Source organism: Oryza sativa, chromosome 3 (assembly GCF_034140825.1).
Source record: "Oryza sativa Japonica Group chromosome 3, ASM3414082v1".
Taxonomy (NCBI): Eukaryota; Viridiplantae; Streptophyta; class Magnoliopsida; order Poales; family Poaceae; genus Oryza; species Oryza sativa.
The window spans coordinates 33275919-33345322 of NC_089037.1; the positions used below are offsets into that span (position 1 = coordinate 33275919).

The 69404-nt window shown below is 45.6% G+C and overlaps 8 protein-coding genes and 3 long non-coding RNA genes across 13 annotated transcripts in view; 5 read left to right on the forward strand and 6 right to left on the reverse strand.

The window, feature by feature from the left end:
- Positions 1-2641: 2641 nt before the first annotated feature.
- On the forward strand, positions 2642-3573 carry LOC4334301 (uncharacterized). Its single transcript, XM_015774555.3, has one exon. The coding sequence runs from the start codon at positions 2695-2697 to the stop codon at positions 3313-3315; it is 621 nt and encodes a 206-aa protein (XP_015630041.1). The 5' UTR covers positions 2642-2694; the 3' UTR covers positions 3316-3573.
- Positions 3574-17443: 13870 nt separating this feature from the next.
- Positions 17444-19521, reverse strand: LOC136355834 (uncharacterized). Its single transcript, XM_066308988.1, has 2 exons — positions 19428-19521; positions 17444-18806 (listed from the first exon to the last, which is right to left on the reverse strand). Exon 2 carries the CDS (start codon positions 18780-18782, stop codon positions 17691-17693), a length of 1092 nt encoding a protein of 363 aa, XP_066165085.1. The 5' UTR covers positions 18783-18806; positions 19428-19521; the 3' UTR covers positions 17444-17690.
- Positions 19522-20999: 1478 nt separating this feature from the next.
- Positions 21000-22021, reverse strand: LOC107275308 (uncharacterized). The gene has a single exon (XM_015776655.3). It carries the CDS (start codon positions 21443-21445, stop codon positions 21134-21136), a length of 312 nt encoding a protein of 103 aa, XP_015632141.1. The 5' UTR covers positions 21446-22021; the 3' UTR covers positions 21000-21133.
- Positions 22022-23960: 1939 nt separating this feature from the next.
- LOC9270738 (uncharacterized) lies at positions 23961-24545 on the forward strand. Its single transcript, XR_001544731.3, has 2 exons — positions 23961-24131; positions 24209-24545. It is a non-coding gene; the product is annotated as an uncharacterized lncRNA (long non-coding RNA).
- A 57-nt stretch (positions 24546-24602) lies between these two features.
- Positions 24603-31145, reverse strand: LOC107280465 (uncharacterized). 3 transcript variants are annotated; one of them, XR_010740288.1, is made up of 5 exons: positions 30599-31145; positions 29098-29268; positions 28720-28839; positions 28046-28103; positions 24603-26377 (listed from the first exon to the last, which is right to left on the reverse strand). It is a non-coding gene; the product is annotated as an uncharacterized lncRNA (long non-coding RNA). The 3 variants fall into 3 exon arrangements; XR_001544729.3 differs by lacking the exon at positions 24603-26377 and adding an exon at positions 29667-29766 and having other exon boundaries at positions 27617-28103; XR_001544728.3 differs by lacking the exon at positions 24603-26377 and having other exon boundaries at positions 27617-28103.
- Positions 31146-32527: 1382 nt separating this feature from the next.
- LOC112938368 (uncharacterized) lies at positions 32528-33124 on the forward strand. The gene is made up of 2 exons (XR_003241569.2): positions 32528-32583; positions 32665-33124. It is a non-coding gene; the product is annotated as an uncharacterized lncRNA (long non-coding RNA).
- A 4488-nt stretch (positions 33125-37612) lies between these two features.
- LOC136355694 (uncharacterized) lies at positions 37613-38653 on the reverse strand. The gene has a single exon (XM_066308517.1). The coding sequence runs from the start codon at positions 38639-38641 to the stop codon at positions 37613-37615; it is 1029 nt and encodes a 342-aa protein (XP_066164614.1). The 5' UTR covers positions 38642-38653.
- An 11026-nt stretch (positions 38654-49679) lies between these two features.
- LOC4334306 (uncharacterized) lies at positions 49680-50296 on the reverse strand. Its single transcript, XM_015773803.3, has one exon. The coding sequence runs from the start codon at positions 50139-50141 to the stop codon at positions 49926-49928; it is 216 nt and encodes a 71-aa protein (XP_015629289.1). The 5' UTR covers positions 50142-50296; the 3' UTR covers positions 49680-49925.
- Positions 50297-56161: 5865 nt separating this feature from the next.
- Positions 56162-59421, reverse strand: LOC4334307 (actin-depolymerizing factor 2-like). Its single transcript, NM_001402276.1, has 3 exons — positions 59187-59421; positions 57128-57393; positions 56162-56753 (listed from the first exon to the last, which is right to left on the reverse strand). The coding sequence occupies exons 1-3, from the start codon at positions 59205-59207 to the stop codon at positions 56603-56605; spliced, it is 438 nt and encodes a 145-aa protein (NP_001389205.1). The 5' UTR covers positions 59208-59421; the 3' UTR covers positions 56162-56602.
- Positions 59422-61335: 1914 nt separating this feature from the next.
- Positions 61336-66729, forward strand: LOC4334308 (inosine-5'-monophosphate dehydrogenase). The gene is made up of 4 exons (XM_015775460.3): positions 61336-62417; positions 63936-64115; positions 65218-65475; positions 66304-66729. The coding sequence occupies exons 1-4, from the start codon at positions 61422-61424 to the stop codon at positions 66373-66375; spliced, it is 1506 nt and encodes a 501-aa protein (XP_015630946.1). The 5' UTR covers positions 61336-61421; the 3' UTR covers positions 66376-66729.
- Positions 66730-67339: 610 nt separating this feature from the next.
- LOC4334309 (tubulin beta-7 chain-like) overlaps positions 67340-69404 on the forward strand; it is a 3049-nt gene continuing 984 nt past the window's right edge. The window contains exons 1-3 of the mRNA NM_001402277.1: positions 67340-67849; positions 68954-69223; positions 69322-69404. The exon at positions 69322-69404 is cut by the window's right edge and continues 984 nt beyond it. Coding sequence (NP_001389206.1) covers positions 67456-67849; positions 68954-69223; positions 69322-69404 — 747 coding nt within the window. The 5' untranslated portion in view covers positions 67340-67455. The remainder of the gene's footprint in view (positions 67850-68953; positions 69224-69321) is intronic.

Sequence of the window (69404 nt, forward strand, 5' to 3'; positions counted from 1 at the left end):
GTACAATTATAGCTCGAATTACTTCGGATCTTTCTAGAGGCATTTAGGACACTGCGTCTTTGATTACAGCAATAATAACATCACCAATACGAGCATATCGCTGATTACTAGCAGCTCCTATGACTCGAATACACATCAATTTTCGAGCTCCACTGTTATCTGCTACATTTAAAAGGGTCTGAGGTTGAATCATATTATTTTGATTTTAATTTGTTATTTCAATGCTCGGGAAAAAAAAGAAATAAGTATCTAATTAGAGCTCGCTCCTTTAGTATTTAATAGGGAAATTCCCACCGAAAAAGCTATGAAATCACGTTGAAAATAAGGCAAGCAATTAGAGTATTACGTAAGGAAAAATACCTCGCAGAGGGTCTTATGGCCGCTTATTCCTATTCCTTTTGCGAGCACAATACTAATTGAATCCACTCCCCATGTGTGTGCTTCTGCACCTATCCGGGAAAGAAGAGTGGTGAGATTCTTTAGCCCGAGAGGGGACCTGGGCCGGATTCACACCAATCCATGGCCCACCAACACGTGCCGCCGACGAGACAAACCAAACCCTCGTTAATTCGCGATGCCAAGTAGGGTAAATACTATTATGGTATTTGAATCTTCTAAAGATAAAGATGAATATAAAGATTAAGTGTTTCATAAAAATAAGGTTGTAGTACTGTGTAATTAATTAAGTTTTAATTATTATAAATTTGAGAAATGGATTAATCTGATATTTATAAACAATCTAAGCATAAGCACACAGATCAGTGATGATTTAAACACATAGCCTAATTAAGGTCAAAAAGGAGGAGGGGACACCTATCCTCATGGCCGATCGAACTGAGCCACTGCACTTTGACCCACTCAAGGCCCATGACTATCAAGCCTATTCTTGGTAGCTGTAGGAGAATTGTCTAACATTGTCGAACGTGTTTTCCTGACGTCTCCCATTTCTAAGTCCAAAACTATTTTTCAAGAGGGAGGGGAGTGAGAAACCAAAGCCATATCAACCTTGTCACCAGATTGTACCCCCCCTTTTTTTTTTTGACAATGTCCGAAGAGTAGTGTGAATGGACTCCAGGCCAGGGAAGTGAGTACGCGGATATATATGCTGGCATGCGTACACATGGGCAATGTAAATGAGGTTATGAGATGGTGGTTGACAAAATTCAAAAGCACATCATCATCAGAGGGGGGTTTCCTCCCCACGCTTGAGATCAGAGGCCCCGACAATCAAGACCACAAATTTGATAAATTCCTATAAGATTTTATATGGCGTACATTTGATTTATGTATTTTTTTTCTTATTTCTACGATTTTCATTGACGCGTTTCATAGGAGCCCTAAATTAACCTCCGAGGGTTGATCGCAATTCGCAACGGGTGGTAATTGCTAAACCCAGGGATGTAATTCCCAAGTGCATAGCACGCTAGAAGTACGCATTGGCCTTGATCGGCCGCGATTGCTACCATACGGCTTCAGTAGTTGAAAGCCGCTGCAAGTGCAAGCAGACATTTTGATGAGAATCGGAGAAGCTAGATAACTATGGAGATGGTCCGTTGAGCCTTACTACTGTTGCCCAAAGAGGCAAATATCTATGCATGAGCCATGACAACGCTGGCGAGCTGTACTAGCGGCCTACACTGTCGAAGGTGTTTTTCCTGACGCCCCCATTTCCTATGCCAAAACTTGGATACTTGAGAGAGAGTGTGTGTGCACGAACTTCAAGTATGTATGGTTAATTGTACGTACAGATGTTGCTTGACATTGAGTTGTTCTCAGTCTTAGTGAGATGATGTGATGTCCAAAGAGGAGGAGATATATATGCATTAAGGACTACTCCAGTACATAGATAGAAGTGAGTAGGTGGATACTTACAGTGGTGGAGCCAGAAATTTAAATCTGTGAGGTCAATTACTAGTGGTTTGTATTTAAGTGGGGTCATTTCTCTAAATTCTTTTGGATTTATACATGAAAATTAAGATTTATAAGATGTTTTTCAAAAAGCTGTGGGGTCAGCCGACCCCACAGAAATGGCCTAAATCCGCCATTGGATACTTATACATACTGATATGAGAACACATGAGCAAACAAATGAGATTATGAGTTGGTGGTTGACAATATTCATCAAAAGCATAGACGGGGAATTTGTCATGATAATTGGGAAAATATATACTGCAAACCATATATGTAGTGAAAATTACTGTTGAATCGAAAAATGAACGTCTAAGATTCGTCCACATCACCACTCACTAAAATTTTTACTCGTGAGTAAATCTACTAGTAAAATTCCTCGTGATGACATGGACTGATATTTTCCCTGATAATCAGAGCGACGCTCGTAGGCGCTCCATAGGCCTCGTCATCTTCACAGTCACACACCGAACGCGACAAGCAGACCGAAAGCCCAAAATCGCCTCTCGCGACGCGGCCCAATAACTCGTAGCCCATTTAGCCGGGCGCGTGCACCCGATTCGACCACCGCCAAGCCCGAATGATTCCACCACACGCCACCGATTCGATTCCGACCGTTGCGTCCGCCTCAGGTGCGCGCCCGCTTTTCCACCCCGACCGTTGCCAGCCAGCCACCCTCGATTCCGCCCAAAATTCCCCCTTCAAATCCACCCCCCACAAACACGCCAAAACCGCAACCAAATCCCCTCACCCCCACGACGCACGCGAAACCACCTCGACGAATCCATGGCGGCCGACGCGCTCGTCGTGGCGGGGCAGGCGAAGGCGAGGCACCCGCTGAGCCAGATCGCGGAGAGCGGGACGCACCGGCTGCTGCTGAAGCAGTGGCTCAAGGAGGAGGACCTGCTCGCCCGCCGCGTCGCCCTGCGGGAGGCCCGCCTCGACGGCGCCCGCAAGGAGATCGCCTTCCTCTACTGCGCCTTCTTCGCCTTCCACGCCGCCTCCATCCTCCTCCTCTTCCTCTCCGCCTCCGCCTCCACCTCCGCGGCGTGCCGGCGCTCGTGGATCCCCTGCCTCGTGTCGCTGCTCTCGTCGCTGGCCATGCTGTGGGCGCTGCGGTACAAGGCGGACACGGAGGCGGTGCTGGAGCGGCTGCTGGCGCGGGAGCGGGAGGACGCGCTGCTGCTCGGCAAGTGCGTCGCCGAGCTCAAGCGGAAGGGGCTCGAGTTCGACCTCCTCAAGGAGGTGGACGCGCTGCGCCGCGCCAAGAGCCTGCGCGTCGAGGCCAAGGGCGGCGCCGGCGGCGAGAGGCCCAAGCGCTGGGCGGCCAGGGACCTCGCCGTCTTCCTCCTCTTCGGCGCCGCCTGCGGCGTCCTCGTGCTCACCAGGTACTTGCTCTGCAATTAGCCCACCCAACCGCAAGAGGAGGAAGGAGGAGATCGGATCGCAGTTGCGCCTTCTTGGCGTTGATCTAATCCCACGCTGCTCGTTCGTGCAGAACTGTCTGTTCTGCGAATTTTGATGTTGGTTACTCACTTCGTTCAGTTTGTAATAAGGACAAGGATTCGATACATTTTATTTTGCTTTTTGTGATTGTGATTATTTCAGAGAGCAAATTTACTCTCCAAATGTGCACTAATTTAAGTAGCCTCTCATCTGAATTTCTCCAATCCCCAATCACTCCATTATTCAGAGGTAGTGATGTTCAGAATTATTTACCTTGGGACAAGGATTTTTTGCTTGAACAAAAGGTTGGGATGGCTAGAAGGAGCTAGCCATCCAATGGAATTAAGATAGGAGGAGTCACATATTTCCAACCCTTCATTTAATCCAGGCGGAAGGTGAGGAGTTCAGGAATCGAACCCTGGCTTGAACAAACTTTGGACAAAATTTAAACCGTTAAAATTGATATTTTTTTGAACGGAATTAAAATTGATATATAACTGGTAAAATATGTATTCACTCTTCAGATTGTAATGCACTACTACCAATCAGTTTCAGGACCTGGGCTGTCGACGAGTGCAAATTTCTTGTAGCTGTCACCGTCTGAATTCTGAAATTAGATGTGCTGAATTCTGAAGTTGGATATGCTGAATTCTGAACTCTGAAGTAGATGACCAAAAAAAAAAAGAGGAAAATTGCTGCTTTGCTTGTCCAGTAGACACACCTAATGTCCTAATGCTCAAACCATTCAGGGGGAACAGGAACAAACACATAGCAGCATGACTATAATTTTAAGGCCTATGCATGTTTACAAATTAGTACAGGTTCAAGTGGATATGTTAATTTTGTTACTTCAACATGGAAGTTGGATCTCGACAGATAATTCCATCGACACTTGGAAGTTGACACTGCTAGGTACAGTGGAGTACTTTGTTTCCACATAATCAAGCATTTGGTTATTCTAACAGAACTTACAAACTAAACAATGCTGAATCAGTAGACTTGATATAAGTGGCGCCCAGGTTCACTCATGCTTTGAGTAAGGTCATCAAGTTCATGTGTCTTGTCTTCCCTCTGCCTACAAAAATCTGCCTCGGCAACATGAGAAATAATAACGAACCGTTTCTTTCCAACAAATTTTCTTGTGGTGCTCCATTTAATGTGGCATTATTCTGCTAGGTTCATTATTTTGTTTGCGCTGAATCCACTACTTGGTTCGTCGACAGACAATTTATGAATATGAACCAAATAATGCTAAACCATTAAACCTGAGATGAGTGGCACCAAGGTTCACTACTCACTTTTTAATACAACAGAATAGGATCATCAATTGTACATAACCCTTTCTTTCCAATGAAATATCTTGTTATGCTTTCAGTAGACAATACGATGCAAAAAGGAGAAATGTTAATTTCATAGATAGTGCACTCATTAAGCGCTGCAAAAACAAATACTACCTCCATTTTTTAATAGATGACGCTGTTGACTTTTTCTCACATGATTGACCATTCGTCTTATTCAAAAATTTTATGTAAATGCATAAGATATAAATCACACTTAAAGTACTATGAGTGATAAAACAACTCATAACAAAATAAATTATAATTACGTAATTTTTTTGAATAAGACAAATGGTCAAACATGTGAGAAAAAGTCAACGGCGTCATCTATTAAAAAACGGAGGGAGTAATAAACTAGAGTTAAACTAGAAAAAAAGATTTTATAGTATTTCAACTAGGGTTGTGTCACGCCCCGAACTAGCCCCGAGCGGAACTAGCCCGTGACGCTCCAAATTAACCTGTTAATCGATACCAGTCCCAGGAAACAGTGCTGGTATCACAGGATGACAGTATATCACAGCAACAGAGGTCTCTTTATTATAGAGTAGGAGTACAGTCATGTTGGGCTGCGGACAGATCCCGAGCTCACAATTGCATTACAAAAGGGAAAGTGGAAGCCAAGACTTGGACCAAACATGACAGACGCGACTTGGGAACTAGGCCGAAACCCTAAAACTCATCGTAGCCGACTTGCTCCTGGAAGAACTCCTCGTCAGCAGGGGCCACATCATCTTCTTTAGCAACTGGGGGGGGGGAATTATTTATATAGAGCAAGGGTGAGTACAGGGGTACTCAGCAAGCCATGGGAAATAAGTGTTTAATGTAGGCTTCAAGGGGAAGGCTGTTGTTTTTACAATTGATTTTATTTAAACTCCTTTTTGAAACAACTAAGTGAGTACTTCTCAAACGACACGGATGGGACAGTGCGTCTCGTCCGATCGGAGTATGTGCGATGTATCAGTCTTTTGAATTGATCAAGGTTGGCACCCGGCCAACAGCTTTCAAACGGCCACCCGGGCCTGGCTGATCCCATCAGCCGTAGATTTTCCAAACATCGAACCCATTCCACAACAGCAATTTCACAAAGCAGTAGTCAAACAAAACTACGCTAGGAATCACCTCACATCCGCCCATGACCGTGGGCACGGCTGTTCGAACAGTTTGTTAACCTCTACAGAGGGAGTACACTTTACCCACACGACATTACTAACCCGGATCATCCAGCCCATGCAGAACGGCCACGTCTGGTGACCTAAGGGCTTTCATGACAAGGCATTTCGAGAGCAGACACAGGTTCACCATATGCCAACGAGAGGGGTCCCAGACCAACACCAGATTAGGTCCCAGACCATACTGTGCCAGGAAACCTGGGGGTTCTCCCCGACACCACCCCATTGAATCCACATGTCTCTTGGCATCATGGCTCCCCCGATTAGCTAGTTACTCAGCCAGGGGTGTCCCATTCCACCCATGTGGTCGCACTTGTCTTATGTTCGGATGAAATTCCAAGGAAACGGTCCTTAAGTGCAAGAGCAGGAAACTGTACTCCCGGTACGTTCCCTGGTCCGCGATTTTGGAAAAATTCATTTAGTTCGCAAGCACCGACCCAGGTGTCGGGTTTTCCAAGTCTTTTGTAAAACCCAAGTTTTACCCATCGTTGGATATTTTAAATTTGAGGGAAGGTGTTCCGATGCGCGTGCCCGAAGGCCCATACATCGAAGCACAACAGTTGACAAAGGAGGGTTAAGTGTTCAATAATTCACGGAGGGTAATTGCAGCAATTTAGGTTTGGGGGCCGGCGGGCTATCTCGCAAGCCGCGGCCGAATTACTTGTGTTAATCCTATTCATGCAATATTTGCAAAAAGAAATACTTAGATTTAATTTATAGGTGCAAGCTGATCAAAGGTGACTTGCCTTGCTCGAGATCTTGAGCTTGATCCTCGAAATCCTCGCACTGCGGGTCTTCAGGCTCCGAAACTACACGCCGAACGGGATAACTCAACAAACAGCGAAAATAAAGCCCTATTATTGACCTCTAAGCGTGCCATTAGATAGATCTCAAGATTTGAGGAATTTTGGAAGTTGAACGGAGTCAAACGGACATACGGTTGAGGAGATATTGAATTTCTAAGATTATTAGATTTTTGATCTAAAGAAAGAGGATTTATTTAAATCCTTTTTGAGAAAAGAAAAGAAAAGAAAGAGGGAAGGGAATTAGACTTCCCTCGGGCGGCTAGGGCGCGGCCCGAGAGAAAGGGGCGGCTCGACCGAGCTTAATGGGCCGGCCGGCCCGAGAAGGCGGCCCAAGGCGCGCGCGCGGGCGGGGAGGAGAGAGAGAGAGAGAGCCGGTGGGTCGGGTCCATCCCGCGTGGTCCCGAGTGGGACCCGCTTGTCGGCAACTTGGCTCACCGTGAGCGAGGTGCACGTGGGGCGTGCTAGGGTTTGGGGAGGGAGGCGCGGTGCATGCGCGCGGTTCGTGGTGGACGCGGATGCGGCAGGCCCACGCGCAGCCTCATGGCTCGCGGTGGACCGCGCGCGCGAGCGGGGCCGGAGGAAGCGGCTGACCGGGGTCAGCCGATCCGGTCGTGCCGAGGTGGCACCGACGTGGCGCCTACGTGGCTGCCACGCGGGCCGGCTGGAGGAAGACGAAGGCGCCGGCTGCGAATGGACGGCGGGCAGCGGCGGTTTCTCCGGGACACCGTGCGACGACGAGGGGCGACGGGGTGTACACCGGAATGATGAGGGAGAACGAGAGGGAGCGAGCCAACGGCTTGGATTCACCGGATGGAGTTCGACGGCGGCGGATTGCGGCGGCGGCATCCGGCGGCGAGAGAAGATGGAAACGGCGACGGTGCGACGGGAGATCAGTTCGGGCGAGCTAGAGCATCTACGTGACTCCGGGAATCCATCCCTTGCGCCGGATTAGGAGGAAACACGCCGTGGGAGGCCGGCGATGAGAGGTGGCTACCGGACTCGGGCGGCGACGGCGGCGAGCCCACTGCGAGCGACGGCAGCAGTCGGGGCGGCGCCAGCTAGCTACGGGGAGGCTACACAAGCTTCTACCGAAAGCTAAGAGGAAGAGGGGGGGCAAGGAGGGAGAACGGGAAGATGCACTACCGTGCGGGCGGGCGCAGTGACGACGGCCGACGGCGCGGGGCGTGATCGCTCCGGCCTCGGGCCGGGGAAGAGGAAGGAGAGGGTGCACCCGGAGTCCCCTTCACGCGTCCTTCGCACGCACCGGCTCTCCCGGCGCTTGGCAATGAACGGCAGAGGCGAGACAGAGGGGCGGCAATGGCGCGGTGGTGGCGAGCGAAACGGGGGGGAGGAATCGATGGGAGGTCGCCTTGGTTAAATAGGAGGCGATGTTGGTTTGGGAACTGACCTAGGGCGGTCAAGGGAGCGAGTAGCGCTCGGTCCAAGGGAGGGTGACGCCAGCGATGGGAGGAAAAAGAAGAAAGGAAGAGGGAAATGGGGCTTGCCTCCTTGCTTCTTTGGGAAAAGAAGGAGGGAGAGAGAACGACGCGGCAGAGGGAGGAGGGGCTCTACCTCCGTCCCTTGGAAGCTAGCGCGCGGTGGTGGCGGGGCCGGGTCGATGACGACGGCGATGACGGCGGACCGGTTTGGAGCGGAGCGGCGACACGGGCGGCAAACGCGGGGCAGGCGCGGCAGGTGCTGACGGCGGCGGCGACTGGCCGGTCGGCCACCACGGCGTGCGCGCGCGGGAAGCAACGGGCGGCGCGGCGATTTGGGCGGCGTCGGCGGGAAGCGGCAGTGAGGGCTCTCCGCGCTCGGCTCGGCGCGGCTCACGCGCACGCGCGCGCGGCGCACGGGCAGAGCGAGGGAGAGAGGGAGAGAGAGAGAGAGGGGGGAGAGAGAGATGGGGAGAGAGATGGGCCGAGAGGAATTCGGCCCATCGAACCTGAGGGAGGCAAAATAGACTTTTGCAGAGGAATTGATTTGGGAAGGAAGATTGAGATTAGGGTTTGGATTTGACGATGGATCGGGGATTCGAGATCCGGAATGGCGCGGAGACTGACTGCAAGCGAAGAAACAATTTTCGCAATTAGGGTTTTTAGAATTTAAATTTTCCCGCTAGGCGCCACGACGGAACGGACGCTACAGGTTGAAAACAGTGGCAGAAATTCCAATTGACCAAGTATCATTTTCATAGAAATGATTCGTTTCCTTGTTTCTAGCTATATATAACATTTGATTTTTCTAATTTCTATTAGCGTTGTTTCCATAGAGATGATATTGTTTCCTACAGTTCTGAACAGTTTTCATCTCTACTTTTTTTCAACGGGCAAAATCCACATCCCTCCTTGTGAATCTGGAGCTTCGATGAGATCATACTCTTCAGTTTCTCCATCCTCCACCTTACACACCTCAAAATACTTATCGCGCGCAAAAATAGAGTAGACACAATCCTTCTCCAGCCCACACTCATCAGCTGAACGTGAAGCACCAAAATAGCATGAAGCTACCAAGAACGCACGACCACCAATGTCCTCGGCTATGCACCATTGTTGCTTCAAGAAATCCATCCTATAAACAGTAACATCGTAGATGGTCTTCATGTCAGAGTCATACATTTGGCAAACCATGTATAGTTCATCCAAGGACTCGACCATGTACAGGCTTGCCATGCCCATCACCCCTAATCCTCCAATGATGGGGTCGATGATTGCGATGGAGCTGAATGTTGGCGAGGGGGAGAACTCCAGCACGCCGATGCTTTCGAAGCCGCCATTGAAGTAGAACTTGCCCTGGCAAGCGGCGATCCAGCATATCGGCACCTTCTCGTGGTCCTTGCCATCCAAGGGAGGGTCCAAGACCTGCGTGCCAATGTCGTAGTCATGTTCCACCCACTTCTCGTCGTCTCCAATGTGACAGTACCAGATGATAGTGCCGACTGGCTCAACGAGGAGAACGACGCAGCCAGGCATCGTGGGCTTGCAGGAGAGCAGACATGTGGAACTGATGTGCACGTCCTGGGGTAGATGGGGTAGCTGAATCTTATCGTCGAAATCGCGAGGATTCTGCAAAAATGTGGTTGCGGAGGCGGTGTCGCGGACTAGGATCCACCCCTGCGACGTCACCCAGGAGTTGGTGTTGGTCAGCCCGGGGATGTCGCCGCCATTGATGGCCTTCTTCTCCGAGATGCTGAACAGCGCCGGCTTGTCTGTGTCGGCGCCATGCTTTAGGTACAGGGCGAGGCAAGGCACGGGGACACGGCTCGTCTTGTCCATGGTGATCAAGGCTGATCTATCTCCTATCCTCTTCGTTGGATCTGCAACCGAACCGAAGCCTCTCTTATGTAGGGGATTGCTAGCTGGTTGCAGACGAGTCACAAGGTCAGATGTTGCGGAGTACAAACGGTGGATTACGAGTCGGTCACAGCAATCCCTGCCTGAAGCTCCACGAATTGCAGCCTGACACGACATGAAAAATCAGAGACCAGATGCTTACGTTTTGCCAATTTGGGCTTTGGGCTTGCATAAACAGACGTTTTCCCAATTTGGGCCTAATCAGGCCTATCTGAATTCTGAAGGAAGTACATGTGCTGGATCTGCAGGGTTTGCTCCTCTTCAGAAGCTGATCGACAAAGTAATTTGTGCTTTGTTCATCACGTAGGAACACCCAACTATTCAGGGAACCAAAAACTAATAATTTGCATGAAAATATAATTCCATCTACAGGTGGCCGGCTTTGGCAACATGCACTGCTAGGTAGTCATTTGTTTCCACATAATCAAGTGTTGGCTCTTTTGACAGAACTTACAAAGTAAACGATGCTAGCTAAACCAGTATACAAAGTTAAGTTATCAAATTCCTGCATTTTCTGTGTGTCACACATTAGAAATACTGACCCTCCCTTTCTTTCCAACAAAAATTCTTGTCATGCTGATTGATACACGAACGATAGTATTGTTTCATATATATATAGCTCATTAAGTTGGAAACACGAATTTAACTACGGTTACACTGATTAAGAACATGTTTCTTTACAGGTGAAATATATGATAAAACAAAGTCCAATTCCCAATTGTGAAACTAGACTACCCAGTAATGGGCAAAATCCACATCCCTCTTTCTGAATTTGGAGCTTCGATGAGATCATACTCGTCAGTTTCTCCATCCTCTACCTTGGATACCTCAAAATATTTATCACGCGCAAAAATAGCATATACACAATCCTTCTCTAGCCCACACTCATCAGCCGAACGTGAAGCACCAAAATAACAAGGAGCTATCAAGAACGTACGGCCACCAATGTCCTCGGCTATGCACCATTGATGCTTGGAGAAATCCATCTTATAAACAGTGACGTCGTAGACAGTCTTGAAGTCGTACTCAAGCAGCTGACATACCATGTAAAGTTCGCTCTCCGACTCCACCAAGAATATGCATGCTGCGCCCACAAAATCCATGGGGTCGGTGATTGCGATGGAGCTGAACGTCGGCTCTGGGGTGAACTCCAGCACACTGATGTTGTGGAATCTGGCGTTGAAGTAGAACTTGCCTTGGCAAGCTGCGATCGAGCATATCAGTACTTTCTCATAGTCCTTGCCATTCATGGGTGGATCCAAGTGCTGCGTGCCAATATCGTACTCGTGCCTAACCCACTCCTCATCTTCTCCGACGTGACAGTACCAGATGATGGTGTCTTCGGGCTCGACGAGGAGCACGATGCAGCCGGGGATCGTCGGCTTGTCGGAGAGCGAGCACGCAAGCACATCTGCTGTGCAGGACTTCCGGTAGGTGCGGCAGATGAATCTTTTCGTCAGGATCCTGTGGGTTCTGCAGAAACATGGTGGCGTCGTCGCGGATCAGGATCCATCCCTGCTGCGTCGGCCAGGCGTTGCTGTTCGTCATCCCGGGTATGTAGGCATCGATGGCCTTTTTCTCCGAGATGCTGAATAGCGCCGGCTTGTCTGAATCGGCGCCGTGCTTCAGGGCGTTGCAAGGCACAGGGACATGTCTCGTCTTGTCCATCATGGTGATCGATGTGAGTATGCGGCGTTGGATCTCTGCAGGTAGCAACGCTTTTGGCTCTCTTACATACATACTCTAGGCGAAGACTCCGATTCAGTGCCGTGTTGCAGACGACGAGACGAGTCGGCTTCAGAGTCGGTTCACAACTCACAACTAGTCACAAGAAGATCGATCGCCTTCCTATAGCAGCGGTCATGTGGTTCAGTTTTTGGTAACAAGGAAACGGATTTGATGTCTTCTGTTCCTTTTCTGATTTTGATTGTGATCGCAAGAGAGGAAAGTCTCTAAAAGTATGGTTAATATAGTTTTACAGATAATCACAGTAATAGCGACGGGTGTGAGTTTCTCCTAAATCTCCAATCCCTCCAAAGAACTGCCCCTTTTCAGAGGTTTTTTTTTTTTGACTGATAACTTTACAGAGTTTCAGTATTTAAAATATTTGGTGCATTAGACATCTTTGAGACAAATAAGTAATTTATGTTTTGTGATAAGTAATTTATAAACCATTAAAATTCAGATAACTGGTGTTCACTCTTCAGAAGTTCTGGTTGCAATGCGCTGCTACTATCAGGTTCTTGCGTTCTCTTCTTTTCCAAGTCCAATTCTGAATTCTGAATTCTGAAGCGACTTGTTCTGATGTCCTCACCTCTCGGTGCTGATCATCAACAAGTAGGTTGCAGCTCTCCCATCAAGTAGGACAGCTAATGCTCTAATCTTTCGGCTTCAGGGTGGAAACAAGAACAAATTAACATACATAACTGTTTACCTGTAATTTCACAGCCTATCCCTCTTCTACAAGTTCAAATATATTTACCAAGTGTGTTACTTTCATTTGGAACTAGGGAGAGAATTTCATCCTCACATGTAACTGGGCACATGCAGTGTGACATTATCCAAGAAAAGTGTTTTAATCCCTTAATGGGACATCAACTTATTTCTTGCATGTGCACTAAAATATTAAAAACCAATTAACAAGATAGTTTAATATAAGATATTTTACAGCACAAATATACAAGTTAAAGTAACAAATATGACTGAATGTATATATTTAATTTGTTATTTTTATCACAACCTGTAAATGTCGAATTTGACCTTATATGCTTGTGGACAATGTGCCTCATATTAATCTATTTTGTTAATTTTTTTAAAAAAAATTATGGTTATTTGGGTGACATAAAAAAACGAGTATTCAGCTACGTGCAGTATTTTCTTTCCCCTGAATCCACTACTTGGATGTTTTCGATAGACATGCATCTTAGGAATATGAACTAAATAATGCTAAGTCATTACTACAATTGAGATGAGTGGCGCCAAGGTTCACTACTCAGTTTTTAATAAACCAAAATAAAGGTCATCAATTTTCCGTGTGTTCTCTCTGTACATAGTCCCCTCTTTTAACGAAATATCTTCTCATGCTTTCAATAGATAGTACGATGGAAAAAAATATAAAAATGTTAATTTCATGAGATTTGTTACGGTCCAGCAGATGGTACATCAGGTACCAAATGAAATCCAACCGTTCAATTACCGTGGGCATGATTGGAAACATTGTCAGGTCGACTTAACATTCAGGCCGCCGTCGCCCTCGACGCCGGCCCCGCCGGCCGCCGCGCACCACAGAGGCCGGCGGCCAGATCCCTGCCAGCCCGTCGACGCCAGCTAGGTTCCCCCATCCGCCATCGACGCCGGCCTCGCGCACACCCTCGAACGGATCCTGCAGCCCGCTGCCGCTTCGCATCCTGCAGCCCATCGCCGCCGCCGTCGGCTTCGTGCACTCCGTTGACCCGGATCCCGCAGCCTACCACCGACCCAAATCCTGTAGCTCGTCGTCGGCCCAAATCCTGTGGGCTGACGCCGTTGATGCCGCTGCAAAAAAGCTCAGAACCTGGGATGGAGAACGGGCAGGCGGCTGGCTGAGCCGATCTGATCTGAACTGAGGCTACGCGAAATTACGAAAATGCCCTTCAGGCGGTGGTACTGCATGGAATCGATCGGTGGTACTGCCCGGTACTGAATCTGTCTCAGCCATCCGATCAAGTTAAATGAATGGTGTAGATTTGGTACCTACCCAGGCTGTTGGACCGTAAAAATACTCTAATTTCATAGATAATGCACTCATCAAGCAGAAACAAATAATAAACTAAAGTTGCATTAGGAGAAAAAAATCCTTTACATTCTTTCAACTAGGCTTGAAAATGATGACAGAAACTTTGGACCAACCAAATAAATTTTCTAGAAGTGACAGCCATTTCCAATTCTAGTCTTATATAATTTTTTCTGCTTTCTGTGTCAACCCGTTTCCACAGAGATGATATCATTTCAGGCAGTTTCCGAATATTTTCATTTCTACTTATTTTCAACAGGCAAAATCCACATCCCTCTTCTTGAGTCTGGAGCATCGATGAGCTCATGCACCTCAGTTGCATCATCCTCCACCTTGGATACCTCAAAACATTTATCTAGTGCATACGAGACATACACAGAATCTTTCTCAAGCCCATACTCATCAGCCGAGCATGAAGCGCCGAAGTATAACGGAGCTAGAAAAAACGCACGGCCTCATAGGCTCTGCGCCATTGCAAGCTCAAGAAATCCATCCTATGAACGGTCATATCGTATATGGCGAAGTCGTGGTCAAGCCGCAGACAGATCATGTACAATTCGTCCTCGGATTCTACCAAGAACACGACCGCCGCGCCTATCACCCCTAATCCTCCGGGGATAGGATCGACGATCTCAATGGTGCTGAACACCGGCGTGGGGGTAAACTCCAGTACTCCGATGCTCTCGAAGAAGCAGTTGAAGTAGAACTTGCCCCGGCAAGCGGCGATCTCGCATATCGGCACCTTCTCGTGGTCCTTGCCATCCATGGGTGGATCCAATGGCTGGGTTCCAATGTCGTCGTCGTGTCTCGTCCACTCTTCATCGTCGCCGATGCGACAGTACCATATGTTGGTGGCGACGGGCTCAACGAGGAGGACGATGCAGCCAGGGAGAGATGGCTTGCCGGAGAGCTGGCAGGAGCATCTGGTTGACAGACCTTCTGGGAGATGGATCTTGTCTTGGGGATCCTGAGGGTTCTGCAGGAAGGTGGCGGTGCTCTGGCGTAGTAGGATCCACCCCTGCGGGGTGAACCAGGCGTTGGTGTTGGTCAGCCCAGGGATGTCACCGTCGATGGCCTTCTTGTCTGAGATGCTGAACAGCGCCGGCTTATCTGCAGCAGACTCGTCGTGTTGCTCCATGGAGAGGCAAGGCACGGAGACGCGGCCGCTCGGCTTGTCCATGGCCGGCGTGGTGTTGTCAACCTTGTATTCCTCTCTTCTTAGTTGGATCTGCAAATCGTGCTCTGTGCTCCTCTTATATGGGCGAAGCTGCTACCTAAGCAGGGTTGATTCCGACTCAGAGTCAGTCACGGCCGGCGATCCCTCATCAGAGATCAGACATCTGAAGTAATCGGAATTGGAGGCAAAAGGCCAATTTTCGTGGTGAGGTAAAAGAGACAAGAAACAGGGATGCTGTTGTTGTTCGTCAGGGCATCGATGTCGCAGGCGATGTCCTGTCCCTCGAAGATGTTGAACAGTGTCGTCTTTACTGATTCCAGGCCGTGCTGCTGCTGCTGCTGCAAGGCGAGACAGGGCACAGGGAGAGGATCCATCCCAAATATCGTGTTCTTATACTTCATCTGGGCAGGGAACTTGCAGCCGAATCGGAATCAAGCAGCCGTCCGGAGTATAACCGGATTCCGAACGGCTCCTGGACAGGAGTAAAACGTGCTCATGCTAGATTTCGCTCATCAGGTAGGAACATCTAAAATGCTCCAAGCCTCCAACTATTCATGGGGGAAATGGGAACCAACAACTAACAATTTGAATGAAAATTTCCAGCCTGCACATGTAGTTGCAGCTTTCTCATCATGTACGCACAATGCTCTAATCTTTCGGTTTCAGGTTGAAAACAGGAACAAAAAACACATGACTGTTAACCTGGAATTTTACAGCTACACTGAAAAAAAAATTCAGCTAGGTACAGTATTTTGTTTCCAGTGAATCCACTACTTGGTTGTTTTCGACAGACAACTTACGAATATGAGCTAAATAATGCTAATAAACCATTAAAACCGAGATGAGTGGTGCCAAGGTGGTTATCAATTTAATAATCGAAAAATAAAGGTCATCATTTTCTTGTGTGTTCTCTCTGTACATAACCCTTTCTTTCCAACGGAATATTTATGCTCTCAGTAGAAAGTACCCCAAAAAGAAAAGAAATATTATTTTCATATATAGTGCAGGCATCAAGCACTGCAAAAACAAATAATAAATCAGTTACATTCGGAAAATGATTCTTCTTTACAACCTTTCAACTAGGGTTCAAAACGGTGGCGGAAATTTCCAACCAAGTATGTTTTGTACAAGTGATGCCGCTTCCAATTCTAGCCATATATAAATTTTGAATTTTTCAATTTCTATCAACATCGATTTCATAGAGATTATATAGTTTTCCGACTGTATCCAAACATTAACATCTCTATTTTTTTTTCAACGGGCAAAATCCACATCCCTCTTCTCGAGTCTGGAGCATCGATGAGCTCATGCACATCGGTTGCGTCATCTTCTACCTTGGATACCTCAAAACACTTATCCAGTGCATACGAGGCATACACAGAATCCTTCTCGAGCCCGTACTCATCAGCCGAACATGAAGCGCCAAAATAGAACGGAGCTAGAAAGAATGCACGACCCCCAATCTCATACACTCTGCGCCATTGATGGCTGAAGAAATCCATCCTGTGGACGGTCATATCGTAGATGGTGAAGTCATGGTCAAGCCGCAGGCAGACCATGTATAGTTCATCCTCAGACTCAACAAGGTACACATACGCCCCGCCAATCACCCCTAATCCTCCGGCAATAGAGTCCGCGATCTCAATGGAGCTGAACGTCGGCGTGGGGGTTAACTCCAACACTTCGATTTTCTCAAAGTTGCTGTTGAAGTAGAACTTGCCCCGGCAAGCGGCGATCTGGCATATCGGCACCTTCTCATGGTCCTTGCCTTCGAAGGGCGGATCCAATGGCTGGATTCCAATGTCGTATTCGTATCTCATCCACTCATCGTCGCCAATGCGACAATACCAAATCACAGTGGCGATGGGCTCGATGAGGAGGACGCACAACCGGGGAGAGATGGCTTGCTGGAGAGACGGCATGAGCATATGGTCGACAAGCCTCCTTCTAGCAGATGAGGTAGACGGATCTTATCTTGGGGATCCTGTGGGTTCTGCAAGAACATGGTGGTGCTCTGGCGAAGTAGGATCCATCCCTGTGGCGTGAACCATGCGTTGGTGTTGGTCAGCCCTGGGATGCCGCCGTCGATGGCCTTCTTGTCCGAGATGCTGAACAACGCCGGCTTATCCGCGGAGTCGTCGCGTTGCTCCAAGGAGAGGCAAGGCACGGAGACGCGGCTCGTGTTGTCCATGATTGGGTGATGTTCTTCTTCCTCTTCTTCTTCTTTCGTTTGTTGTGATGTTGTCAACCTCTATTCCTCTCTTCTTCGTTGGATTTGCAAACTGTACCCAGCATGCACTAATATAGGCGAAAACTGCAGGCTGAGCAAGGTTAGTTCGTGTCGGTGATGGCGATCCTTGGTAGCCTTCAGCACGAGTCAGAAGCAATCGGAATCGGAGACAGAAATCAATTATGCGATTCCCGCACCAGCCGTCTTGGCAAAGATCTGCACGGCGCGCGGCAACTGGCAAATCGGAACCAAAAATCTTCCAGACCTTTGGGCTTGCATATATTAGTTTTATCGGCAGAGAAACAAGGGCTAAGATATACATAGTCCTTACGACAAAAAAAATAAAACACTAGTACAACAGTAACATGGATATATAGATGGCACATTAAAGCAAAATCACTGCGTGCAGCATTTGTCCTCCTACTGGCTATTATGAACCTACTTCTCCCAGTAGGTTAAACATGGATAAATATTGAGGACCAATCGATGACCTCAGAGCACGAACATGATGTAAGTCATGATACATTTGGACTTGTGCTTGATCATAAGGAGCCCCTGTTCACTGCTTGTTGGCAACACCTCCACGCCGGTGAAGACAGTCACTGGGTTAAAGTCACACTCGTACCGCTCGTTTTCAATGGTGTAGCCATTGACAATGCAAAACCTCAGTGATCCAAGGTTCACCAGGTCACGGTACACCTGAGACCAGTTCTCCGGCAGCTCAAACTCCATCCCGACATGCCGCACCACCGGCGGAGGAGAGCCTGCGGCGGTGGAGAGGTTGTCCAAGATGCACAGGTCAAAGGGGCCGCCATCCGACATGCCGAGGCAGTGGCCCAGCTCAGGGACATACTCGGCATTGAAGGGCAGCACCCAATCACCCACCTTATTCCAATCTCTCGTCACCATGTCAAAGGAGTAGGTCGCCGTGGTGGTAGACACGCATATCTTGGTGCTATCGACCACCATGAAGCGAGGCTTAAGGGGGACCTTATACTCTCGGTCCTGAAAGAATGGCGGCTGCGGGAGTGGCCCCCAGCACCAACACTCCTCCACAGGATCATAGGCAAGCACCTCAGAACTACACCAGTAGGTAGGATCGATATCCATGATGTACAGGCTGTGGTCTGTGTCGATGTCAAAGTTGGACATGGCATGGGCAGAAGCACCTGGGATGGAGACAGCCACACAACTATTGTATCTCTTGGGCGAATTCAGATCAGGCATTCTCATGAATGAGCGCAACTCGGGGTTGTAGATGCTGGTGTGGCCTGCCATGTCCGTGCAGAGGATCTTGTTCTTGCTCCTCTCACCAAAGAGAGCAAGTGCACACAGTGAACTGTAGGGATTAGACGCAGACCACGTATATGGCTGGTAGTGTATGCTCGGTGTTGGCAAACGGCCGATGCTCCCAATTTTGTTGGTGCCATTCTTCTTCTTCTTAGCTTTAGCCTCTGCTTCCAGTGCTTCTGCCGTTGATGGGTAGAAGAGCTTTGATACGTCCATGTGCCTTAGCGAGAACAAGCCGCGACCCTCGTTCAACACCAAATGCAGAGACTGACGGCTCAACTTCTCGCAGCTCATCTTCAACACTCACGCTTCCTTGACCTGAAGGTCCAATCAAGGGATAGAGAAATCATTCCACAAGTCAACAAACCGGATGAGCGACTTAAATTAATTTTCTCTTCGTTGGTAGCCTGACTGACACTCAAAAAGGAGAAGTAGAGATTCAATGGAGAAGGGTGAGAAATCTGGATTATTTTTGAGCAATCAATAACAGCAAGGAGCGAGCGAGCAATGACTAGAGAGGGTATAACGAAGAATTTATAGTCTTGTTTGCCCGTTGCCTGTACAGAGTTTTTTCGTTTGGGAAATGAAATTCATCCCCGGCCCACCGGTGAAAATTCAAAAAGAAAAATCAAGAATAATTTATAGAAGCACGCAAATTTCATCAGAAAACAAACTTATCCATCCCTCGATTTAACATATACTAATATTGTTCTTTATTTCAGCACAGATCTGAAACAAGCTAGCCAGGCACACGATTCTAGCACAAATCAAAGAGCATGTCAGTTATGGCAAGCGACACACAGTTTGTGATCACAGCGGCAGGCAAAGAGAAAAGCTTCCAAGATCTAGAAGAGAAGCTAGGGCTAACGCAAATTCGAGAAAGGAACGTAATAAGTAGAGAGAGATGAGAAAGAAGGGATGGATGATCATGAGACTCACCAGCCAACCAGCGAGAGAGACGCCGCGGACGCCGGCGGCGATGGATGGAGATCGACGCAGGCGAGGCGTCCGGGAGTCGAGGGCTCGAGGCCTCACCGACCAAACCAAGTATGGGCTTTCACTTCTCACATGGTTCACTTCGCCGGCCCAAGAGTGAGTGAACCGGTGTTTTGGAATAGGAATAAGTTTACTTTAGGTCCCTCCTCTTGACATCGAGTTTGAAATCGTATCCTTGGACCACGATACCAGAAATTTTGACCCCCAAACTTGCAAAACTGGGATAGATTAGGCCCTCCCGCAGCATAGATGGTTGTTTTCTACTGACGTGGCAAGTTGATCCGATCCACTTGTGCTGACTACGCGCTTACATGGCAAAAACAAACCGGGCCTCACATATCATCCTCACTCTCCTCCCATGCTCCTGTTCTCGGTCTCTCCTCCCAAATCAAGTGAGGCATCCACGTTGAGATAGCTGAGCGGCACGGCAACGGGGATGGCGAGGTGATGTTAGCTATTTTTTTTTAATCTGAACACATGCAAACCACTAATTACAATTTGGGTTTAGTAATACTTATTATTTTGAACAAAAATATTGTTAAACTTTTACAACTTTGACTAAAATAACATCTCAGAATGTTAGATTAGTCCTAAAAGTACTTCAATAAATTATATATTTATTGATGTTGTTATATATATTGTAATAAAAAATAGTTGTTGAAATCGTTTTTTAACCGCGTGTCGTTGTTTAAAATAATAAGTTTTACTAAGCCGGAGGGAGTACGAAATTAGCCAGTCAAATCAAATTGATATTACAAACTAATGACGGCCGTATTAGCCAAGCAAACTACCAAAGCAAATAGTGAGACGAAACACCATCGGTCCATCGATCTAATATCTTGTGCTGGTTTTTCTCTCCTAATAACATCTAGTGCTCCAAGACTCCAACTACTCATGGGGAAATGGAAACCAACAACTAACAATTTGGATGAAAAATTTCCAGCCTGCACATGTAGCTTTCTCATCAGGTAGGCACAATGCTCCATCTTTCAGCTTCAGGTTGGAAACAGGAACAGAAAAACACATGACCTGGAACTTTACGGCCTATCCTCTGCCTTTGCAAGTTCAAATAGATTTACCAAGTGTGTCACTTCCATTTGAAACTAGGGAGAGATTTTTATCCTCACAGGTAACTTGGCACATGCATGCAGTGTGACATTATTCAGCTGGCTGGCCGACAAACAACTCATGAATATGAACTAAATAATGATAAACCAATAAAATTGAGAAGAGTGGCGCCAAGGTTCGGTACTCGGTTTTTAATACACCAGAATAGTCATCAATTTCCTGTGTGCTATCTCTGTGCATAACCCTTTCTTTCCAAGGAAATATCTTGTTATGCTTTCAGTGGACAGTACGACAGAAAAAAAAACTTAATTTCATATATAGCACACTCATCAAGCGCTACAAAAACATATAATAAACAATGGCTACACTAGAGAAAATATTTCTGTACAGTCTTTCAACGAACCCTCCCTTTCTTTCCAACAAAAATTCTTGTAACACTGATTGATGTGTGACCAATAATACTGTTTCATATATATAGCTTACTAAAGTTGGAAATACAAATAATTAACTACGGTTACACTGGATAAAAAAAACATGTTTCTTTCCATGCAAAAAAGATGATAAAATTCCCAATTGTGAAACTAGACGGTGGGCAAAATCCACATCCCTATATCTGAATTTGGAGCTTCGATGAGATCATACTCTTCGGTTTCTCCATCCTCTACCTTGGATACCTCAAAATATTTATAACGCACAAAAATAGCGTAGACACAATCCTTCTCCAGCCCACACTCATTGGCCGAACGTGAAGCACCGAAATAACATGGAGCTATCAAGAACGTACGACCACCGATGTCCTCGGCTGTGCACCATTGATGCTTGGAGAAATCCATCTTATGAACAGTGACATCGCAGATGTACTCGAGGTTGTAGTCAAACAGCTGGCTTACCATGTATAGTTCGCCCTCTGACTCCACCAAGAATACGCTAGCTGCGCCCCAGAAATCCAAGGGTTCCGTGATTGCGATGAAGCTGAACGTCGGCTCTGGGGTGAACTCCAGCACGCGGATGCTGTTGAATCTGCCATTGAAGTAGAACTTGCCTTGGCAAGCAGCGATCGAGGTTATCGGCGCCTTCTCGTGGCCCTTGCCATCCACGAGTGGAAGCAAGGGCTGTGTTCCAATATCATACTCATGTCTAGCCCACTCCTCATCTTCTCCTCCGACGTGACAGTACCAGATGATGGTGTCTTCGGGCTCGACGAGAAGCACGATGCAGCCTGGGATCGTCGGTTTGCCGGAGAGCACGCATGCGCATCTGTTGTGCACGACTTCCGGCAGGTGCGGCAGCTGAATCTTTCCGTCGGAATCCTGTGGGTTCTGCAGAAACGTGGTGGTGTCGTCGCGGATCAGGATCCATCCCCGCGGCGTCGGCCAGGCGTTGCTGTTGGTCACGCCGGCTTGTCTGAGTCGGCGCCATGCTTCAGGGCGATGCAAGGCAGAGGGACACGGCCTCCCATAGTCGGCGTGGTGTTGTCAAACCTCTATTCCTCTCTTCTTCGTGGGCGTGGTGTTGTCAAGCCTCTATTCCTCTCTTCTTCGTGGGATCTGCCACCGTAGTGGCTCCCTTATATAGGCGAGGAGGGGGAAATTGGGAAGGGTTGGGACGAGTCCAAATCAGATGCCAATCGGAGTGCCACAGCGTATTTCGAGTCGGTCATGGCAACGGACAAACCCCTGGATGAAATTCCACGAACTGCGATCGAATCAGATAGAACATCATAGACCGAATCAAGCGGAGAACTGAAACCGAATCAGATAGAACTGCGACGAATCCGCTTACCTTAACTGCGATGAGGGGATCAGTACCTTGTTAGAGGGGGGCTGTGCGTCGCGATCGGCGTAGGGGGCCGCGGACTGGACGGCGGAGATGGCGATCGGCGTACGGGGCGGCGGATCGGCGGGGACGGGAAGGTCCCGCGGGGGGAGAGAGGGAGGAGAAGGCCGCGGCGTCCCCGTAGTCCGCCGCGATCCCCGTCCGCCCGCGCGGCGGTGGCCGCTTGGACGGAGGCAGTGGAGGCGCGGAGGGGCCGTCGACGGCTGTCGTGGGTGACGGGCAAGGCCGGCGGATTGCGGGTGGCGGATCTGATGTTCTGGGCGTTTTTCTTTTTTATTTGAGCAAATTTCGCAAAATAAAAAAAAAGCATGCGTAACATAAAAACCCCACATATTTTACAGCGTGTTTCAAGGAACCTGGGGTTTAGGGCAAAACGTTTAATAAAACCTACATTCATATGCCTAAATTATTCATTGGCTATTATACTTACGCGTAATACATGTATAAGAAATAATATGTTGCATTTTCTGAGTAGATGTAGCCACTTTCTCAAGAGAACACCGGTCATGAATTATGAGTTTTTTTTTTTTTGCTTATATGTAATTTGTACATGAGATGCTATTTGCATCAACAATTTTCCCATTATGAATTGTGAGGTAGGAAGGAAATAGAGCGTATAGTATAGAAACGTTCAGCCCTTAATGCGAGTATATGTGTACTACAACGAAGTATAAGTATTTTGAATGAATATGTGGTTTTGTGAAACATTTTACCTTAAAATATGTGGTTCCTTGAAACAAATGGTAAAAGGTGGGGTTTTGTGTTATTATGTTTTAAAACATGTGACTTATGAAATGTATGCCTTTTAAAGATTTTAAAGGATTGACCATTGGGGAGTATGTACGAATAATTCTAAGAGAGGAGCGTACAGAAGATCTAGCATTTGACTTTGTAGGTTCAATAAAGAGAAAGATGGGGTAATATAGGAAGGTGCGAAAAATTAGTGGACGATTCACCACGACCATTACGTTTTTATAAATAGTAAGTGTAGATAATAGGTTTCATTTAGTTATCTACGTAATATTTAAATAATCAATTATTTGATTATATATATAATCAGATAATATGGAAAAAGTCTAAATCTCCCATAAACTATGGCCATGTTTGTTTCAACTTAAGATTATTATAATCTAGATTATTAAATCAGATTACTCTAAGCTGGATTATAATAAGCTGACATAAAATAAACTGTAATTTATTTGTTTCTCTAGATTATTGGAGGCATCTAAAAATAGTGAGTCTTTAGCCACTCAATAATCTGAAAAAAGCTCAAAAAAAAAGGAGATTATTAGATTATAATAATATGGCTTATAGATTGTAATAATCTATCATAATAATTAACTTGTTTGTTTCAACTTTACTTCTAATAATCCAGGTTATAATAATTCTAAGCTGAATAAAACAGGTTCTATGTTCAAGAGTTCATATAGTCCCCAAACTATAAAATCGGGTATTTAGCCCCTCAAACCTTATAATCCAGTCATTTCAACCCCTAAGCTGTTTCACAAGGCAGTTTTGCATACGTGGCGGGCTGATTGGACCGTATTTACCACTTCGTAACAGGAGGGAAAGGGAGAGTTCCTCTCGCTCTAGGGTTCATATTCCCCATCTCGAGTTCTTCCCGCACGTCAGTAGCAGCGTCAAATTCCGGACCTGGGGCGAGGCGACTCTAGCGCGGGAAATCATAGCAGCGGCGCTGGTGCGCAGCCACGGCGAGCGCGACGACCCCGGCGCCCGCGACAGGTAGGAGCCGTACGTGCAGCATCCTGTATGTGTCATCTTTGCCGGCGCTGGGGCTCATGCGTTCCCGGAGCTTGTAGGCTACAGGATAAGTTCTGTGGCTGTCGGGGCAGGTGCATGGGCTGCACGGCGACGCTCGACGCGCCGGCCGCAAGCACGGCAAGGATGGACAGGGCCAAGTGATATGAACTGTAGAACATGGTGATAGAAAAGAATTTTTTCAGTGTAAATCCATGCATATAGATTAGGGAGGAATGAAATGTGTAAAAGAAGCTCATCTATTATCCCTCTACTGTTGAGTGTAATGTGGAGATTGCCCAAGTGATATTGTATAATCTAGTAAGCATATTATTATGCAATTCAAACGTTGTATCCTTTTGGGATTATCTTATTCGCATTTTTCTCATTTTTTTCATGTGATTGTATTTGGACATTTTTACTTTATAATATGACTGTAATCAGGAGAATTGTGCAGGAACGAAGGCCATGTTCAAGATCAAGCTTACAGGTTCAGAGTACATCCAACAAATTTGATTGTTTTTCAGGTTTAGAGTACTAACACAAGTGGTAGGAAACTAGTAAGGAACATAGATCTTGACAAGAATACAGGTATAAACACAAAAAAGCACTGCTGATCAGATTGCTACTCCAGTTGGCTTGCCCTTCAGTGAAACCTTCTTGGAGCTCCTTACAGGTGTCTTTCCTAGCCTGTGAATTGTTCCTTCCCCTGCTCCTTGCAAGCTATGTGATGCCTGCAATGTACACAAATCATATTAGGATTAAATTTGCAGTTAGTTGAAGGGAGATGTGATTGCCTGTTGTTTTGTATGAACAGTCGATGATGTTGCTCCATCAGGTTGCTTTCTTTTTCTATTAGCTCCTGTGACAAGAGCATTTTTCTTCTTGCCACTCTCTTTATTGAGTGGACAACCCATGCTATTATGCTTAGTTTTATGACAAAGCCCACACCTCATAACTGTGCCAACTCTTGACATTTTAGTTGCTTTAGGTTTCTCACCAGGCTCCCGCTTCCTAGCTTTTCCTTTTGGCCTGCCAGGCATCTTGACATAACCAGGTTGTGAAGGCTTGGGGTGATCTGATGTAGGCCACTTCTCTCCTTCCACAGGCTCCATGCAATGATCATATGTTGTACTCTTCAATTGAATAGCATTGAGCAATAAAACCATCTATGGCTTGTCCTGACTTATAAATAGCACTTAAGGCATGTCATATTTTGCAAGTTTACTGTGTACCTCCTCCTTAGGTGGGCAAGTGTGTTCATCACAGAGAGTACCAACTTGAAACCAATCACATTTGCTTCTCTTTGAACCATAAATCAGCCAAGGACATCTAGGAGCCCTGATCTTGTCCCTCTCATCCTTGATAAACACGATATGTCGTTTGGTCACTATTCCGTACTTAAGTAAAGCTTTCTTCATTTCCTCTTTCCCTCTAAATGTCATGCCAACCGAAAAATGGGGAATAGCAGAATTAGAGTCATACCTTGTCCACCTACTCTTTCTCCTCACTGTATGGTCGTTGTGTTCACCACTATCATCGTCATAAGAATAACCTTCACTAGAATCATATGTAGGTTCATCAATTATCTCATTCAAGCTATCATCTCCATGACCTATTAACTCAATGGGCACACTGTTTGCATCAGGATCTTGTAGAATTAGCCTCATTGCTTTTAACTTTTTGTTATACATCTCAGCAAACTTTCGTAGGTTTACTACCTCCTCATCATCTGGTGAGCTATTTCCACTTTCTGGTTGATAGTCACTATCAATAGTGTCACTATCTTCTCCCACACTTCCTTCTTTGTTTGCATCATATTGTGTCCCTTCCACGTTTTCCATCTCATCAGATTTCACACTGTCAGTTTCCCAATCACTTTCTTTAGAATTATAATCTGACATTGTTTCCTCCACAAAAATTTCAGCCACTCCACCTTCAGCAATGCAACTTGACATATCAAAGCATGCCTTGTCATCTGTCAGTAAACGTAATCATGTGCTTAATTCTTTTCCAGGAAACAACCAGTGAAGCTGCATGGCATCCTTGACCTCGACATGGTCTGCAAGGTGTCCTCTAATTTCAGGCATAGAAATCTTATCATTTTCTATATATAACATCCCTTCATCTCCACCAACGTATTGCACAATCCTTCTAGAATTGGCGAACTCCCCATTATAATGGAATCTGACAGGAAGTATCTCCAAATTATTCATTCTTGCTAGCTTGTGCTGCATGATAAAAGACGAAATTAATTTAATTTATATTAGATTTGACAAGATTAAAAAAGATCATCCTACACACATCGATCTGCACTATGCAACAGAAAACATCAAAGCCCTAAACCTCAATGTCGGAACAAAAAGAAAACAAAACTAAAGAAACCAAAGCTAATTATATCTTGCCTCCATACCTCCCTCGTGGAGGCTGTCAACCACTGTGAGTAAAACAATCACCACAAAACCCTAGATAAAAACGGAGGAAACTTTCTTGCATCAAAGACTGCAATCGAGTCAGGGATCTCACCTACTCCAAGATGTACTCCGCGATCACCTTAATCTTCCCGTCAGTGCGTGATCAGGCAGCCATGGTCGTCATAGACGCAACACTCGAGAGAAGAAACCTAGGAGATGGGATGAGGGAGTACGATGAGGCAAGAATGATATATGGAGCGATGTGCGTTCCCTCCCTCATTTTATTTCGCGATCACTTCACCTTTCCCTCCTGTACTTTGCAATTGCCTGGTCAGCATGACGACGTGGCAAATACGGTCCAGTCAGCCCACCACATGTGCAAAACCGCCTTGTGAAACAGCTTAGGGGGTTAAATGGACTGGATTATAAGGTTTGGGGGCTAAATACCCGGTTTTATAGTTTGGGACGCTAGATGGACTCTTGGGCATAGTCTAGGGGGGATTTGGACTTTTTCCTATATATATTACCATATTGCGTGTGCATTGCAATGGGATTTCAAAAATATCATTAATCTGCATTATCATCATTTCCTATGTATATCATCTTTTAATTATTGTATGTATTTCTATTACTGGCATGTGGACCCTTTAGCCCTATATAATCACTTTAATTAAAAAAAATAGAGAGTTGGTAAAAAAAAAGTGGTTGACATGTGTAGCCTCTAACCCCACCTGTCTTTTTCATTCAAAAGAAATAGAGTGTGCGGATAGTATTAGAAGGGAAAAGCGCGGTGCTACTACCGCACACAGCTGCGCAAGCAAAAGTCTCATGAAATGCCAATTAGTTATTATTGATTGAATGTTTCCCCTTCATTTCAATTAACCTAAAAAAGGTAATCTTAAAACATAGTACATACATAGTCAGAAATTTGTATTCAGTGACGCCAAATGTCAAATGAACAAACTTCATGTAAAAATTTGCTCGTGCAAATACTCCCCGTGCATATTAATTAAAAGTACAACCACACAGGTTAATGTCATGATCATAACAATATAAAAACAATTGGAAGCTTTGTTAACATAGGTGCTCTTTAATTAAATTGACCAAACTTCAAACCATAATATGACCATATTAGTGAATAACCAAAATATCACTCTTGCAACTATGCTTGCAGCTGTTCATTGCATTGTACAAAAATAGGGATGACTTAATTGTGAAAGACAGTGCAGGGATGGGGAAATTGGCATGACAGAATCGAAAGGAACCGTTGTTGACTGCAGCTCAAGGCTACATCATCACAGTTAACAAAAGCTGAAGAATGCATCCCAGAATATGAGCGGTCCCTGTACCCAAATATGACACAGTGTGTATTGTTCTGTATTCTCTAACCTAAATAGTGACAATGTATATAAACATTGTCCATGAAATCCCATCCAAAGCCATCTGATAAATATTAGTTTGAATGTACATATAATTTAACCACACCTCCACTTTGTTGAAGACCCTTTCTGATTGACCAGTCATCCATTGTACTCTCCATCATCTGCCAACAAAGCCAAGCATTATTATGTAAGTTCACGGCCACTTGTTTCCAAAAGTTATTCCTTCAATGGATGATAGTGTACCACTAAGGCATTGTTCAGTTAATCCCTCCTACAAGGGAATCAAGGGGGATTTCGAAGGGGATTAATTCCACATCTATTAAGGTGTGGAATTAATCCCCCTCAATATCCTCCAATCCCTAAATAAAAAGTTTAAATGTGGAATACCATAAAGCATAGTGCTTAAATATGAAATAACATGGTTCTAGGACAAGCATTTAAAATTTTATGTTTCCAGTAGAAGCAGAGCAAATGGGAAAATTCTGATTTCTGTACCCTGCAAGCCTAAATCCTCAGATCAGAATCCTAATTTAAAACTGAATGTGCCCATAGTGGCTAACTTGCTGCTCCATTTTGCAAGTGATGAAATTCGTAAAACCATGAAGAGTTTTTTTCTCCCTAGCAAGAATATAAATTCTTATGCATTATATCTGAAGACTATCAGTTCCGGCAATTAACATATAATCCAAAAATGGACAATGTAAACTTCTATGGTTGTAGGCTTTCCAACATGTCTTTTTTCAGTGCGTGTAAAGAGGAAACGATGCAACTACATACCTTGCGCAGAAACGCATGAGGGGACTTCAATGCAGCAGATAATTTATCAGACTTAACCACTGACTTTATTTCAGTATATCTTGCAAAAGTTCAATTCCTTTTTTTTCACCAACTTGTCCACTGCAGAAAAAGAAGCAGAAGAAATTATTACAAATCACAAAGTAAAATTTAACAGTGTTACGAATGATCAAAATTTCACAGAAACGTGTAATGGATTAACTACTAAACAAATGGTTGTGTTTAAACTAAAACACATTTTTTCTTCAGAAAACTGAACTCACTGAGAGAAGGAAAAAAATAGAGATCGTTCCAATTTCCAAATAAAATATAAGAAGCGTTACTTCATGCAATGTCAGAACACGAATAAAAAGAACATACACTGCATCATGTATCTTCTCTTCCTCCAGGAGAAGGATGGATTCACTGAAAGTGGAGCTGACTCCTGATAAATTTCCATCCTGCAACTCAGCCTATGCCATCTTTACTTGGAAGGCCTATTAAGCAAGAAGCCATTACATGAAACAGGGTTGGGCTAAGTGGTGTGAAAATCTGCATGAAATGACAAGAGACAATGATATAACATTTGATTTACAAGGAAACATAAGAAACATTGGTCATTCAAGCGGATAACGACATTCATTAAGCATAGGCATACACTAATGATGTCTTGGGGTGAACACTAAAAATTTTCGTGAAACATTTCAAGATAACTTAGACACACTAATGTCCCTCAGATTTCTAGGTCTCTGTAGAACCTACCTGAGTAAAACACCTAATAAATGTTAAGATAGCACAGCGTTGTAGTTAAGCTATCAAATTTTCATCCAATGCAGACAGTGTGTACTAAAATATTTTTGGAATGTAAGCAATAAAAGAGCTGTAAAAAAAAGCATCCGCTCCAATTCAAATCATTATATTTCCAACGCCACCAGCATGACGTTTCTAACCTTCTTGTGCCCCCCATGTTCCTTCCTAGTTGGATTGGAGTATATTATTCCTACACTTTTAGAACAATTTCCCCAACTCGCGCACCACAATCCATTTCTCCTGACAAAGAAAAGGGGGAAAGAAATGAATGTAGCATTGACATGCAACCATTAGTGGTGCCACCAAGTGCATGCACATGAAAGCCATGGAGCACTGGCTTGAGTCCAGAGACATTTTCCTTTACAGTGATCAAACCTAAATATGAGAACCGATAAATTATGCCCAAATAAGACAGAAGAATAGAATCCAAAATTCACAGTTTGTTTGTGAATTATCATCCCCCTCTTAGGGAAAAAAAAAGATGGTACCATTGACACACTCACTGCTAGCAAGCACATCAACAGCCTTCAGCATTACTTTTTCTAGAATAGTTCAAAGTATACTTCACCAATCTTTTCTGGAACTATGTTAGAATTAAAGTAGTTCAAGATTTTCATTAGTGACTGCTTCGAACTTTTTTAGAATAGATTCAATTGTGAAGGTTGCCTTTGAACTATACTAAATATGACTACCATAGTTTAGTCTTTGCGAGACAGGAATTATGGGTTTGACTTCCTAGCGAATGGACAGTAATTACTGATTATCATTGTCAACCAAATGTGTCCAATTCAACTTGTGAAGAACAATTTGTTGCCTGGTCAAAGGCCGCCGCACCTCGACAAACTAAATCAGGGGCACGCTTGGATTGCAAGCCGTGCTCGGATTGCAAGACATGGCCAGGAGAATCTTGGCACGTGGAGCGTGCCACCGTCAATACTCATTGTCTACGCGGATACTTGGGGCTGAAGCAAAATTCACCACACACCCAGCCATATAGATGAAAAAGAAGAAGCAGAAAAGGCAGCAGCGATGGAGATGGAGCGGAAACGTTGAGAAACAGGAGCTCACTAACCTGCTCTTTCCTGGTCCTGGAGGTCTTTGTTGCGGAGCTCGGTGGGGATGGGCTTGCCCTCCATGAGCACCTCACGGCTGACGGAGGCGGCACTTGGTTCTCTCGTATAGGTACGCCGTACGCCAGAGCAGAGCAGAGCAGCGTGTCCCACCACAGCATCTTGCCTCGCTCGCCAACCCAGGCAAAAAACCCCACCCTAATACAGGGGGAGCTTGATCCGGAGGGCATGGAGGCGCGCGGCGGCAGAACGTCGGGTCGGAAGAATGGTGCACGCAGTCCTGCAGCCACGGGCCGGCCTCAGATCCAGAAATATCCAGGCACCGGCTCGTGGAGGAGGAGGAGCGGCGTTGGCGCTGGTGGCGGCCGGGATGAGGTCTCGACGTCAGTTCATAGGGGGAACCGGGAGGCGTTGCCGTCGGCTAGCTTGCTAGGAGGAGGGGGATGCGGGTGGAAGAAATTCGTCGTCGCCGGCGGCGGCGGCGGCGAGAGGCGCGGGGCGCAGGTGGGGGGTGAGAGGATTTGGTGTGGGAGAGCCGGAGAGAAGGATATTTTGCACACAAGTCCTTGTATTTTGTACGATTACTGCGCTACCCTTAATAAAACCAAAATTTTGTTTTCTTTGTATTCTATTTTGTTAAATAACAATGAGGGTCTTTTAATATTACAACTTCCACAGTACATTTAATTTAAACAAGAGTATATCTCTATGTATAGCCAAAAGTTGCTATATTTTAGAACAGATGTATTGTACGAAATGGTATAAATAGTGTATTAAATATTTTATTGAATGGTATATAAATATATCCTCGCTCATAATGTGACATTCTCTCCAAAACGCCGATATCATACACTATATTGTTCTTGCTCTTGGTTAGTACTTCCTCCGTTTTACAATGTAAGACTTTCTAGCATTGTCCATATTAATATAGATGCTAATTAGATTCATTAGCATATATATGAATATGGGCAATACTATAAAGTCTTACATTGTGAAACGGAGGAAGTACATTGCTATAGGGAACCAACAAGTAAGAAAAGCATAATCCTTCTTCCGATCCTCTAGTGACAAACTGATACCGCCACCGTATTCTCAATCCACCTCCTCCCTCTAACGCCATCTCCATACCGCCACTGCATTCTCAACCCACCACCTCCAACACAGGAACACACAGGAACACAATCTCCCAATCTATGGCCATGTTTGAGAGAGCTTCTGCTAGAATCTCTAGGTTCACCAACGGTCCAAGTTTCTTGCCCATATTCTGAAAATATGTAACCATAAAATCAAAAGATAGACTAGAAATAAAAAAAAATCTAGATTGGGAGAATCTCAACCTCCCCAAACAATCCACATTGTTCATCCATATATTATGATAATATGTAATTATACAACTAAAAAGTAAAGTAGAAGTCAAAAAAAAAACCAAATTCTCACATGCCACCCCGTTATTTCACAAATGTTCATAAACTTAGGGCCTATTTGGGGGAGCTTTAGATTCTGAAAAACAGCTGTTTGGTAGTCAGCTTCTGAGAATCTGGAAAAACTCTGAAACTCAGCTTCTCCAACTTCTGGCTTCTTAGTTCATTTTTCATAATATGTAACTACAGATTCTCAGAAGTTGTGGACTGTTTGGGGCAGCTTCTAGCAAAAAGCTGCAGCTGTGACAAGCTCTCTCAAATAGGGCCTTAACCTCCGCCTAAGCCTCTCTCCAATGTCAAACCTCACGCACCCTAGATATTTAACTTAACTATTTATCATGATGTTTAACTTTTGCCATGTCATATACACATAGGGACCTATATCTTATCTAAAGATATGGATGGTAAATAGTGTAATGTAAAATACGATCGACTTTTTTTTTATTATTTTTTTCATTGCCACCGATCAGAGGCATTTAACCTGGCAAACCCCACCCCTCTTGTCTTCTTCCCCGCACAAGGCGAGTCGACGCCGCGCTCCCCTCCTTCCCCGGCGAGAAAAAAAGGTGAGATCGCGTCCATCTCGTCCCCCCCACGCCGACGCGACGCACGAGTTGATCGTATTCCCCACATCCCATTCCTTGCAGGCGGCGGCATTCTCCTCCACCCCCACGCCGCGAACCGGAGCGGTGACATAGAGGGGGCAACGGCTAGCGGTGGCGGCCATGGAGGCGATCGCCCGTGAGCACGAGCGCAGCGGAGAAGGATTGAGCTTAGCTGCGGAGAAAGGAGGAGGCGGCCATGGAACGCGCCGAGACGAGGACTTCAGTAAAAGCAGGCATACCAGCTTTGTTCATCAGGTAGGAACAATGCTCTAATCTTTCGGTTTCAGGTTGGAAACAGGAAATAAAAAAACACATGACTGTTTACCTGGAATTTTACGGCCTATCCTCTGCTTTTACAAGTTCAAATAGATTTACCAAGTGTGTCACTTTCATTTGGAACTAGTGAAAGAATTTCATCCTCAGAGGCAACTGGGCAAATGCAGTGCGACATTATTCGGCTAGGTACAGTATTTTGTTTTCAATAAATCGAGATGGATTTTTTTATCACTCGAGGGGACATCCCCTCATTTTGTGCATGATATTTGAAAGTCATCAAAAAAATTATAAAAAACTGTTAAGATAGATCAATATATGATATATCTTTTCACAATTAAAATTCGACTTATACAATTCGAAACAAAAATAACAAATTTAATAGTGAATTGCGCATTCTATTCATTGTCAAATTTGTTGTTTTTATTTTAATTATATAAGTTTAATTTGAACATGCATGCTTGTGAAGTGATATATCACATGTTGCTCTAACTTTTTTTTAATTTTTTTCATGATTTTTAAGCGACGCGAAAAATAAGGGGATATCGCGTTAAGGGATTATTAGAGTTTCCCCAATAAATCCACTACTTGGTTCTGGTCGACAGACAACTTGTGAAAATGAACTGACTAATGCTAAACCAATAAAACTGAGATGAGTGATGGCAAGGTTCACTACTCAATTTTTTTAATACACCAGAATCATTAATTTCGTGTGTGCATAACCTTTTCTTTACAACGAAATATCTTGTTATGCTTGCAGTAGACAGTACGCAAAAAAAAAACGAAATGTAAATTTCATAGATAGTGCTCTCATCAAGCGTTGCAAAAACATGTACTCCCTCCATTCCAAAATATAAGTCACAACGACTTTTTAAAGGTGTTTCATAATATAAGGCGTGCATGCATGCATGACAATTAATTAGCATATCTTCTCTCCTAAATTATTATTTTTTAAATCATACACTCACAAGATGTTTAATTCTATTGGGTGCATGTATGGATCGATTCAAATAAAGAGGTGGTAATAATTGTTTCTTGGTCTTTGAATTAAGGGTGATTGTACCTTATATTTTAGAATAGAGGGAGTAATAAACAATAGCTATACTGAAAAGAAAAACATTTACAATCTTTCAACGGGGTTGAAAGTTGAAACGGTGGCACAAATTCCCAACTTACCAAGTTTTTTATTCTAGCCGTATATAAATTTTGACTTACATTCTAATATCTATCAGCTCTGTTTCCATAGAGACGACGTCATTTCTTACTGATTTGGACAATTTTCATCTCTACTTTATTCAACGGGCAAAATCCACGTCCCTCCTTTCGAATCTGGAGCTTCGATGAGCTCGTGCTCCTCGGTTTCTCCATCTTCCACCTTGGATACCTCGTAATACTTATCACGCGCAAAAATAGCGTAGACACAATCCTTCTCCAACCCATACTCATCAGCCGACCGTGAAGCACCAAAATAGCATGAAGCTGTCAAGAACGCACGGCCACCAATGTCCTCGGCTACGCACCATTGCTGCTTCGAGAAATCCATCCTATAAACAGTGACATCGTAGATGGTCTCCATTTCAGAGTCATACATTTGGCAGACCATGTAAAGTTCATCCAAGGACTCCACCAGGTACACGTTTGCCATGCCCACCACCCCTAATCCTCCGATGATGGGGTCGGTGATTGTGATGGAGCTGAATGTTGGCTCGGGGGAGAACTCCAGCACGCCGATGCTTTCGAAGTCACCATTGAAGTAGAACTTGCCCTGGAAAGCGGCGATCGAGCATATCGGCACCTTCTCGTGGTCCTTGCCGTCCAAGGGGGGGGGGGGGGGTCCAATGGCTGCGTTCCGATGTCGTACTCATGTTTCACCCACTTGTCATCGTCTCCAATGTGACAGTACCAGATGATAGTGCCGACTGGCTCAACAAGGAGAACGACACAGCCAGGCATCGTGGGCTTGCAGGAGAGCAGACATGTGGAACTGCTGTGCACATTCTGGGATAGGTGCGGTAGCTGAATCTTATCGGTCGAATCATGAGGATTCTGCAGAAACGTGGCGGTGGAGACGGTGTCGCGGACTAGGATCCAGCCCTGCGGCGTCACCCAGGAGTTTGTGTTGGTCAGCCCGGGGATGTTGTTGTTGATGGCCTTCTTCTCCGAGATGCTGAATAGCGCCGGCTTGTCTGAGTCGGCGCCGTGCTTCACGTACAGGGCAAGGCACGGCACACTGTTCGTCTTGTCCATGGTGAACTGTGGTGATGCGACGTCGGCTTGGTGTGATAAAAAAAAGCCTAGCTCCTCTCCTCGCGTTGGATCAACTGCAACTGTGCTTAACCATCTCTTATATAGGCCGGGCATGCAGATGTGTCAATCGGAGTACGTACAGACAGATTCCGAGTCGATCACAGCAATCACTGGCCGAAGCTCACGCGAAACTAGCTAATCAGAGATCAGAATTACTAATCGGAATCCGCTAAACTTACCGCTGGCACCGGCCAGGGAAAGTAACACCGACCTCGCGCGCTGATCTGCACGGCGGCGAATCGGGAATTCCTCCGGACTCTTGCCCTCCGCCGCCGACGGAACCAAGGTGTCAGACGCTTGCCGCCGCCGGATCGACTCGGAATGCATGTTCGTGGAGGATCTATTTTATATTTTTTGATATATTTTATATTAATCAAAGATCGATGAGAAACTTACATATTTGTGGAGTGATATATTTTATATTAATCTATGTTGTTAATTTTTTTCATATATTTTTTGATGACACGAGGGGATATCTCCTCGAGGGATGATTTCAATTTCCCGCCGCCTTGTCCTAACTTAGCTTTGGCAGAATGCTAATGACGTTTTCAAGGCTTTGGGCTTGCGTTTATCAATAACTAGGTGAAACCCCGCGCATTGCTGTATGATAACAATAAAAAAAATAACGTGTAAGATAGCTAGATAACATCAGATTAAGTAAATTAATGTGGTTTATGATAATTTAAATTTAAATAGTATGTAGAATGGTGATTTAAACGTAAAAAGTAAGCTGGTATGACTTTATGGAAAAAGAAAAGTAGGGAAATAGTTTGGACCGTAGATTAATTATCTAAAGGCTGTGATATGACTTAATTTGAGGAAAAAAATGGAGAAAGATAACTTGAACCATATATTAATCATTTAAGCACTAACTAAGTGAGGATAAACTATATAAGTATATAGAATGTCATAAAACATAATACAGATATACATTGAAATATTATGTGAATTATGTTGGATGATAATTTAACATGTTTGTATTTGAAAAACTCTTAAATTATAAAAACTATAAATATATAGTATGTTTGAATGATGTTTAAATGTGATGATTGTTAATGGATGATAATGTGGCATCTTGTTAATTAGTGAATGATGATGTGGCATCTTTGCATGTCAAGCTTAAGGAGTACTTAGTGGGGGATAACTTTATAGTAAGATAGGATTACAGAGTGTGATGGAAGAAAGGAATGTTGATTTCATCGACGTAAAACCTCAATTCATCCTTTAAGGAGATATCCCTATTTTTACATGTCACCTAAAAAGTCATAAAAAAATTTAAAAAGTTTAGTAGGATAGATCAATATGTGATATGTTACTTTATAAACATACAAATTCAAATTTAACTTATACAAGTAGAAACAAAAATAACAAATTTGACTATGAATAGAACACGTAATTCACGGTCAAATTTGTTAATTGTGTTTTGAATTATATAAGTCGATATTTAACTCGCATGTTTGCAAAAAGATATATCATATATTGATCAATCTGATATTTTTTTAAAAAAAATTGATAACTTTTTAAATGATATGTATAAAACGAAGAGACGTTCCCTCGAGGGAAAAAATCCATTTCCTTTTATTGACACCCATCCATCGTAAAACGTGTGTCGCCCGGGCATAAGGGAAATGATGACTTAACTAATTAACTCTCATCAAGCACTCGAAATACGAACAATTAACTAGAAAACAAGATACGTACTGATTAAGAATAGTACTCACTTTACAGATAGTGCACTCACCAAACGCTGCAAAAACAAATAAAAACGACGGCGGAAATTCCCGGCCGACCGACCAAGTATCATTTTTTAGTGATGCTGTTTCCCACCATTTCGATCAGCTATATACAAATTTTGATTTTTATAATTTCTGTGAGCATCATTTCCATCTAGAGTGTATAGCTTCTGACTTTTTTCCAATCATTAGTGCAAGTGCTATAATGTTTTATGTGCTGCCCCTATTGGGTGATGAGGTGGAGGAGAGAAGTGAGGACAGAGATGATGAACCACCCCCCACACAAACTTCAAGAAGGATGTGAGAGTACTAAAGTCATTGATATTTGTGTATTAGAGGTGACCTATTGTATACTCTCTCCATTCCAAATTGATCTACATATTTCATAGGTACACCAAGACCAAAAAAAGCTAATAACTCTCTCATATTTTATTTACTCTAGCAACAAACCCAATGCATGCACCATCCCCACTATTTCCTAGCCAATAGCAAATTAAGATATTGCATGTGGGTTATAAATACTTGTGTGCATGGATGCATGCATCAATGTCCATTTACTCCAATGGACAAATAACGAATAGACTTAATAAATAAACACAAATATGTAGATCATTTAGGAATAACCTCAAAAAAAACTATATGCAGATCAATTTGGAATGGAGGGAGTATCTTGCATCTTAATTTATTGGTGAATGCCATAAATAAATTTGGAGGTAGCAATCACATCTATTACTCCCTCTTATCATCTCTACTTTTTTTTCAACCGGCAAAATCCACATCCCTCTTTTCGAGTCTGGAGCATCAATGAGATCATGCACCTCGGTTTCATCATCTTCCACCTTGGATACCTCAAAACATTTATCCACTGCATACGAGGCATACACAGAATCCTTCTCAAGCCCGTACTCATCAGCCGAACATGAAGCGCCGAAGTACAACGGAGCTAGAAAGAATGCGCGGCCGCCAATCTCGTCGGCTCTGCGCCATTGACGGCTCAAGAAATCCATCTTGTGGACTGTCATATCGTAGATGGTAAACTCATAGTCAATCCGCAAGCACACCATGTATAGTTCGTCCTCGGACTCTACAAGATAGACGTGCGCCGCGCCCGTCACCCCTAATCCTCCCGGGGTCGGGTCGACGATCTCAATCGAGCTGAACACCGGTGTTGGGGTGAACTCCAGCACTCCGATGGTGTCGAAGAAACCGTTGAAGTAGAACTTGCCATGGCAAGCGGCAATCTGGCATATCGCCACATCATCGTGGTCCTTTCCATCGATGGGTGGATCGAAGGGCAACGTTCCAATGTCGTACTCGTGTCTCGTCCACTCGTCATCGCCGATGCGACAGTACCATATGACGGTGGCGATGGGCTCGACGACGAGGACGATGCAGCCGGGGAGAGAAGGCTTGCCGGAAAGCTGGCACGAGCATCTGGTAGACAAGCCTTCTGGTAGATGAGGGAGATGGATCTTGTCTTGGGAATCCTGAGGGTTCTGCAGGAACGTGGCGGTGCTCAGGCGGAGTAGGATCCATCCCTGCGGCGTGAACCAGGCGTTGGCGTTGGTCAGCCCCGGGATGTCGCCGTCGATGATGGCCTTCTTGTCGGAGATGCTGAACAGCACGGGCTTATCTGCAGACTCGTCGCGTTGCTCCATGGAGAGGCAAGGCACAGGGACACTGACGACTGGGCTTGCGTTCTCCATAGTCAGCGTGGTGTTGTCAACCTCTATTCCTCTCTTCTTTTAATGTTTTATCTGCAAAACCGGTGCTTATATAGGCGAAAACTGCTGCCAGAGGAATGTTGATTCCGACACGAACATTATCAGACATCAGAAGTAATCGGAATCGGAGGCAAAAGATCAATTCTTCTTCGTTCGAAAAAAAAAAGATCATACAACGCGTTGCGGCCCACTTGACCCAGTTAGCCCACGTGCACGCATATTGGAGCCTGTATGCACATGTGTAGCCTATTTAGGAAAAAGTCCAATCAACTCCCTTAATATACACGTTTAACTTCATCGGTTATGCTTCATCCAAAGAGCTAAGATAAAATTAGGTTACAGGACCTCCGGCATTGCACATGCTTGTGTAAGTGCTATTGAACGATAACAAATCATCTGCATGAATAATGCTCAGATCATGAATATAGAAAATCCTAATTACCCAAATTTTAATGTAATTTTAATTTTTCCCGTTGCAACACACGGGTATTTTTTTCTAGTGAATGAAAAAGTTGGTAGCAGAAATTCAATTTTTAGATGGGTAATAGAAACTTTTGTATTTCTTAGCATGTACTCAAACAGTCCTATCACCACCAACGGGTGGCTTTGTTCTGTTCATGTCAAACTGTTGTTCACAAAAGCATCATTAGAGCTCTTCGGCTTCAATTGAGCAGTTGCCCAAAGTTTAATATGGTGTACTTGTCCATGTTATGAAATTGACGATGGATTTAGCCATCGTATCACTAAAGATTGGACCCGGAAGAGTGGAATACAATTCCTCAAAATTTTGCTGGTGAATGGCAATATGAAATTGGTCAGCTGAGTGCAGTATTTTTTTTTAAAAAAAATATATCATTATGTTCAGAAACAATATCTAATCTAAAGTTGCAAACTTGCTGTACTAATCAAATTGTGACAAGTGATGCCATGGTTCAGTCCAATTCATGAAGTTCCTGGTTCAGAACAATCTCTGAACTAAAATTATCAGTGTGAAAATCTGTCTCAGGGATTCCTGAAACACTGAACATTTCCTTTCCAACAAAATTTGTCTCAGGGATTCCTGAAACACTGAACATTTTCCTTTCCAACAAAATCTGTCTCAGGGATATCGTGTAGTAGCAGATAACTGGGCTAAAATAGACAGTTCAATGCAAAATGTACAAAATACTAATTAAGAATATTACTCATTTTACAGATCTACAATAGCAAGACAAAATATCGCAGCAAAACAAAAACTTATCACAATTCCAAAATTGCAGAAACCTAGGCCTAGACTATGGATAAGTGGGCAGAACCCACAATGCTCTTCTTGCCGCTGGGACTTCCATGAATTCTACCCCTCCATCTTTCACATTGGATATCTTCAAACACGCCTTATCCCCGGGATAAAACATGTAGACGCAATCCGCCTCCAGTCCACGATCGTCGGCCGAACACGATGCACCGAAATACCCAGGAGCTAGCAGGAAAGCACGGCCACCAAGGTCATCGGCTCTGCACCACCGCTGCTCAGAGAAATCCATCTTATGGACTTGGGTTTCACCGTCAATCATGTCGCAGCCAAAGCCATAGACCAGGCTGACCATGTAGAGCTCCTCCTCGGATCCCACCAAGAACACCTTCGCCCTGTTCGCAGCCTCGAGCTCTCCACCGAGCTCGAGCGAGCTGAACGCCGGCGTGGGGGAGAACTCTGAGCACACCGATGTCGGTGAGGCTCTCGCTGTTGAAGTAGAACTTGCCCCGGCAAGCGGCGATCGGGCATATCGGCACCTTCTCGTGCAGGTCACTGACTGGATCCAAGAGCTGCGTTCCAATGTCGTACTCGTGTCTCGCCCACTTCTTGCCGTCGACGCCACAGTGCCAGATGACATTGGCATTGGGCTCGACAAGGAGAACAATGCAGCCAGGAAGAGTAGGCTTGTCCGAGAGCAAGCAGGAGCTGGTTCTTGGTAAGTCGTCAGGTAGATGTGGCATCTGAACCTTCTCGTCAGGATTCAGAGGGCTGAACATGAAGGTGGACAGCGAAGTTTTGTCGTGAACTAGGATCCAACCCTGCGGCGTCACCCAGAATTTGCTGCTGTTGTTCGTCAGGGCATCGATGTCGCAGGCGATGTCCTGTCCCTCGAAGATGTTGAACAGTGTCGTCTTCACTGATTCCGGGCCGTGCTGCTGCTGCTGCAAGGCGAGGCAGGGCACAGGGAGAGGAGCCATCCCAAATATCGTGCTCTAAATCTCCCAAGCAAGCTGTGGCGACACCTAGAGAGTATCGTACCCTTTACTACTTCTTATATGGATCTAGCAAGATCTGTCTCGATGAAGAGAAACTACCCTTGTGGCGTGGCGATATCTTAAATAGGCGAACCAAACAGCCCTTTGGAGAGCAGAACCAGAATCCGACTCCGAGTCGATCAAATCGGATTACTGAAATACCATCAGATATTCAGATATCAGAAGTTCATCAGAACATGTCGAATCAGTTGAATAATCGACCTTCTAGTACCGAGCACTTGCCTTCCAAAAGGCCGCGCCGGCCGGCAAGTGACGCCGCCCCCCGCCGGGCACCTCTCTGCTCAGGGCTTCAGACCTCTTGCCCTAGAAGATGCCCGCGGCTTTGGGCTTGCATTCCACGCATATGACCGTTCGTTTGGGAGGGGATGGGACAAGCAAAGCTAAGGTCTTCTTTGGGCATGTACTAGTATGTGGAGCTTAACATTCTGAGGTCATATTTGTTTTAATTAAGATTATTGTAATCCAAATTATTAAACCAGATTAGTATAAACAGAATTATAATAAGTTATGAGTTGTTTGTTTCTTTGAATTATCGGAGACATATATTATTGAGTTTAAATGGCTAATGTCTTTAATGCCCTTAGCTATTGCGGAATGGGATATATACTCCAACACTCCCCCTCACGCGAGACCCCTCTCAAGTCTCAAGCGTGGAATATTAGAGTGGGCTGCAATTATTTTATTTAATTGCGCGCCAGCCAAGATTCGAACTCGAGACCTCTGGCTCTGATACCATATTAAGCTACATGCACCAGCCAGTTGCACCTAAAAGCCTAAACTGATAGGGAAAGACGATCAATTCACTTTATATACTCCAACGGATGAGACGGCGACAACGACGCGCCTTGGGGAAGGAGTCGGGCTCAGGGTGGGGGCTCGGGGGAAGGATTTGCGCAGCGCAGGGTGGGGACTTGGGAAGGATTTGCGCACGATAGGGAGAGAGGAAGCGGATGCACACACGGCCGGGGGAGGCACCGGATTCGCGCACACTAGGGAGAGAGGATCAGAGGAAGCGGATGTGCTCGATCAATTGGGTTCGATGGCAGTGGTGGGTAATTTGCATAAAACTTTTAAGGGTAAGGTAATGGTCTTTAGCCACCTAATAATCTGAAAAGGCACATTTAGAGAAGATTATCATATTATACTAATCTAGCTTATAGATTATAATAATGTATCATAATAATCTACATATTTGTTTCAAATTATTGCTAATAATCCATATTATAATAATTCTAAGTTGAAACAAACAAGGCCTGGAAAAGTAGAGTTGCTACAATCTGAAAATATAGAGTTGTCAAAATATGAAAAGGTTGGATTTTTTAGTCTGGCTTTTAGTTTATTTTTTGAATTCTACAACTATAACTTATCAGAATTTAAACTAAAAATTAGATTGTTTGGGGAGCTTCGGATTCTGATACAAGCTTTCCCAAATAGACTCTTCATCATGTTGCCATCATCACCTACTAACTAATTCGAGAACAGGTGCAACCGGAAGAAAGTAATTGATTGCAACCATGAACTTGTTCCCGTTGCATCCCACAAGCACGTTTGCTAGTATGCTACAATATCAAAAAGGAGAAGAAAAATAAACTGGCCAAATCCAAACATAAATGAAGTATAAGCGACTGTTTGGTTGATTTTAGTTATTGTCACATCGGATGTTTGAACACTAATTAGAAATATTAAACGTAGGCGACAAAACTCATTCTATGATTAGCCTATATAAACATATGCTAATTAGGGATTAATTAGGCTTAAAAAATTTATCTCGCGAATTAGCTCTCATTTATGCAATTAGTTTTATCATTAGTTTACGTTTAATACTTGTAATTAGTGTCAATCATCTGATACGACAGTGACTAAAATTATCCAAACACCACCTAATAATTCCAAGCTGAAACTATGGATCAACGTGCAGAATCCACGACGCTCTGTTCGCCGGTGGAAGTCCGACGAACTCCTCCCCGCCGCGCTCTCTCACGCTCGATATCTTCACGCACGCGTCCTCCCCCGGGTAGAACATGTACACGCAGTCCGCCTCCAGCCCGCACTCGCCGGCGTCGCACGACGCCGCGAAATACCACGGAGCCATCACGAACGCGCGCCCGCCGCCGAGGTCGCGCGCCCTGCGCCACCGCCGCGGCGGCGGCTGCTCGTGCTCGGAGAGCCTGTGCACCCGCGTCTCGCAGTCCGTCATCCCGGCGCCGCCGAGCTCGTACACCAGGCTGACCATGTACAGCTCCCCCTGGGACTCCACCAGGAAGAAGTGCGCGTGGTCGACGTCGCCCAGCTCCCCGGCGTCGATGTCGAGGGAGGCGAACGCCGGCGCCGCGGAGGCGAGGTCGAGCACGCCGAGGTTGCCGGCCGCGTCGGCGTTGAAGTAGAACGCGCCGTGGCGAGCGGCGGCGACCGGGCAGATCGGCACCTTCTCGACGCGCAGGCTCGCGTCGTCGACGCTCTGCGTGCCGATGTCGTACTCGTGCTTCGCCCACTCGCCGTCGCCGTCGCCGCCGACGCGGCAGTGCCAGAACACGGTGGAGAAAGGGTGGACGAGGAGGACGACGCAGCCGCCGTCGCCGCCGGCCGGCTTGCCGGAGAGGAGGCAGGTGCACCTCCTCGGCGGCAAGTCGTCTTGGGGCAGATGCGGGAGAGGAATCGTGTCGTAGGAGTCGCGAGGGTTCTGCAGGAACGTGGCGGCGGCGGCGTCGCGCACTAGGATCCAGCCCTGCGGCGTCGCCCAGGCGTTGGCATTCGTCAGCCCAGGGATGTCGCCGCCGCCGTCGATGACCTTCCTCTCCGAGATGCTGAACAGCACCGGCTTGTCGGAGCCGCCGCCGGCGTGCTCCAGGGCGAGGCAGGGTAGACGAACGCCGCTGCTCGACGTGTCCATCGTTTTCGCCGCCCAACACAAAGAAGAAATTTTGACGGCGACGACGTCGCTTTGGTTTCTTGTAATTTCTGGCTAGATTGATCTTGCGAGAAACAAGAAAAAATCTTGTGGCTTATCTGATTTGGTTTACGATAACTGCGTGCAAACGCGATACTCTGAAAAAGGAAAACCGAACTTGAGTAGAACTCGGAAGAAACAATTTTAATTGTCCCCTTTTGGTATTTTGAGTTTAAAAGAATAATTCATCAGCCGGGCATGTAAAGGAGACATGTTTGATGTACTCAATCCAAATCCAAACAGTGTGACTGAATCTTTTTTTTTTTAGCAAAAGTATAAAATCACCTGTCCATGTTCTGAAACTTGAGACAAATTTACCAAACGTATTATACTTCGGTTTGGAGTTTGGACTGGGAACAGTGGAAGACAGTTCCATCCTCCACAAAATTTGGTTGAGACATGTGGCGCCCGTTCCGTCGTGGCGCCTAGCGGGAAAATTATCTCTTAAAAACCCTAATTACGAGATTTGTTTCTTTGCTTGTTGTCTAGTGTCCGTGCCATCTCAAGATCTCAATCCCCGATCTATCGTCAAGTTCAAATCCGAATCCAAATCCTTCCAAATCAAATTCCTCCGCAAAAGTCTATTTTGCCTCCTCCGGGGTCGATGGGCCGAATCTCGCTCGGCCCATCTCTCCCTCCCCTCCCCCGGCGCGCTCCTTCTCCCCCTCTCTCTCTCTCTCTCGCCCCCTCCCCTCCCCCGGCGCGCTCCCTTTCCCCCTCTCCCTCCGCTCCGCTCCGCCCCGCCCGCGCGCCGCGCGCGCGTGCGCGTGAGCCGCCGCGCCGAGCGCCCCCTCCCTTTAACCTCGCTCTGCCCGCGCGTGCGCGTGAGCCGCCCGCGCCGAGCCGAGCGCCCCTCCTCCGCTCCCTTCGCTCTGCCCGCGCGTGAGCGCGTGAGCCGCCCGCGCCGAGCCGAGCCCTCATTTCCGCTCCCTCGATGCCGCTCCCCGCGCGTCGTTCGCGCGCGCGCCCGCGTGGTCCTTGCTCGCGTCGCATCTGCGCCGCCCGGCCCCGCTGCCCTGCCGCGCCTGCAGCCGCTCGGCCCCGCAGCCAGCGCGCGTGCCCGAGCCGCGCCACTCCATCCGCCGCGCCCTCCCGTTGTTTCCCGCGCGCGCGTGCCGAGTGGCCGACCATCTGGTCGCCGCCGCCGTCACTCTCTGCCGCGCCAGCCCGCGCCTATCGCCCGTGTCGTCGCGCCGCTCCAAACCGCCCCGCCGTCATCGCCGTCGTCATCGCCTCGGCCCCGCCACTCCGCACGCAAGCCGCCAAGGGACGGAGGCCGAGCCCTCCTCCCTCTGCCGCGACGCCCCCGCTCCCCTCCTCCTTTTTCCTAAATCGGCAAGGGGGCAAGCCCCTTTCTCCCCCTCCTTTTTCCCCTTTTCCTCCCGCCGGCGTCATCCTCCCTCCCTCTGTCACCGTCTTGGCCGCGAGCGCCGAGTGCCAGCTCGCGCCTTGACCGCCCAAGGTCGGTTTTCAAACCGACATCGTCGTCCTATAAACCAAGGCGCCCTCCCATCCATTCCCCCTCCCGTTTCGCTCGCCGCCACCGCGCCATTGCCATCCCTCTGTTTCGCCGTCGCCGTTCGTCGTTGCGCGTGTCGGAGGAGCCGGCACGAGCAAGGACGCGGAAGGGGACTTCGGCCGCGCCCTCTCCTTCCTCTTCCCCGGCCCGAGGCCGGAGAGATTACTCCCGCGCCGTCGGCCTCTCGTCACTGCGCCCCGACCCGCACGGTAGTGCCTCTCTCCGTTCTTCCTCCTCGCTCCATCTTCCCCCCTTAGTTTTCGGTGGTAGCACGAGTAGCCTCCCCGTAGCTAGCCGGCGCCGCCCCGACCGTTGCCGTCGCTCGCCGTGTGCTCGTCGTCGTCGCCGCTCGAGCTCCGTAGCACCCGCTCGTCGCCAGCCTCGCTCGGCGTAGCTCCGCCCAATCCGACGCTAGCATCGGATTCCCGTAGCCGCGTAGATGCTCTCGCCGCCGGGAATCGGCCCCTCGTGACCTCGTCGCCGTTTTCCTCTTCCCTCCCCGCCGGTTGCCGCCGCCGCGATTCGCCGCCGTCAAGCTTCCTCCGGCGAATCCGAGCCGTTGGCTCGTCTCCCCTTATCTCGTGCAACCACCCGGTGTGCTCGCTTTCGCCGGTATCGCCGTGGTTCGCTCCGCCGCTCGCCGCTGTTGTCCGCCGTCCGTTCCGGCCGGCGTCGTCGTCTACCTCCCGCCGGCCCGCGTGGCAGCCACGTAGGCGCCACGTCGGCGCCAGCTCAGCCGAGGTCAGGACGGGCCGACCCCGGTCAGCCCCTCCCGAGCGCGCGTTCCACCGCAAGCCGTGAGGCTGCGCGTGGGCCCGCTGCATCCGTTCCTCCGCAGACCGCGCGTGTGCACCGCGTCCCTCCCCCGCCCGCGCGCGTGCGCCGCGTGCTCCCTCCGCACGGTGAGCCGAGCCGCTGACAAGCGGGTCCCACTCGGGACCGCGCACGGTGAGCCTGGTCTACCGGCCCTCTCTCTCCTCCCCTCCCGCGCGCGCGCACTTGGGCCGCCTTGGGCCGGCCGGCCCATTTAGCTCGTCCGGTCCGCTCCTTTTCCCTTGGGCCGCGCCCTAGCCGCCCGAGGAAAAGTCTATAATCCCTCCCTATTTTCTTTTCTTTTCTTTTTCTTTTCCAAAAAGGATTTAATTAAATCCTTTTCCTTTAGACCAAAAATCCAATAATCTTAGAAATTCAATATCTTCCCAACCGTAAATCCGTTTGACTCCGTTCAACTTCCAAAATTCCTCAAATCTCGAGATCTATCTAATGGCACGCTTAGAGGTCATTAATAGGGCTTTATTTTCGCCGTTTGTTGAGTTGTCCCGTTTCGCGTGTAGTTTCGGAGCCCGAAGACCCGCAGTGCGAGGATTTCGAGGATCAAGCTCCAGATCTCGAGCAAGGCAAGCCACCTTTGAACATCTTGAGCCTATATTTGAAATTTAATTATGTTGCTTGAAAAATATTATGCACTGATAGGATCGCACTTAATCTGTTGTCCCGTCTGCAAGGCAGATTGGCGGACTTACATAATTTGCTGCATTTGATCCTCCCTTTGTTAATTGTTATATCATGTCCCCTTGTAACCATCTAGTTGCGTCTCGATATCCGTGCATCCTGCGCGAGTATCGACGGACGCCTTCAAACTTAAAATCTGAAAAACTTCTTGGGTAAAACTTGGGTTTACAAAAGACTTGGAAAACCCGACACCTGGGTCGGTGCTTGCGAACTAAATGAATTTCCAAAACCGCGGACCGGGGAACGTACCGGGTGTACGGTTTCCCGCTCTCGCACTTAAGGACCATTTCCTTGGAATTTCATCCAAACATAAGACAAGTACGACCACATGGGTGGAATGGGACACCCCTGGCGGAGTAACTAGCTTACCAGGGGAGCCTTGATGCCGAGAGACATGTGGATTCGCCGGGCTGGTGTCGGGGAGGACCCCTGGGCTTCCTGGCACAGTATGGTCTGGGACCTAACCTGTTGTTGGTCTGGGACCCCTCTCGTCGGCATATGGTAAACCTGTGTCGGCTTTGGAAATGCCTTGTCATGAAAGCTTGGAGGTCTCCCGACGTGGCTGATCCCCACGGGCTAGGTGATCCGGGTTAGTAATGTCGTGTGGGTAAAGTGTACCCCCTCTGCAGAGGTTAACAAACTGTTCGAACAGCCATGCCCACGGTCATGGGCGGATGTGAGGTGATTCCTAGTGTAGTTTTCTTTGACTACCGCTTGTGAAATTGCTGTTGTGGAAAGGGGTTCGATGTTTGAAAGATTCTGCAGCTGATGGGATCAGCTAGGCCCGGGTGGCCGTTTGAAAGTTGTTGGCCCGGGTGGCCGGTTGAAAAGCTGTTGGCCAGGTGCCAATCTTGTGTCATTTCTAAAGATTGATACATTGCACATACTCCGACCGGACGAGACGCACTGTCTCATCCGTGTCGTTTGAGAAGCACTCACCTAGTTGTTTTCAGAAAGGAGTTCAAATAAAATCAATTGCAAAAACAACAGCCCTTCCCTTAAAGCCTGCATTAAACACTTATTTCCCATGGCTTGCTGAGTACTCCCGTACTCACCCTTGCTCTATATAAATAATCTCCCCCAGTTGCTGAAGAAGATGAAGCGAATCCTGCTGATGAGGAGTTCTTCCAGGAGCAAGCCGGCTACGATGAGTTTTAGGGTTTCGGCCTAGTTCCCAAGTCACGCCTGTATTGTTTGATCCAAGTCCTGGCTTCCATTCCCCTTTTGTAATGCAGTTGTGAGCTCGGGATCTGTCCGCAGCCCAACATGACTGTACCTCTACTCTATAATAAAGAGACCTCTGTTGCTGTGATAATCTGTCTTCCTGTGATACCAGCACTGTTTCCTGGGACTGGTATCGATTAACAGGTTAATTTGGAGCGTCACGGGCTAGTTCCAGTCGGTACTAGTTCGGGGCGTGACAGGACAGTCTGGAGTGGAGTTATGGTGCTGTCTAAATCTAGCTCCACAACTCTAGTTCATTTTGTGAGAGAGCTTCATCCAGCTCCACTCCCAGTTTTGGTGGAGCTGAAACTGTTTGGCTGAGCTCCAGCTCCAGGAGGGGTGGAGCTGGAGCTGGAGCTGTACCAAACAGGCCCTAAGTTAGGTCTGGAGTGGAGTTGTGGAGCTGCCTAAACCCAGCTCCACAACTCTAGTTCATTTTGTGAGAGAGCTCCACCCAGCTCCACTCCCAGTTTTGGTGGAGCTGAAACTGTTTGGCTGAGCTCCAGCTCCAGGAGGGGTGGAGCTGGAGCTGGAGTTGTGCCAAACAGGCCCAACTCCTAGAGCTAAATTTAGGAGTTGGAGTTGTATCAAACAGGTCCTTAGTATGAAAATCTGTCTTTAATGACAACCTGAAGCATACTTTTTCTTTCTAACAAAATTTCTTCAGATGCTATTTGTGCACTGTAGATAATTGGGCTACAATAGACTGTTTGATGCAAAATGACACATCGAAACAGTCCGAAAACAAGATACTGGTAACAAAGGAAGATATTTTTATCAAATTTGACCCAAAAAAAAATGTCAAATGTATCAACCCCCAATGTTGATTTGCTAAAACCTGAACATTTTTGCTGTGACTACAAATCCTAAACAACTACTCAATCAGTAGGCAGGATCCACAATTACTCTGTGGGCCGCTGGAAGCTACAAGAACTCCACCATTGCCATCTCTCACGTTGGAAATCTTAGACGAACGCGTCGCCATCATGGCCTGGGAAGAACAGGGAGATTTGCAATAATGACACTACAAACATTGACATTTGCTATACACAAACCGGCTCTCATCCGCCGAGCACGACGCCGCGAAGTAGCACTGAGCCATGAGGATTCTGCTGCAGGAACGTGGTTGCGGCGGCGGTGTCGCGAACAAGAATCCGCCCCTGCGGCGTCACCCACGATTTGCTGCTCGTCAGGGCGGCAATGTCGCGGCCACCTTCGATTTCCTTCTCATCGGAGATGCTGAAAATTCTCGGTTTTTATCTTGCTGCAAGACGAGGCAAGGCTGAAGCGGATCCATCAAATCAAAATTATTGTCTGAAAATGCTCGAGGGTGAGGTGGAAATCTCTCTCTCTCTCTCTCTCTCTCTCTCTCTCTCTCTCTCTCTCTCTTGTGGCAGATCAATGGATGGAGAAATTGACCTTGTTGAATTCTCGCATATATGCGGAAGCAACCAGAGTACAACTCGTTTTCGAGTTCGTCTCCACGATCAGCAACAAGTAAGAGAACCTATTCAAATGGATCAATCCAATAGCCAATCAATCAAATCACTTGTCTGGGCGCTAATTGCGAATTTGTGATTACAAATTTTGGATTCGAACCCATTTTACCAAAAGAAAAAAAGAAACACATAGATTGTGATTACAAATTATCACACTGAACTCAACATGAAGAACAACCAAATTAACCACTTCATGTACACCACCGCGGCACGAACAGTACAGTATAGCAAGAAAAAGAAATGAGCCGATTCAGCAGCAGCAGCAGCCGAGGCTGATCAGACGAGATTCTCGGGGCCGTCCTTCTTCGCCGTGAACGGCTCCGGCGGCGGCGCTCCGACGCCGGGCGGCGGCAGCGGCGTGCCGTAGACCTGGGCGCCGACGCCGGTGCGCATCTCCTCGCGGCCCTTGTGCTTGCCGAGGAAGTAGCAGCCGAAGCCGAGCAGGATGGAGAAGAAGATGAAGGGCAGCGAGATCACCAGCACGAACCCCATCTCCTCCTCCTCCTTCTTGGCTACCACCTCTCACAAGCTCCTTATGGCGTCAATGGCGTGGCGAGGTGAGATCCAAGAAACAGAAGAAGCTTGCGAGGCAGGTGGAGAGAAGAAGTATCTGTTCTTTGCTTTGCGTTGCTCTTGCCTTGGGAGACGAAGCTGGCAGGGGAAGGAGTTGGTGTATAAATAGGGGAGACCAGCCATGGATGGAAGCTGGTAATCTGCGGGGTGCAGCAGAGGTTGAAGAATCCTATGGAAGAAGGCAGATGGAAGCTTGTGGAGTTTGCTACTGTGACAGTGTACCTCTTCCTCTGGTGACCGTTGGCTTGGAGCCTCTGGCCCAACGGTCGGATGCAAAGCAAAGCAAGGAAGCTTGACTTCTACTACTTGAAAATAATAGTATTTTCGTGTGTTTTTCTTAGAGAAATTTTTTTTTTGTGTGTGTTTTTCTTTAGGGGAAAGAGAACTTTGGTTGGGAAATGACGGTGGACAAAATGGATTAACCTTGCAGTCAAAAGTTCAGGGTGGACACTTCAAGATCTCCAAGCAGTAAACAGTTTTTTTTGTTTTTTTTTTTGCTTTTTTGGTCTAATTAAGAATCTGATTCCCTCAAAATAATTAAGCATTTGTTCGTTGCTTTTAAAAGGTAGATTATGTATACACGCGTAATCAACCAAGTGGTTCTTCCTCCTTTCTTTTCAAACTGCGAATGATGCTTCTATAATTATCTACACTCTTCTTTGTGACTTTTGCCATTATCTTGCATTACTCTTTTTTTCCGGAGAACTCAATGCTCTAATAATACAATTCACAGTTGTTGTTTGTAAAAGGCAATGGTCTGCAGCATATATGAAATGTACTACTATATCAGTACTACTGTATTTTAATTCAGACCAGGAAAATTTTCAGCACTTCAGTCATCAACTGGACAAGCTCAGTTGATGAGCTCCACAAGGTGTGGTTCGAAGCCTTACCTCTTTTAATTATTTAATATTATGTCATTCCTTAATATTTATGTTTTTTTAGTCATCAACTAGGCAACGATGTATGAACATACAGTATGGCTCTGTTCGATACTCACTGTTGGGAACGGTTTCCTACAGCACGGAAAACGGAGCAGCGATTAGCGGTTGATTAATTAAGTATTTGCTATTTTTTAAAAAAATGGATTAATATGATTTTTTTAAGCAACTTTCGTATAGAATTTTTTTTTACAAAAAACATACCGTTTAACAGTTTAAAAAGCGTGCGCGTGGAAAACGCGGGAGGGAGGTTGGGAATCCCTGGTAACGAACGGAGCCCTATGTCATCTCAAGAGATCAAAATCATGAGCTTTACATGATACGCTACAGGGCTTTAACATCGAGTTAAGTGACTTGAGCTTATTCTGTCAAGAAAATTTCTGAAGAAAGTGCATTACTGTATACTCTGACGAAGTCTGAGATCATGGAGCCACAGCAGGGGAGCAATCAAGCTTGGTCCAAGGGTTGCCATTCGTTTGCTCTCCCGGCTAGATAACTAATCCTATGTGATTTGCTAGAGAAAAGGACGAGAAAAGATGTAAGGACTCAATGAAAGTTCAGTTGAATCAGCTGATATTGGCAGATAATTTCATCCACACAGGTAGCTGATATTGGAAACATGCATGACTAGGGACATGCACTACTTAGGACATATAAACTTTACAGAGTCTCATCTCATGCTAAACCAGCAAAGCTTGTTGAGATAATGGGGCCAAGGTGCACTCAGTTTGAAAATTTTCAGTAGTTCTTAATTGAGTTTGAAAATTTTGAGAAACAATTTCAACTAAAGGATTGCTAAACTGTTCAGATTGTGCTAAGTGGAGCCATGAATCACACCAATTCATGAAGCTCCTGATTCTTCTCCTTAGCATGTGAAAATCCATCTCAGGGACACCTCAAACATTGAACCTTTTCTTTCCAACAAAATTTATTCCAATGGTATTACTCCCTCCGGGTTGATATTACTTGTTGTTTTGGATAAGGACACGGTCTTCAAAAAATAACTTTAACCATTATTTTCCATTATAATATGTATAAAAGTATTAACAAATATATGATTTTTTAAAGTAATTTTTAAGACTAATTGTAATCACCATATTTGAAAGACAAATATTTTAAAAATAATTTATAATCAATAATTCTAAAGTTTGACCTTATGGGCTTATCCTTATTAAAACGACAAGTATTATCAGTCCGGAGGGAGTAAGTATAATTGTATAATGTAGATAACTGTGCCAAAATACAGTTTGACACCTTGATGCAAAATGAAAGATTGGAACGGTCAAAATCCAAGATTAACAAGAGTACTTTTATAGGCTACAATATGATTAAAAAAACACAGCGATCAAATTTATCGATATGGTCTTTTTCTTTTGAACGAGTTATCGATATGGTTCTGAAGCCTAAACCTTTTTGCCATGACAAAAGAGAAAAAAAAACCTAAACTATATATGGATCAGTGGGCAGAATCCACAATGCCCTGTGTACCGCTGGAACATCAACGAAATCATCCCATCCATCTTTCACGCTGGACATCTTCAAGCACGTAGGCACCTCATCATCCCCAGGAACGAACGCGTAGACACAATCCTCGTGCAGCCCAAGCTCACGGGCCGAACACGTCGCGCCGAAATACCACGGAGACAGCAAGAACGCGCCGACGGCGAGGTCACCGGCCGTGCGCCACCGCGGCGGCTGCTCGGAGAAATCCATCCTGTAGACCCGGGTCTCGTAGCCCGTCTTGTCGCAGCGAAAGCCGCGGTACACCAGCATAACCATGTACAGATCCTCGCCGGATTCCACTAGGAATACCTTCGCCCTGTACACGACCTCGAACTCTCCGGCGAGCTCGAGGGAGCTGAACACCGGCGATGTCGATGTCGCAGCGGCGGAGGGAGAGAACTCGAGCACGCCGATGTCGGAGAGTGTACCGTTGAAGTAGAACTTGCCCCGGCAAGCGGCGATCGAGCATATCGGCACCTTCTCGTGGTCCTCGCCGTCGATGGGCGGGTCCAGTGGCTGCGTTCCGATGTCGTACTCGTGCCTCGTCCACTCGCCGTCTTCCTCGCCGACGTGAAGGTACCAGATGACGGTGGCGAATGGCTCGACGAGCAGCGCGACGCAACCAGGGATCGTCGGCTTGCCGGAGAGGACGCAGGTGGACTTGCTCGGCAGGTCCTCGGGCAGATGTGGCAGGTGAATCTTGTCGCCGGGATCACGAGGATTCTGCAGGAACGTGGTGGCGGCGGCGGCGTCGCGGACTAGGATCCATCCCTGAGGCGTCTACCATAGTTTTTTCTTGTTGTTGGTCAGGCTGTCGATGGCGCACTCGATCTTCGCCTCCTCGAATATGTCGAAGAATGTCGGCTTTGGCGTGTCCGCGTCTTCGTACAGGGCGAGGCAGGGAAAAGGGAGCGGATCCATCAAAATACCAAAAATACCGTACTCTGAGCACCAAAAAAGCTGTGTGAATTCCACGCACACGTTCGCTGGATCAGATCGATGTTTGTTGGTGAAGAAATTAGTCCTGTGGCTATCTATCTCTTATGTAGGCGAAGAGTGCATGGGCAGGAAGAACGAAGCCGAGTACAAACAGCCCCAGCCGTCGGAGTCGGATTTTGAGTCTCAGTCTGCACGAACCGCAACCGAATTGGATTCCTCCTACACAGTAAATCAGAACCTGACGAGTTTTTCAAACAACTAAACGGTGTGTGTATATATATGTATATGTATATACACGCGCGCGAAAATTGTTTTAAAAAATCATATCAATCTATTTTTTAAAAAAATGCTAATAATTAATTAATCACATATTGATGGATCGCTCTGTTTTACGCGTTTAAGAGGGATTTGTTCCTAACCGCAACAGTCAAACGCAGCCTAATTGTATTTTCTCAACGTGTATTAATATATGACTGTGCATTCTTCATCTTAATTTTTGTTCTTTCTATTTCACTGAATCGAAGAGGTGCATCCGTACGGAGGTAGACAGCATTGACATGTAGACATTGATAAATGGCAGTACTAAAATGGTTGAATTACTGATGCCCCGCAAAAAAAAAATACTGATGAAAGATAAATCTTGGCCAATAATGCTAGAAAAATGACATGTCAAACATAAAAACTGGTTGCTATGGACCATCCAAATCTAATATATTCCCAAGAGATTAGAGATAGATCTGATGACTGTACATGTCGTCTACTAAGATATTCAATTGAACCAGAAGCTAGGGATGTCATTAATCAAGAAATTCAGGTTGGACATGGGATGCCTGAATCCTGATAGTATATTATAGTATTGTATTGTTTGATTTCTCATGTGCTGACATGTCAAAAACAGCTCTCCTATTCCAACGGTTTGACACGACCAATAAAGTTTTTTGATCATATCTTCAGGAGTTCAGGGATAATGGAGTCATCTAGAATATCCGTACAGGATGTACTTTGTCACATTAGTCGTTGCTCTCCGACTCTATATAAACTACTCCTTTTAAAGTGCATGAAAATGACCATATGATTACTTTAGTTTGCATTTAGTCCCATTGTTTTCAGCAATTGTCAATCTTTCATATTGTTTGGTAGATCCTACTCTCATTCATTCAACAGCTACTACATGATGGTAACCAGAAGACAAATGCATAGGACAATATAAAAAAAATGTTCATGGCCAAACCAGTAAGATCACCCACTGAAATCATCTGCATTGCAAGTTTGCAACTTGAAAAACCTTTGCTTATATATAAGCAAGGGAGGATCAAGGTGCATCACCATTTCTCCAACTAAGAAACATTAGGTAGGGAGGATGGGGGAGATCTTCTCAGTTCATCGAGGGCGCATCCCGGTGCTCGTCGGCGAGGGGGAGGAGATGAAGAGGGTAGTGATCCACATGGAGGAGCTTCACCACCCTTACTTCTTTGTGTTGCTGGAGCTGGCAGCAATGGAGTTTGGGCATGAACAGGAGGGCGTTTTAAGGATCCCTTGCAGCATCGAGCAATTCCAGGCAATCGTTGAGCTCATCAGAAGCAGCATGTTGAAGGTGAAAATGGCGTGCCTCCTTTCAAGATGTTGATGGAGAACTGGGGAGGGCGAGAGATGGTTATCAAGGAATTGCCGGCTGCCTTCTGCGTGTTCTCGATCGTCCTGATCTTTTGGTATCAGCGGTTTAGAACTGTGATTGATAGCTACTACTAAATGTTGGAGGAGTTTTGTGTAGCTTGTACAGGGATGATCCCTAGTCATCTAATATGATGATAACCTGCCATGTGCAAAGTTTTTCTTGGGCATTATTTTGTCACGTGTTACGAGCTATGATTTCGGTTTCGGATGATTATTGCATATCACTTCTATCCTAAACTATCCTAAACTATAAGAGATTTCACTCATGTAAGGAGGGCAAAACCCTTGTTCTGTAGAACCAAGTTAGTAATCCCTCATTCCCTAAATGTTTGACGCCGTTGACTTTTTTAAATATGTTTGACCGTTCGTCTTATTCAAAAAATTTTGTGCAATATGTAAAATTATATATATACATAAAAGTATATTTAACAATAAATCAAATGATAGGAAAGAATTAATAATTACTTAAATTTTTTGAATAAGACAAACGATCAAACATTTTTTAAAAAAGTCAACGGCGTCAAATATTTTAGGATGGAGGGAGTAGGACAGAATAGCCTGCGGTGTACAAAGTTTTGTCAGACATTTTCTTCATCAGAATTACTACTGCTTTGTCTTGTTTTTTTAAACAAAAGAGAGTGCATCTTATCGAATTGAACAGGTTCGATAAAATTGTCCCCCTGTGGCCTTGTGCACAGCCAAACGCCTCTGTACGACACGCGAGAGATCCAGGTACGTTGCAAGAGAAACAATTGGCTGGTTGGTAGCCAGGTCCAGGTAGGTAGACCAGATCGTAGCGATGGCGTTTTACACGGAACCAAGTGGCCGCCGCCGCACGACACAAGGGAAAATGACGGGTCAAAAACACTCAAAAAGCCGAGAACGAATGTTTCTTAAGAGTACTGACCAATTCAGTAGAATTACAGTATCATGCAGGTTGGTGGCCATAAGGTGATTCCAGCTAGCATAATGTTCCAGAATGACACGAGACAACGAGAGGCAAAGCGACAAAAAACATGTAGGACAATCCACACCCAGTAATCCATATTAATACCACAATATAAGAGTTTGGGAGAGGGTGTTTCATACGTTTTACAGGCTCTGAGACCTCATACGGGTAAATCTCCGACAACACTCCATCTGCAGCTAGAATCATGCAGGCAAGGCTAAACGATGATGATGATGATGATGGTGGGGATACGTTTTACAGGAAACATGGATATCTTTCTTATTAACAATAGTATCGCAAGGGAGCATCACTGATAGGATGAATTTGCGTCTTGACTTGAGATTCGCAGGTGATCGATCATCAGGGCCAGGGCCTTAATGAGCCCGCTCCCGGAGGACCTCAAGGTCTACCTCAGTTGGGTCGGTTGCCTGGATCTCGTAGTGGAATCCATCAAGTTCTTGCTTGATGCGATCCTTGGAGGTGGAGTACAGCATCTTAGCACGGATCCGGGATGTTGATGGAGACCTGATGCAATATATCAGAAAGTAAGCAAAGATCTGTATATCAGGCATGTAAAAGTTATAAGCGCCTTTCAGATCAGATACTAAGCTCCTAAATACTATATTGGATTACCAACAGCAAGTACAAACCAAAGAAGGTTAAGACTGTCATCACTTCCAGATTCTTATAGCAAAGATCTAATCAGTGTTCATAAATGCCTTTATTAACACAGTAAGGAGCCAATGATATAAAACACTGATGATTACTTGTGTCCCTCCTAAAGTGCCCCCAACTACTTTTACTTAAGACTAAACAGGATTATGGTAGAGAACCACTCCAGCTAATGTAGCTGCTATATGTATAGCATAACAAAGTGGATTTGTGATTAGGAAGCTCACCAGGCGATGAAGAAAATCTTGCTCTTTTGCACATTCTCCCCAGTAACAAAGTCAAAATCATAGAGGGCATATCTGCAGTCATTTTCTGGGAGAGATGCCAGGAAATCATCATAACTCTCAGTTGTTGCCCCGGTCTTCTCCACAACAACTTGCTTTTGCTTTTCCTCGATTTTGAAGATAACATAGCGAAATGCTTTCTTCATCTGAAGCTCAAGGAATGTGTCCCTGATGTCAGGAGCAACCCCCATACCGGAGGATGCATTGGACTGCAAACATAATTACAGACACTTGAGAACATGATCAATAAAAACAAGACCTAATAATAAGAGAAACTGTTCAAAATTCAACATCACATGTCAATTCAGTATTCAAGTAAAAAAAAAGTGAAGTAAACCTACATAGAAGCAAAGACCATTCAAGATAAATCTTATTTAGTGTGATAGAGTGGTGCTAAACTTTCAGAATCACATTGTAAACTTGTAAGAAACCATGAGATTGCTAACGCATTCTGCGCATCATTGAGCCCTGAACATCCACATGTGCCAATGGCAAAATATGTAACACTCATATTTGGTATAACAAACTACAATATCAGTAATCGACTTGTTGTAAAATTGTTAACAGTAACATAACTTGGCTTGCGTATATTTTTTTATGCTTGGCCACAGCTCATAGGCAGTAAAAGAACATGCTCACACAGAAAAAATGCACAAATATTTAAATCAAATAGCACAGAGGCCCAGGACCCAGGGTTGACAAAATGTGTTGAATATGCATCTATTAGGATAATACTAAGATATTAAAATTTAAGAATCATATGTAAATTACATGGCTGGAAATTTGATATTTGGGCATCATAAAAACTTAATTATACAGGTTATTCTTTAATTAACTCAGCCACACCGAACCTAAAAAAAAACACAGCTGTGTAGTTGTGTCAGGTTAACTTGACCATTTTTGGCCTTTTAACCTGGCAGACTAAAAATATTGGTGTTCTAAAACTAGGACTTACAAAGATACATACAAATGAATGGGTACCCAACCTTGTAGGGCTTAAGCCACATAAGCGGTCAATTATGCTGTACAGGCTATACAGGGTGGGTGACCGCAGAAATAAGTCTCACTACTTTTCAGAACTCCACAAAAATCCTATAATTGAAGAGGCATCTTCCAAATATCTCTGATGTGGAAAAATATTGTTCTACCCTGATAGGCAGTCACTCAACAAGGACGCAAACTTTTAACAGAAACGATAGCATAATTCATTATTTAGAAGTCATAGATTGTTTCAATTGACTCAAAAATACTTTCGTATAATGCCTAATGTACCTGGTGATCCAACGCCGACATAAATAAATCCAAGTCAAGTGGCTGCTGAAGAACAATGCCTCATTCCCCGCCCACAAAACCAAACTATTATCTCGTGGATACTTTCCACAACGTGTTTTCTTTCATTTCTAAGTCTCGCCTATTCCCAATCAGTCCCTTTCATTTCTGTCTTGCCTATTCCCCGACCAGTTTCTAATGCATTACATACCATCGCTCCCTACTGCACCATCTCACAAATATATACACTAAGATAATGAGAGAAATCATATAATTGCAGTCAAAACAGAGAAACCGTTAGGCATGCAATCTGACCACGAGGAATCTAAAACACTAAACTTCAAATACAGTAACCAACTTTATCTAATCCCAAACTAGCCATAAACAATTTCACATAATCACCCCTTAAAACCTCTCATCTACCTGCTAGCCAGAACCGTCCACAAATCACGTCATCAACCACACGAAACCAAAACGATCTCCATAAATCCATCGCGGCACACAAAGAAACTCCTCCCACGCCAGTGGATCTCACGTTTAGCCGTTAGATGAAACCCATTCGACCGGATCCGAACAACACACCGTGAGAAGGATCACGAGGGGGCCCTCGATCCAGACCACGCAGATCTAAACCACCCCCGCCGCCGCCGCCCGCAGGCACCACAACCAAAACGGACCGCCGCCAACGAACCAGAGCAGAATAGGGAGGAGGAAGAGGAGGAGATCAACTCACGTGGGAACGCATGAACGCCATGGGGATCGGAGCCGGAGGAGGAGGAGGAGCGCCGCGCCTCTGCTTCGATCGCACGCAGACTCCGGAGAAGAGAGGAGGACTAGACTACTTGAGGAGGAGGCAGATGATTCGGTTGCTGTGCGCGAGTTTTATTTTTTTTTCTTCCTTTTTTTTTCTCTCTTTTTTTCCTTTTCCGCCTTCGCGAGTTGGGCGGCGTCTTTTGGTGTGGAGAGGAAAAATTCGCGAGGAAGGGGCGCGTTCATATATAGTTGTGGAGGCGGGGAGTTGCACGTCGCGTGTGGGATGTTTGTGTCACTGACAGGTGGGGTTCATGTAATGTGGGGGCAGGGTGTCAGTGGCTGGGTTGGGTGAGGAGGTGGGGGGATTGAGGAGACGTGGGGTTTGGACGGCGGTGAAGGGCTAATCCAACGGCTGGGATGGGGTCGGGTTGGCTGGCTCTGACTGAGTCTGTGGGCCCTTTGCCAGAGGCGTGATGAGTTGGGAAGTGTTTGAAAGGGTGACTTTTTGGGGAAGAATAAAATGAGGAGGAATTCGAATGGAAAAATGGGGAAAGGAGAAATGTAGGGACAACTTCTTCAATATACAGTTTTACACGCCTGTTGATATATAAGTTAATTGTTTCATTACTTGTTCAGAAGGATTGATGGTTTTACACGCGTCCATATAATTGAACTCCTGACTTATGACTTAAAAAATATTTTCAAAATTTTAAATGTATAGAAATCCAACATATATTTATTCACGTTTAATATTTATATTTCTCTTCTATAATATACTCCTGGAGTATGTGTTTTGGTTTCTGGACTGTTTTTTTAGTTAAATTATGTTTTGTGGTTGATAAAAACGATTGCAATATGTCCCGTGTGATTTAATGAAGTATTACCAACAAAATTGTTGAGAATGAAACGAGAGGGAGAGAGATGAGTAATTCTCATTGATCAAATGTTTAGTTTATACATAGGGAAATGGTTTCAATCAGAGGACGTGATGGTTGGGTGTGAGGAGTGTCTGAGAGACCGAGGATGTGCGACTAAGGCCTTGATCCCAAAAATTTTGGCAAAAAACATCACATCAAATATTTAGATATATGTATAGGGCATTAAATATGGGGAAAAAAATCAATTGCACAGTTTACATATAAAATGCGAGACGAATCTTTTGAACCTAATTACGCCATGATTTGACAATGTGATGTTACAGTAAACATTTACTAATGACGGATTAATTCAGGGGTGGATCTCAAAAAAATAGTAGTGGGGGCTGAATAAACTACATCAACATAAATTGAACCTTCAGTCCACACATCCTATGAATATATGGAAAAAAATTAGTGGGGGCTTTGGGGGGTCTCTGTCCCGGGGCGGTACTAGGGTCTCAAGACCCCCATTGTGAATACGCCCCTGAGTTAATTAGGTTTAATAAATTTGTCTCGTAGTTTACATGCGGAATCTATAATTTATTTTGTTACTAGTCTACGTTAAATATTTTAAATGTGCGTATGTATATTTTAAAAATTTTACACTCAAACACACCCTAAACCGCTGTGGTTCCTTGCGGTAGAGTAGAAGGGTGAGGTGCCTATTCACTGGGTCAATCCCATCTAATGATATGGATGAAACCATCCAAAAAATCGTAACACTTCCTTTGACTGAATCCAACATTTGATCATTACTCACTTATTATTCACTTATTATTGTTCTACATACATGTTAAGAGAATCTTAGAAATAATATTTAATATTTATATTTTTCTTATATACAAGTCATGATATACTTTCGGAGTATGTGTTATGGCTTCCGGACCAATTTTAAGTTCAATTTTAAGGTAGGAGTATTAGCAACAAAACAACTCCATTCCTTTAGCGACAGACAATTCAAAAGCCAAGTTCTCAAAAAAAAAAATCAAAAGCGTGTAAACCGTTTTTACCATGAAAATATCTCCGATGATGCAAGACTCGCAGGCGGGCCCGATGGCGAGCCGAATGCCTCTCCAAAAGGGTTACGTGGGACCCATTCGTCGGTCGAAAAATTCAGACGGCCTAACATTACTATGGGCCCGTACGTCATCCACCGAGCGCTACCCGCCAAATGTTAGCCATAAACCCTGAGCCGTTCACGTTTCCCATCCCATTCTCATCATCCTCACCCTCCCCCGCGCCGACCCCCCGCCGCTGCCGCCGCCGCCGCTAAAACCCTAAAACCTCCAACCTCACCCATGGCGGCGAGCAGCGCCGATCTCGCCGACGACGGCTTCCCGGCGCCGCGCCTCTTCTCGCAGGGCGTCTCCTACACCTACGACGACGTCATCTTCCTCCCGGGCTACATCGGGTTCCCGGCCGACGCCGTGGACCTCTCCACCCGCCTCTCCCGCCGCATCCCCCTCTCCATCCCCTGCGTGGCCTCCCCCATGGACACCGTCTCCGAGGCCGCCATGGCCGCCGCCATGGCATCCCTCGGCGCCGCCGCCGTCGTCCACTGCAACACCGAGCCCCACCTCCAGGCCTCCATCGTCCGCGCCGCCAAGTCCCGCCGCCTCCCGTTCGTCTCCTCCGTCCCCTTATTCTCCCCCGCCTCCACCCCATCCCTCTCCGACTTCGCTGGCCACGACTACGGCCTGGTCACGGAGCGCGGCGATTCGCTCTCCAAGCTCGTCGGCGTCGCTGTTGCAGCCGAGACCTCCTCTCGTCAGGCTCCCCTCCCTGTCTCCGAGTACATGCGCCCCGCCCCGCGCTCGGTGTCCGCCTCTTTTGATTTCGAGCAGGCGGCCGCCTTTCTAGCGGACGAGGGTTTGGATTATGCCCCTCTTGTATCCGATGATAGCGAGGTAATCGACCTCATCACTGTCAATGATGTGGAGCGCATCCGGAGCTATCCGAAGCTAGGCAAGCCGTCTCTTGGAGCGGACGGGAAGTTTGTTGTTGCGGCTTCCATTGGGACCCGTGAGGATGACAAGCGAAGGCTGGAGCAGCTAGTTAAGGCAGGGGCAAATGCGATTGTTGTAGATAGCTCGCAGGGGAACTCTATCTACCAGATTGATATGATCAAGTATGCAAAGAAGATGTACCCGGAAGTGGACTTGATTGGAGGTAATGTGGTGACGATTGCGCAGGCACAGAATTTAGTTGCTTCTGGGGTGGATGGATTGCGTGTTGGGATGGGCTCTGGCTCAATTTGCACTACCCAGGAGGTTTGTGCCGTGGGCCGAGGACAGGTAAATGCTCGATAAAGTTCCCATAAATTTTTTCTTCCTGAGTTTTTAAATTCAATTACACAATACATTCAACCTTCTGGAGAATTTATTAGTTATCTAGTTTGTGGATCCTCTGCCATGTATAGGATGACCAGCATGCCCGTGCTGCCTCTTGTTCTGAGAACCATCTGATGCTTTTGTTTTAGAGTTAATTGCACTTTGGTCCACCTTTTATTACCAAAGTTTCACTTTGGACTATTCTCTAGCTCATATTTTCACTTTGGACCAGGTAAGATTACCTTTGGTGCACTTTGGACCACCCCAAGTCATTTTCTTTAGCTGTATTTACTCTATAAATGTTGTAAAGAATTACCTGCGTAAGTTGGAAAAGATTACTGGGTTACGGGTTGCTGATGTGTTTAAAGTTGGAACAGTCTTTTATGTATTCCTAAAAAAGTTTATGGGGGTGGTCCAAAGTGAAAGAAAGGTAAAGTAACCTAGCCCAAAATGAAAAAATGTGTTAAAGGGTGGTCCAAAGTGAAACTTTGGTAATAAAAGGTGGCCCTAAACGCAATTTACTCTTTGTTTTATTTAGAGGTCTGGTAACGAGACAGAAACATTGTTTGGTTACTTGTATCCCCACTTTTCCACAATCCCGTGCCGAAAGTGTGACAAACTGCAGATTTTGTGTCTCAAAATTGGTCACCACACTTGTGGCCTATTTTGGCTATGGAGAGAGTTGATGACAAGTGGGGCTAAAGGGTTAGAAAGTGTGGCACACCGTAGTGATAGTAACAAACCAAAAGCACCAGCCATATTTGGTCAAATCCACCTAACTGATGTGCGACAATACTTGGCAGCCATCCAAATAGGCCCAGAATCTGATGCCTTACTAAAATTTCTAATCCTTCATCTCTGCCTTGCTATCCCAAGCATCTAAACTAGATTCTGATGCCTTGCTCTAATTTATAATCCTTCCTCTCTGCCTTGTTATCCCAAGCATCTATCCAAGCATCTAAACTAGTTGGATGCTTCGTCTCTGCATTGTTATCACAAGCATCTAAAGTTCTAAACTAGTTGGATGATCTATAGCGTCTTCCATTTCCACCAACACTCAGGAGGATATGGATATCCTGTTTCATATTTTTAGATGGCACAAAGTGAGAATGAGTAGGTGTTAGGTTCTTCTTGTTTAATTAGGCTGGGTTGTCCAGACGTTACATTTTAAGTGTGAACTTTGTGTTAGTTGCTACAACCTCCCATTCATACCCGTGGAACCTGGGCATTATGTTGTTTACGAGATTTTGTTCTGTGATGTATTGAGACCTTGTCCAGCTCATTCCTTTTCTGCTGTTTTTAGACCTAAACTTGAAATGAGGTTTGTATAATAAGTGGATCATGGGACATGTGGCGGATACAAATGTTATAGGGATACAACAAATATGGTATATATATGGTATATATCGTATACCAAAGAATTTTGGCACTGCTGTGTGCTGCATGTGTTTGATACTTGTTTCTTGCATTTCTGTGCGACAGGCTACAGCAGTGTATAAGGTTGCATCTTATGCCAAAGATCACAATGTGCCAGTCATTGCGGATGGTGGAATTTCAAACTCTGGACATATTGTGAAGGCTTTGTCTCTGGGGGCATCCACTGTTATGATGGGTAGCTTCTTGGCTGGCAGCCATGAAGCTCCTGGTACTTACGAGTACAAGGTATTCAATTTTTTAAAGCTTCTGCAGGAATTTTTAGGTTCAGCATGTGATTTTATTTCTGATATGCTTTTACCATGCATAAACTATTTTGTAGTTCTTTAGCAATGTCTGTCTGAGTCTGTACAACCGTACGTATTGAATTGATACTTTGAAGGACGACCCACATGCCATGCACATGCAAATGTACATCCCATGTGACCACTGCAATGAAAACATGCTATCAATGTTTAGGCAATATTTTGGTCTAATTGATGCCATAAAAGTGCTAATCAGGCCGTCATAAAAGTTCCTATATAAGATGATTGTGTGTTTAGATATGTTGCTTCTGAATATTTGCTTCATGGATGACAATATTAGTAACATGGCTGCTGAAAATCACAGTTTTTTAAAACACAACAAACCTAGTAGCGAGAGACACTGAGACAATTTGCCTCCTGTGCTTTGTATGAGATTGCTCTGTCTGAACCAATTGCCAGCACATATTCTGTTAAGTGTAAATACTAGATATATGTGTGTTCTATTGGTCTTTCACATCACTCTTGGTGATCACAATCTGTGTGCCTGAAGTATTCATGTTAGTTCTTAATTATTTCTGCAAGTGCAACCAGTGGCATGGCTAGATTGTTCTAGCTAGTTGTTTTAAGGTCATATCTGGTAATTAGAAACCATTGTTTTGGATAACCACTCTTATTCTTCAATGATGCTTTGGGTGAAACCACACCTTAGCATTTTCCATTTGCAGATGTTTCAGTAAATTTGACCTGCTTTAGGATTATTACTACAATATACTAGTAAAAATGGGGTGATAAGCTGCCAATATATTAGTAGCTATTATTGTCCTATCTTAGATTGCCAATGTGATGCATGTAGTTGATAGGATCATGTAATTTAATGGGCAACATTAATCCTTAAAATATTTTGAATTATTATAATTAAGATGTCTTCAGCATTTTCCTGTGTCATTTCTAGCACTGTGTCGTAGAAGTGGGTTTTTAATTGCTTATTGTGTTGGTTGGTCGAATATATTTATGTTACTCTTATCACACGTACCTGTTGTTTCACTCCCTCCTGTCTGAAATTATGGTTCTTGGAATGCTTTTAGGATGGCCACCGTGTTAAAAAATACCGAGGCATGGGCTCTCTCGAAGCAATGACAAAGGGGAGTGACGCCAGGTACCTAGGCGATACCCTCAAGCTTAAAGTCGCCCAGGGAGTTGTTGGAGCAGTTGCTGATAAAGGTTCTGTGCTGAGGTTCATTCCTTATACAATGCAAGCTGTTAAGCAAGGGTTCCAAGATCTTGGTGCGTCATCTTTGCAGTCAGCTCATGAGCTGCTGCGATCGGAGACTATCAAATTAGAGGTATCTCCATGCTGGACAACATTTTTAAATTATGAAATGGAATAATAATGTTAAGAATGTTAGATTGGATAAAATGCTTTTTAACAGTACAATTTTTAGAAGATAATGAACACATTCCCTGTTTCTAGGACTACACATGCTTGCAGGCTACAGTATAAACGCTGCCTTTCTGCCTCTAAATTGAAAAAAAAAAGGTTTAGTATCAGAAGTAAACAGCTAAGATATGGTGAATAAGCTGTTCCACTCCCTATTTTATAGAGTATGAATCTTATTTCCCGTGCAGTACTGGCTGCTTTTGAGCTTATTCTCTGCCAGCTAAAACATAGTAAAAATTCCAAGGGATTAGAGATCGATAAATTTTAATGTTGTGATAAGGCTTCAAGGCATATGATTTTCACCCCCAAGTGAAATTCAGATTGCAATGCTCGAGGAATGTTCTATTGTTGTTATGCTTGACCTTTGTTTTCAAGATTAAGGGACGATTTACCTCATCTCGCGACCAAACTGTCCCTGCCAAGTATAATCGGTCGTTTGTTCATACCACCAAATGAAGTCTCCTTTTTAGTAAAAACCAAAACGGCATACTAGTAGCTAACTGAACATTGTGGTCGAATAAAACTGAAAATGCACAAGACGCCTTGCTCGTGGATGATGTATAGTCCATAAAGTACATGAACTGATTTAAAATTCCCCAAATTATTTATGTTCATAGCATTGTTACCATGTGTGTTTCTCTTGAAATGCTATACTGATTTTGTTTAACCCCCCTCCCCTCCCCCCCAAAAAAGAACAGAGAACTGATAGAACTTTTACCATCTTCCTTTTCAGGTGAGGACTGGCGCCGCGCAAGTTGAAGGGGGGATACATGGGCTAGTGTCGTACGAGAAGAAGGCATTCTAGTTCCAGATTTAATCAAGCATCAGGACAAAGCGGCTATTGCATCCTAAGGAAACAACTGTTCCCTATCTTTACCTGATCAATGATTTTCAAGAACAGCTCGTCTGCTTGATGAACCTGGCATGCTGTTTCATCGGTCGGTAGCATCACCATCCGTTTACCATCGCAACGACATGATCGATTGTGCTTTAACTTCAGTTTTGCTAGAGGGGAAGCTATCCCATGATTTGCCTCAACCGGTTGATGCTGATGTACTTTGCCTTTTTGTGCAAACTTCCAACCGCAAACTCATCCTGTTGTAGCGAATTCGGCTTATGTTTTTTTTTCATGAATAAGAATAAATAAGTTTGGTTTGTACTTTCGGCCAATTCGGCCCCAGATGTTATCGTTGCTTGCTTTTGTTTCCTGATAGACCCGTATCCGTGTGGTTGCTGCTGTTGATTGGTCCCTTTCATCTTTCTTAGCAACAGCTATTACTACATCCTTTGACATCCATGATCCATGCGTTGCTTGGATTACCAGTCAAGCATCGCTATCATCCATGATCCTCTTAAATTGCCGTCACAATTCGATATCTAATCATCCTTCCTTCAGCTACACACCCTATCTCACAGGGTGTGTAGTACGACCCCACCACATCCGTCCTCTCTGGCTTATGCCATCCTGGCAAGCGGGACCCACTTCCATCTGCCGCTGCAGGTGGGCCCCCCATATTCATCTTCGGTTGCGCCAGGCTGGAACCGGGGGGAGCGATACCTCTGATCCGCTTCCAGAAACTTCAGGTCCCCGACCGTCCGATGGCGAAACGCACGGTCGAGATCAATAACACAGCCACGGCACAGCTGGTGTCGCCTGCCCGTGGGCCCCACGTCAACTGGATGCTGGGTCCCACCGAAGTCACGCGCCTCTCCACCCACGGAGGCGTCCGGCGGTATAAAGACGGCGAAAAAAACCATTTCGAATTCTCACCCAAGCAAGCAACCCCGTCTCCTCCGCTTCGCTACTCTCCTCGTCGTCTCCGGCTCCGGCTCCGGTTTCCGGCGAGCGGCGGCGCGATCCCGGGCGGCGAAGGAGGGGGAAGCCATGAGGGAGATCCTCCACATCCAGGGCGGGCAGTGCGGGAACCAGATCGGGGCCAAGTTCTGGGAGGTGATCTGCGACGAGCATGGCGTGGACGCGACGGGGCGGTACGCGGGGGACTCCGACCTGCAGCTGGAGCGGATCAACGTCTACTACAACGAGGCGAGCGGCGGGAGGTACGTGCCCCGCGCCGTGCTCATGGACCTCGAGCCCGGGACCATGGACTCCGTGCGCTCCGGCCCCTTCGGCCAGATCTTCCGCCCCGACAACTTCGTCTTCGGGCAGTCCGGCGCCGGAAACAACTGGGCCAAGGGGCACTACACCGAGGGCGCCGAGCTCATCGACTCCGTCCTCGACGTCGTCCGCAAGGAGGCCGAGAACTGCGACTGCTTACAAGGTATCTCATCTCATCTCGCATGTCCCATTCCGCGTGGTTTAGCTAGATCCGAGAGAGGCTTTGCACCATCGAGTTAGATCTAGTACGGATCTGAGCTTGTAGCGGGTGGAAGCGCGATTAACGTCTTTTTTTGAAACCATGGAGTGCGATTAACATCGGTGCCAGTTTCGCATTTAAGGGAGAAGCGGTTTTAGCATTTAGACATTCCCCAATTCGTAGTCCTGTTAATTGTAGTGGTGTATGTATCGAATTGAACTGTCCATTGCTGTTGATCTTCTCTATAAGTATGTCTTCGTGTTATTTGTTGTATAGCATGATAATCTGTCATCTGTGCTACTTGTGTTCTAAATTCTAATGGCCCAATTTGCATTTAGCTTATAATGCCATTGTGTGACCAATTTTTCATATCTTGGTAGGGATGTGCCTGTGAGAATTTTAAGCTCCATAAGACGCTCTATCAATCATCAACCTATGTTTTGTATATGAGCTCCTATTGTCTTATGTAGCTTGATCAACATCAATTGTTGTTGCCTTGTTGGTGGAATGGGCATCAACATCAACACCAATATCTTATCTAGCTCCTACTGTAGCTGTTCTAGATGTTTACACAGAACTTTTCTCTTTACCTGTAGTGTCCACCTGTGTCATAGCTGGATTTAATTCTTTAAAAACTCAAAACATAGCAAAATTGTAACCTTGTCTTTCATGGTTTACAATGAAATCAAAACTTTATTGCTTTGGTCATCCTTATGATTATTTATTTTTGGTACAGCTGTACAGGTATAATATTCAACATGATAGACCCAAGTAATATGCCTTAGTTGAATGCCATGACAAGTTCATCGACTAATAAAGCTTGGTAGAAGAAGATGTGAAAAATTGCCTTTGCCTTAATCCATATAATACCTTCTCTATTGGAACATGATCAATTGCTCCCAAACTCTGGTTTCGTGGAAGACACAGTGATACCCTAAACTTCTAGCTGCCCTTGGCCTTTTGAATGTTGCTACATTCGTTGAACCCAAGGCTGCCTTTTGTAGATGCATGTTTGAAGTCTGTTTGCATTGATGACTAACATCATGGTCTTATATTCTTTACTTGCAGGATTCCAAGTTTGCCATTCATTGGGAGGAGGCACTGGATCTGGCATGGGAACCCTTCTTATTTCTAAGATTAGGGAGGAGTACCCGGATAGAATGATGTTGACATTTTCCGTCTTCCCATCACCAAAGGTCTCGGATACTGTTGTGGAGCCTTACAATGCTACCCTTTCTGTTCACCAACTTGTTGAGAATGCTGATGAATGTATGGTGCTTGACAATGAAGCTCTCTACGACATATGCTTCCGCACACTAAAGCTTGCTACCCCTACCTGTAAGTTAGTCTCCTCTTGTTTACTTCTCCATGATATCACTAAATTACTGTTCAACTAGAAGTAGGCACTCATAGCTTGCTTGGTTCTAACAATGCAGTTGGTGACCTCAATCATCTTATCTCTGCAACCATGAGTGGTGTTACATGCTGCTTGAGGTTCCCTGGTCAGCTCAACTCTGAT

Excerpts from the sequence above, each read along its gene's own strand:
- LOC4334301 (XM_015774555.3), top strand. The coding sequence starts at position 2,695 with ATGGCGGCCGACGCGCTCGTCGTGGCGGGGCAGGCGAAGGCGAGGCAC.
- LOC4334308 (XM_015775460.3), top strand. The coding sequence starts at position 61,422 with ATGGCGGCGAGCAGCGCCGATCTCGCCGACGACGGCTTCCCGGCGCCG. Across the intron at positions 64,116-65,217 it reads CTGGTACTTACGAGTACAAG|GATGGCCACCGTGTTAAAAA; the intron begins GTATTCAATTTT and ends GAATGCTTTTAG. Across the intron at positions 65,476-66,303 it reads CGGAGACTATCAAATTAGAG|GTGAGGACTGGCGCCGCGCA; the intron begins GTATCTCCATGC and ends CTTCCTTTTCAG.
- LOC4334307 (NM_001402276.1), bottom strand. The coding sequence starts at position 59,207 with ATGGCGTTCATGCGTTCCCAC. Across the intron at positions 57,394-59,186 it reads TGGCGTTCATGCGTTCCCAC|TCCAATGCATCCTCCGGTAT; the intron begins GTGAGTTGATCT and ends TTATGTTTGCAG. Across the intron at positions 56,754-57,127 it reads AAGATTTTCTTCATCGCCTG|GTCTCCATCAACATCCCGGA; the intron begins GTGAGCTTCCTA and ends ATATTGCATCAG.
- LOC136355694 (XM_066308517.1), bottom strand. The coding sequence starts at position 38,641 with ATGGAGAACGCAAGCCCAGTCGTCAGTGTCCCTGTGCCTTGCCTCTCC.
- LOC107275308 (XM_015776655.3), bottom strand. The coding sequence starts at position 21,445 with ATGGTAAGCCAGCTGTTTGACTACAACCTCGAGTACATCTGCGATGTC.
- LOC4334306 (XM_015773803.3), bottom strand. The coding sequence starts at position 50,141 with ATGGGGTTCGTGCTGGTGATCTCGCTGCCCTTCATCTTCTTCTCCATC.
- LOC136355834 (XM_066308988.1), bottom strand. The coding sequence starts at position 18,782 with ATGAGCTGCGAGAAGTTGAGCCGTCAGTCTCTGCATTTGGTGTTGAAC.